Genomic DNA, 54,636 nt, shown 5'->3' on the forward strand with positions numbered 1-54,636 from the left:
CAGAGACAGTTGGTAATAAAAGTTTTTACATTTAAAAGCTGGTATATTCTTCTTTGAGGAATACATGTTTTAGCGGTTTAACCTGTGTTCCCTACTAATGTACTACATTTCATTTTATTAGATTGAAATCATCACAGAGAGTGGGGTCTGCTCTTGGCCCTGTGTAGTCTATGCTCTCAGAGGGTGAGTGCACAGACCCTGGGCCGGAACAGCCTGGGACCAGTCGTCAGTTCTACCTGTTTCCCAAAGCTGGGAGACTTTGGGTTGAGTCTGCACCTCGGTTTCCTCACCCGTAGAATGAGGATAGCCAAAACACCTATGTCTTAGGGTTGTTTAAAGGAGTAAGTGTAGGTAATGACTTTAGAATAGAATCTGGTATGTAGTAAGTATTAGCGATCATTATTGTTCTTTTTTGAATCACGTTTGTACAGGGCCACCCTTGGAATGGGATTTTAAAGTGTAAGAGTCAAGATTATTAGTGAAAAATGTTTTCTGGAGGAAAGGAGAGACATGAATAAAACAATATTTATCAAAACTCTCTTCTGTCTCTGTGAAATGCAATAAGCTGGACCTCCAAAATAGGTCACTGGAATGAGAGAGAACTAGCTGCAGGAGCATAAAATAAAGACTTGGTTGGTTCTGTTGGGGAAAATGACCAAAGGACTTTTCAGCTACAGCTGCAGTTCTGTAGTGACGCTGAGCCACGCACTCCAGGTTAGTCCTGTTTTATAGCTGTTATGCCCCACAGTTCTCAAGGATATCCTCCGATGTTTTAGTTTCCTCCAGGTTTTAACTCCTCTAAAGACCAAGTTTGTCCGTGACCTGGAACCCAGTCATGGTAACTGAACGAGGCGCAGTTTGGCTGGTGATGCTAAAAATTGACTTATTTTAATGGTCTCACCTGAAATGACAACTTTCATTAAAGAATTTAAAACACTAGCAATAATACCTTCATGTCTGGCCTTTATACAAAAATCTTATTATCACAAGACATAGTTTTCCACTCATTTTCAAGGTGATACTACCAAATGTCAGAGAAGGAAAACTCTGACTCCAAAAAACCTCCGCTGCCTTGCGGCATACCTCTTCAGGGGAAAGGCTAAGGGAGTAAACCCCGACAGAAAATCCGGAGCCGGAGTCCCTAAGGCGGTTTGACGTTGTAGTCAACACCGGCAACTCCTGCGGCGCACCTGAAGCCAAGCTGTATTGACTCCGTCTTTCCCTTGGACCCTTCAGCTGCGAAGAGAGGGGGGGGTCTGCTGCATGGGCAACAGCAGACCCTCCATATCACCCTGCCCAGGCTCTGTAGCTTCAGCTTCACTGGAGAGGACACTCCAGCGTCATCGCAAGATGTCGATTCAACACGGGAGGAGACAGATACCGTGTCACTCCCGAGTCGGACTGCACAGCCATTCTCGGCGGTGCAGATAGACTCTTAAGAAGCTACACCATCGTCTCTCGAGACGGACGGCTGCCGACGACGATTGGCAAACCAGTGGCCCTGATGTCCTTGGTGCAAGTGCCAATCACAGCCCTGGAATGAGACTAATACCCCCGCTGCAGGACAGGAAAACTGAACCTGAGGATTCTCTATGAAACTAGGACTCCTGAAGAAGAATTAAAATTGCCTTCAGTTAGCCTGTGGCTCCAAACAGAGGCAAATGCAAATCCTCTGAAGAAAGCAATCCTAACTTACTTAGGTCTTCAGGATTTCTACTTTTTTTAATTTTTAAATTTTTTTATTTTTGGTTTCTCAATTACAGTTGTCCCCTTTTCCCCCAATTTCTCTCCCCCACCCAACCCACCCCCTCTCCCGCAATCATATCCCTCCCCGTTGTCCATGTCCATGAGTCATTTATACGGGTTCTTTGACTAAACCCTTCCCTTACTTATCCCCCTTCTAGGATTTCTACTTTAAAAGATGAGGAACATGATAACATCATGAGTAGGGACAGAAAAAAATAAAAGTTAGATTCCCAAGGTTTTGAGATCATTGAAATGATCAAAAGCAATTTAAAATATATCTCTATGGTGACCTTGACTTCTGGGAAGATGGAGCGGACATATTCTTCCCTATTCCTTTACTTAAGTGCAACTAAAACCCCTGAGCATTCTATAGAAAACAAACAAGACTGAAAGCTGGAGACAAGGCAGACTAGCCAGGGACCTCAGTACCTGAGGCCTGACGTGGTACTGAATTCCCTGGGTTTTCTTTGCTTCACACATGTCACTCCAGCTTGGACCTGAAGAAGCCGGCAATCCAAAAGCACCAATGAGCACGGACCAAAAATAACAACAAAAATAACACCTGCTCTGTCAGAAGGAGTAGGAACAGACAATCTAGCAAAATAAAACTTTTAGAGAATAAATGCTCTACTCCAGCCAAACCACAGAGAAAAACTGTGGAACCCACCCCACCCCCCACCCCCCTGTCCCCACCTCTAGCTAGCAAAGGTCGAGAGGGGATTTAGACTTCTACCCTCACCAGACTGTAACAAGGTAGCCTAACCCAGCCCCCTGCCACCACTACCAGGATAGTGTCAGAAAAAGCAGAGTAGGGAGCGACCAGCACTAACAAGTCTCTCCTCCGTCCTTTCCTCCCCATGACTTCTTGACACAGTGCTAGAAGTTCTAACCAGTGCAATAAGGCAAGAAAAGAAAATGAAAGCCATGCAGATTAGAAAGCAATAAATGAAACTCCCTATTTATAGATAGCATGATTGTCTATGTAGAAAATCTCTAGGAATCTATCAAAAGTGTCCCTTAGAGCCAATAAGTGAATTCAGCAAGATCATAGGATAAAGAGAAACATACAAAAATCAACTGTAGTTCTATACACTAGAACACATAGGCGCTGAAATTAAAAGCATGATAGCATTTACAATTGCCTTTTTGAACTGTTTTATTGAGATGAAATTCATATAACATGAAATCAACCATTTTAAAGTGAACAATTCGGTGGCACTTAATACATTCACAATGCTGTGCACCGGCTCTGTCTACTTCCAAAAACTTCTATTATCCCCAAGAAAAGCCCAGACCTGTTAAGCAGTTACTCCCCCCCGCCCCCAAATCTCTGGCAACAACCAATACACTTTCTGTCTCCTATTCTGGATATTTCATATGAAAGGAATCATACACTATGTGACCTTTGGTGTCTGGCTTCTTTCACTTACCACAATGTCCTGAGGTTCACCAACATTTAGCACACAGCAGCATTTCCTTCTTTTTTATGGCTGTATCGTATTCTATTATATGAGTCTACACAATGTGTTCATCCATCCACCCATTGATCATGCATACATTTGCTGGTGGGAATGTAAAATGGCACAGCTATTCTGGAAAACAGTTGGACAGTTTAAAGAACTACACACGCAAGTACCTTAGTACCCAGCAGTTGCACTCCTGGGCACTTATCCTAGAGAAATGAAAACTTATGTTCACATATAACTCTTTACAGGAATGTCTACAGCATCTTTATTCATAATGGCTAAAAACTGGAAATAACCCAGATGTCCTTCAACTTGGGAGTGGTTCAGCAGTCTGTGTGGTAATACTATAATACACAACTTACTCATCAATAAAAAGGAAAGAACTATTGATACATGGAATGATCTGGATGAATCCCTAGAGAGTTATGCTGAGTGAATAGAAAACAATGCCTAACTGTCACATACTGTATACTTCCATTAACATAACATTCTTGAAATGACAAGTTATAGAAATGGAGAACAGATTAGTGGTTGCTCGTGGTTAAAGAGTGGGTGGTGTGGTATAAAAGGGCAGCATGAGGGATTTTTGTAATGATGGAAATGCTCTGTATCCTGACTGGATCGACACAAACATCCTGGATGTGATACTGCAAGCTGTCGCCACTGGGAAAAATTGGGTTAAGGGTACGGGACTATGTCTGCATTATTTCATAAAGTGGCATGTGAATTTATAATTATCTCAAAAAGTTCAATTAAACAAAAATTAAGTATGCATTTTTTTAAATGATGGAATCAGCAAAGAATAAGAGACTTAACAATGACCAAGGAAACTAGAAATAGAACTAAAAGACTCTTAGAAAGCAAATATATTATTGTTGAAATTAAGAACTTAAATGGATGGTGTATTGGTTTCCTATTGCTGTTGTAGCAAGTTACCACAAATTTAGTGACTTAAGACGAGACAAATTTATTATCTTACAGTTCTGGAGGTCAGAAGTCTGAATGGGTCTCACCGGGGCTAAAATCAAAGTGTCAGCAGGCCAGTACTCCTTCTGGAGGCTCCATGGGAGCATCTGTTTCATCTACTTGCCCAGCTTCTAGAAGCCACATATATTCCTTGGCTCGTAGCCCCACCCTCCAACATCAAAGCCAGCAACATCAGGTCATATCCTTCTCAGGTTGCCCTCTCTGGTTCTTCTGTCTCCCTCTTCCTCTTATAAGGACCCTTGAAATTACATTGGGCCCAAATACAAATAATCCATGATGATCTTCCTATCTCAAAGTCAGCTGATTAGCACCCTTCATCCCATCTGCTGCCTGAATTCTCCTTTGCCATATTCACAGGTTCCAGCTATAGGAGGTGGACCTCATGGAGGAGGGCCTAGCCCAGTAGATTCATATATCTACAGAAGAATTCATGAATGGAAAGAGAAAACTGAAGAAGTTACTCAGAATGCATCCAGACAAGCAGGATATGGAAAAAAAAAAGAAAGAGTTAAGAAGACATGGAAAATAAAATTCAGAATCCTAGAAGTTCATATAAGGGTAAACTTGAGGAAGTAGTACCTTCAGCATCTTCATTTGGGGGCCTAGAAGTTGCCCAACGCTACGTTTGCAAAGTTTCACTTTCGAGTTATGAACATACTTTTCTCAGAAGGCAGCCTTTGATGGAAATTTCACTGTTCATGAGCACATGTGGTCATATGATTGAAGGTATTTTAGTGTGACTAAGGGACAATTTTTTACAGCATCTCTATGCCTTGTGTAGACCTTCCCCTTTTCAAATGTTTAAAACATATTGGGGAAATGTATTAATGTTAAAAATTCCTTTACAAGTCATCACAACATAATGCAGAGAATATAAAATGTACACCGCCAAGAAGAGATTTAAGGCCAGGAAGAAAAACTTAGATTTTAAGAAGTATGACTCGAAGTGTATGCTCTGTTGTAAAGAGTTTGATTACTTTGAGCTAGTATTCATGGGACAGCCGTGTCACATCTGAACCGGAGTTTCACTGCCCGGGGGAGGGGGGAGGAGGGAGGAGGCAGAGGGTAAAGGAATAAATTGTGGCCGAAAGAGACTTGCCTTTGGGTACTGAGCAAACGATGCAGTCAGTAAGCAGATGCTGTGTACACTTGAAACCTGTACGGTTTTATTAACCAACCTCACCCCAATAAATTCAATTAATAATAAAAGTTTCACTGCCATGCCCAGGCGTTGCCTCTGGTTTGAGCTGCTGGGTTGGCACTTTTATGGGGAAGGGCCTGGGCTCGAGGCGGCCGTGGCCCAGCTGGCGCGACGAGTTCCCAAGTGTCACCCCTGGGCGAACTCTCAGGCCTGCCCACTTGCCCCTGCGCGGTGGCTTGGCCGCCAGCGCTCGGCAGGGACCGCCCCAGGCCACCGAGGCCACCTCCTGCGCTCTGCGCGTCCGGCTTTCTCCCGCCCGGCCGCCCCCCGCACCCCCCGCCCCCGCCTCCCCCGCGCAACCAGAGAGAGGGGCGCGGTCGCCACTGCCATCCGGCCACTTCCTTTGCTGGGCAGGCCAGGCGGCGGCTCCCGCCCTGCTCCCCGATCCGCTGTGGGCGCCGCGGACTCGGGACTCGGCCCCGGCGCCCGGTGCCCCCGCTCGCGCGCTCCCCGCTCCGCAAACCTGGCGGCCAAGTAAGTCCCAGCGGCGGGTGTTCGCGCGGGGCAGACGCGTTCCGGGCTCCTGGGCGTGGGGGGGGGGGGGGGGACGGGATCCCGCGGGCGTGCGGGCTGCGCGGAGCGGCTCTGCCAGAGCTCGCGGGGCCAGGGGCCAGAAACCCGGGGCTCTGAGGAATGTGGCCAAAGTTCAGAGGCAGGAACTTCAGCGGGGGTCTGGCCAGCGCTTCTCAATGCTGCCTGCACCTTAAAATCACCTTGGGCGCTTTTAAAATCCAGATCAATACTTCAGAGCCCCTGGGGGTGGGACCCAGCCTGGGTACCGTTGAAACTTACCAGGTGATGCCCGTGTGCAGCCCTGGCAGCAGACTTCGCTCCGGCTTCCTAAACAGAAAAGAAGCCGAGTGGGACTGCCTGGCAGAGTCGCCCGAACGGAGTGTTCGAGCGAACCTCATCTATTCAGTCCCTCGGCGGGCACGTTGTGACAAACAGAGGAATGCCTGTCCTCTTGGCCGGAGTTCTGGGAAATGCCTCCGTTGCTGGCATTTCACGTTAAGCTGGGGGGAAACCGGTGAACACGTGGCCTTGACAACTTCTGGGTTTTCTGCTTTAAGGATGAAACCAGGTGTGCTTGCCACAGGTTTCGTCCAGCTCGTCCCTCCTTCTAAAAGTAAATCCAAGGTTTGCTATGTGCAGAGAACCATAACCTCTACCGTGGATTTTAGGAGGGCACAGGATGGACCTGCCTCCACCTGGGGTAGGTTCTGGGGGCAGATAGCTGTGATCCCACCAGGCAGTGCCTCTGGACAAGAGACAGACTTCTACCGAATATGCAGGGCAGGTAAAAAAGGTGGATTTAAAACAAGCAACATCTGAGAGACAGGACAAACCTGGACTTGCAAAGGGTCTGAGAAGTAGGTTTTATTTGTGTGGAACGGAGAAATAGGTGCAAGCTTCAGAGCTCATCCAACTAGGGCCCAAATTTGGATTCTGTCACGGGTGTGACCATGGGCAAGTTATGTAACCTCTCTGAGCCCCGGTTTTCTTACCTGTGCAATGGGGGTTGAAACTGTAAGCGTCCTGGGGCTTAGAGGGTTGAATGAGACACTGTGTATCAAACGCCTGGTCTGGAGGCACATGGCAGGTGCTGTCACAGAAGCTTATGAGGCACAGTAGTGGTGATTTGTGTTTGGCAATTGTTTATTTAGTGCAGCCACGATGTGGGAAAGTTTTTGTTCAAAAATTGTCCCCCTCAAAACACTCTTCCCCTGCTCTCCTCCTGCCCTGCTGGGGGAGGGCTGTGTGGCTCCAGGCTCTGGGTGCTTTGAGGCCTGGACTCTCAGGCTGCTCCCCACCAAGAGGACTTATTAATGGCTCTGTAGTATACTTTTTCTCCATGTGATAGGAATGCATTTCCTGACGTGCTTCCTTAGAGTCAGCAAGGCGATTTTGTGTCACACTTCATTAAAATCAATAGGGTACCTCTGGTAAAATGACACTTTCGAACTTCTTTTCCTGAATAGTCACGTTCCTGTAAATTATAGAAAACTATAGTTTAAATGGTTATTGGTCGGTCAACGTGAAGGCCCCAGGGAACTGCAAAGTGAGCACCAGATTAGCACCAGGTTTTTAATAAAACATGAAGTCGCCACTGTCATGTCTGTGTTTCAGGATGTTGTTATCCCTTGCCCTTCTGTGTCTGATCACATCTCATAGGACAAGGGCAGAAAAGGTGTGGTGACTGGTAGGTATTTTCAGAGCCACGTGTAACTGGGTAGGACAGGCCCGCATTGCTAAGGAAAATCCTTCCATGGTAGAAGATCTGTGAGCAGATGCTGATTTACCTGAGAGAATATTTGTGTTGTTCTAATTCCCCCAAAAGAAAAGCCTAATGACTTAAGAATTTCCTGTGATTTGTTTTAACCTACTTCCCAACTATTGTCTCTGACCCTCAAACCAAATCTACAAGAAGGAAGTGGATGGAAAACTAGGCTTTTATTGGGGAATTTCCTAACTGCTTACAATTCAGGACAACAGATGGGTCTCTTCATGGAGAGGGCCATTCCCGGACTCCATTCAACAAGGACATTGTTTTACATTTAATATGAATTCATGCACATTGATGATTTCCAGTGGAGATAAAAGATCTATAACAAATACCAGATCGCCAGACCTTTCATGGAAGGAACCATGGGTTTTGGTGTCGGAACTGGGATCCACGTCAGAACTGCTTTATTCCTTAATTTACTGTTTGACCTCTGCCAACATATTTAACCATTCCAACCCTGTGTCCTTTATAAAATAGTTATAATAATTCTTTCCTTAGAGCGGTTTTGAGTATTTGATGAAATAATTGATGTAAAGTTCTTAGCACACCCCCTGACTTTCAGTAAGTGGTAATTATTGAGGTAATAATGGTTATTACCAATTATTATTGCCATCATTATTATCACTGATGACTGGGGTTCAAGTGCTGGTCCTGTCACCTCCTGGTTGTGTGGCTTTGAATAAATGGGGATAATTCCACCTATCGGGAAGGATGGGTATGAGGCTTTCAATGAAAGTAAACGACGAGGCGTCGGAGCCGGGAGACCCTAAATAATACCAGGAAACACTTACATGACTTACTGCATGCAGTGCTGCTCCAAAGGCTCTAAGTGTTGGGCTCTTCTTTCTTTCTTTTGAAAAGTTTTTCAGCTCATTTAATCTTCCCAATCCTGTGCAGTAGTTATTTCCCCCCTTTTATGGATGAGTCAGCTGCGGCTCGGTGAGGTTAACTTCACAGTCAACAGCAGTAGGTGTTGCACCCAGCACTGGATGTAGGGTCCCCGTTGCGATCCACTGAACTCACGCTTAGTGAGCGCCCACCCTCTGCTCACCTCCCTCACCTTATCATGCTTGCTTCCTGTCATTGACAGGCAGATGTGCTTATTTGTGCTCTCTGTAGAGATGTATTTCTGGACCCGGGGCCTCAGCTTCCAAAGCACTTCCTGCTTATGAATCCACCCCAGATTGGCAACTTTATCCTCAACCATTGCTGCCACTGAATAATCTACTATCCACTGGGTGGGGGAACCCTGATACTGGTATTGACTAACATTATTAAAGTGGATTATGGTGTTTATTTTGAGGTAAATGTCATCTGAGTGCACTGAGACTGTTAGCCCGGTGTAATCAAACACACCTTCACCCAGACAGGTGTGTGGGGTATTTGGGAGGACAGAACCCGGGCGTGGCAGTCCCCGGGATGGGGCTCAGGCGGGCATGGCAGTACTTGGGGACATTCCGCCAAATGCGCAGTGGCCAATTCCACATACACTCATTGCCTTGTAAAAAATTCCTTACTCATCACCCCTCTTCATGACACCCCAGTAGCGCTGGCCTCTTGTGGAGCTTTGGCAATTGTCTAAGAGGGCTGAGCCAGTGGGAACTCGGGGCCCAGGAAAGCACACCCTCCAGTGATTGAGTTGTGGGTGCTTTCGCATTTCTGACCATGGCACGTGGCGGTTGCTTTCCAGCTTTCCAGCTTTCCCATGGGTGTGAAGGGCTCTGCTGCACCCCGTCCCCGCCCCAGCCTGGTGTAGAATGAAGGCTGTTAGAAAGTTTTTTGTAGCTCCTGGTTCCTCTTGGCTCACTGGGGCTTCAATTCTTCAACACACGGATTCAACAGATATCATCAGAAGACGGTGCTGGTGCCAGGAGTCTACTAAGTGGTGGGAGAGCGCAAAGAATGAAACAGACCTGGCCCTGGCAAGATGCAGTTTGCAGGCCCTTGGAGGAGGGAGGGGCAGGAAGCACATGAATGAATTGGCTAAGTGGGCAGGTTCCATCAGCAGAAACAATGCCACGGGGGAGACAGGTTAGCAGAGCTATCCTAAGGTCAGGGAAGTCTGGGACAGGGAAGTCTGGGACGTGCCTCTCTGCGAATGAGCCTTTGCAATTAATTCTTGGGGCTGAAGAGGAGTGAGAACATGCCAGGCCCTGGGAACAGCCTGTCTGAAGGCTCAGCGGTGGGGCAGGGGTGGGTGCGCCGAGTAGGATGCGGAGACAGCTGGAGAATGAACCCAGCGTTGGCCGTGCAGAGCCTCCTGGGCTGGGGAGGACTTGGAATTTTACTGTAAGGGGAGTGGGAGGTCTTGAGAAGCACCCCCCCCCCAAGTGTTCTCTGTGTCAGCAACCTACAAGAAAAAGATAACGACCCTTATCCTTAATGTGTAAAACAATCCTAGAGACAGAAATTATGGTTTTCAGTTTTCACACGAAGGAGCTGAAGCACAGAACAGAGCACAAGGGGACAGCGGGACCAGCGTGGGGAGGCGGTCTCCCTGGGCAAGGACCCGCCGTGTGGTTTTCTGGGGCACGCATGTGTCACTGAGTGCCGGTCTCCTGGGTGCCAGCGTCCTTCAACAGGGGCCTGGATGGATGGGTGGGTGCGGGTGGATCCCTGTCCTCCTGGCTCCTTGGAAACAGGAAGAAAAGGCCCCACAGAGCGTAGACTGTCAGCATCTGCAGGTACGAAAGGCTGCGGACCCCCCTGGCCAAGGGAAGGGACATCAGGTAGTTTTTCAGGTTCATCTGTTCCCCTCTGGCTTTATCTCAAGAGCCATGAGAGAGCTGATTTCCTGTTCATTTCCTGGGGAGTTTGAATACTGTTAAAAGGCACAGTTAGAAAAAAATTCTCATTTGCAGCTTTCAGGTCACAGGAAAAGCCTCCAAGCAGCCCGGGGGCTGAGAATGCACCTGAGAATGCACCGTGCATACTTGCTGGCCTTGGGGTGCATCTTGGTTCGCTGAGCGGGCCTGCTCCTAAGACAGCACCCCACAGGTGGTGTAGGCCCAGGGTTTGCTACCTCAGGAGAACTTGCATCTTCTTAATCTCTCAGTTCCCCCTTGGAGTCACCTCGACACATCCCAGGTATCCTCCGGCCAAGCTCAAGGGGTGATCTGCATCCCAGACAGTTCCCGACTGTGGCTACGCCTTCTGTGGGGTGAATAAAAGTCTCAGGCTAAGTGTTCTGGCCATCAATCAGCGAGTGTTTCTTTACTCCAGGCCAAGTTCAACGCGAGCCTCCAAGGCAACTAACGTATTTTGTTCTTGTGGAGTGCCTTTCATTTGAGAAACCCCAGACACTTTCTGTGTCGGCCCTGAATGCCACTTCCAGATGCCCCTGACTTCCGGACCTGTCGCCATGAAGCACTTGCTTCCGCACGAGCACTTAAACCCGCTTCCAGACTTCCAGACCTGGGTTTCTGATTCAAGGCTCTGTTGTCTTCCTTTACGAAGAAATTCGTATTCACTGGCCCCTCAGAGAAGAATGCTAAGCACGGTGTTTTCGGAACTTGGATTTGCAAAGCCTGGATCACACCAGGAAAATGACTGTCAACAAGTGTATTTCAGCCCCTGTGCCGGGACACGATCACAAAGCAGTAAGTGATTCTGTACCAAGAAAATGCTCTCGAAATTGAGAGCTGGGTTCTGGTAAACTCGTTAAGGCAGGAGCTGATATAATAAATGCCTCAGAGCAGTAACAAATACTGGGGCCTGCAGAGCGGGATTTATCCACTCGTAAACTCAGCAAGTGACATTCCCTCGGTGAGCCTGTGAACTCTGGAAATCCACCTATTCGTCCAAGGAGCACTGGTGAGGCACCTGCTATGAGCTGTGCCCTGTGCCAGACTCACTCAGTTGATTGTTTTTTTATTTAGCATCCTCTTCTGTGAAAGAGAGACAGTGACTAACCAGATGGACACCATCCCTCATGGTCAAATGCTGGGCCTCAAAGGTGAGCCAGACAGATGTCCTGGTCTAGACCACCTTCTTGATCATGATAAACACTTACAGTGTGACCCATGCTGTTCTAAGTGCCACGTGTGTCCTAACTCATGAATCCTCACAGTGATTCCATGAGGTGGGTGCTATTATTATCTGCCATTTACAGGTAAAAACACTGAAGCACAGAGAGGGGGCGTTACTTGTCCAAATCACACAGCAAGTGATTGGAACCAGGTCACCTGGTTCTAGAGCAGCGGTTCTCAACCTGTGGGTCACGACCCCTTTGGGGGTCAAATGACCCTTTCACAGGGGTCGCCTAAGACCATCGGAAAACTTATATATAATTACCTATTGTTTTTGTGATTAATCACTATGCTTTAATTATGTTCAGTTTGTAACAATGAAAATACATCCTGCATATCAGATATTTATATTACGATTCATAACAGTAGCAAAATTACAGTTATGAAGTAGCAATGAAAATAATTTTACAGTTGGGGGTCACCACAACATGCAGAACCGTATGAAAGGGTCGCGGCATTAGGAAGGCTGAGAACCACTGCTCTAGAGTCTTTGTCCTTCACTGCCACCACCCACCCACGTGAAAGGAGAATTTAGGGAAGAAAGTACCACATCCTCTGAGAAGGGTGGGGATAAAGCAAGCACCGTGGGAGTGTTAAGTGGGAGAGAGAGAGGCTGCGGGGAGGAACGGGGTGAGGGGGAGTCCCTGCCCTTTCCCCATGCTGACAGGTGACAGCCCCTGCTGGTGGCGGGGGGGGGGGGGCAGTGACATTCTTGGCTGCGTGAGGGAGCTGCTCTAACCAGAAGTAAGCAGAAGAAGCACTTGCCTCAGTGCCACCCGACCCAGGCTTTAGTTCTAGTCGATCCCGACTAGTCTCTGCCCTTCCCAGGGCCTCAGTTTCACTGTTTCTGCAACGCCGGTGTTGGACAACCTTCTGTCCTATTCCAGAAGTCCGGATGAGGGAGGGCCGGCTCTGCATGCACTCCACAGGGTTTCTGGGCCAGGAGGAAGAGGTGCTTGGCTCTGTGAGAGGAGGAGGCAGACCCGTGACTTCCCAGAAGGCGCAGGCCGCTGCCAAAGGCTGTCTGCACTCCATCACCGGCCTTCCCCAGTGCTCCCATCGCCCCTCTCTGCGTTGCTTTCTCTGCGGTCAGGGTGGCCCTGCCTGCATGTGGAATTCGGACTATATGCTACTTTCACCAGAGAGAAAAAGAGAAAAGGAGATAGAGAGATGGAGGGAGAGAGCAAAAAAGGGGGGCGATATTGAGAGAGACTGCCTGGTTTTTGTATCTGTTTTGTAATTCTGAGGAATTAAGTGCTGTCAGACACTTAAACTAAATGAGTGTTAATGGAGCTTGAAACCTTCAAATAATAATTGTAGCCTCATCCATCTGCTAAATTTTCTCCAGAGGAGGCAATTAGTTTTCTGGTGTGGCAAAGGCAGCCAGGATGGGACTTGTTTTCCAGGAAAACAAAACAAGAAAAATGAATAGACAAAAACAAAAACAAAACCCACAAAAGACCAAAGCAACCATAAGAGAGAGAAAGGGTTCTAAGCAGACCCGAGGAAGAACGCAGAGGCCCAAGTTCAGTCAGTCCCTGAAGCCTGGAGGTGTAATTGAGCTAATGTTGTGTTGGATTGTGTGGCCGGGAAGGGAGGACCCCTCTGAGCTGGCCCCCTGTGTGTGTTCTCTGTGCAGCTCCGTCCGTCCTGTGTAAGAATGTGCTTGATGTCAGCTTGCTCATCCATTGTCGTCGGGATGTATCAGTTCACCCACCCTGTTACTGGGCAACTGGAGAGGAGTGAAGGCATGCTGTTCAGATCACTTTGTCCTTGAATTTCCAAGTGGTTCATGTCAACAAACATGGTCTAACTATCTTCTTCGTGGGAAATGGTCTGAGGAGGCTGTGGATCTTATCCACCAAAACCAGTCTTATTCATGACAGAAGTAGTGTCCTGGAGGAGAGTCGGATAAGACCCTTGACATGTGTGGACGTGTGTTCACTGTATGCTGGGCTTTACGATTGGCTCGACAGAGTCTTCTCTGCTTGACCTTTTGCCAGCTGGGTTATAGCATCTGAGACCACAACAAGCACATATGACCACCTCAGTACAAATCAAGAGTGTGTGTGTGTGGCTTAATATTTCAGCCTTTTTAATGTAGATTACTTCTTACATAGATTTTCTTATGTAGATAACTTCTAAGTTTGAGGTAGGCAGGGAATGATGCTGTATGTTAACTTTTAATTCTATAAGTTAAGTCAGTTTTATGGTATCTGAAAAAGAATTGTAGGGGCTTTCTTTACCACGAGTGGTTCTTTAGTGTTGTGGGTTCTGTCCCATAGAAACTGCCTGAGGAGAGGGAAGGGCTGTGGCAAGTACCTTGGGCCATACTCTTAATAGTTATGTCTCCAACCGGCTGTCTGGCCTTTGACCACTCACTGGACACTGGGCCTTTGTTCCCTAATGTGTTCAATGCTCTTGTGCAAAATTATGGGCTAGGTTGGGCTACAGGAGCAGACCATTCCAAAACCTCAGTAGCTCCAAGAGCAAAATATATGTTCCTCGCCCACTCTCTGAGTGTCACGAGTTAGCAGGAGAGTGTCTTCATTGGCATTACTGGTGGGCCCTGGCAGGTGGAGTAGCCACCACCTCGAGCGAGATGCATGCTGGTAAATTCTGCACTGATGCTGAAAGCTTCCTGCCCAGGGTCACTCCTTCCCCTTCTGCTCACATTTCATGAGTCAAAGCAAGTAACTTCAAGGGGGAAGAGAAATGTGATCAAATCTGGTGGGAAAATCCCACCACTGGGATGTTTTTCAAGGAAGGGGTAGGAAAGTCCATGAAAACTGTCCTATGGTCAATGATGTTACATGCCATAGACTCATTCTTTCTGTATGTATGAAATCACTGGCCTTTTCCTGTGGCCTCCGAGGTTCCAGAGAGCAGCAGCATGGAGGGGAAATCATGGTTTGAGAAATGAACAGAACCTGGGGAGGGTGGGGTCAGGGCTTTTAGACCTGGGCCAGATTCCTCAGCACCAGGGTGGGGCTGCAGCAGAGCTGGCCTTGGCTTTGCTTAGGTTTCTGTTTCCACCTGATATGCAGAAAGGGTCAGCAGCAGAAATACTTGTAGAATGGCCAGACTATAGAGAGCCCACAGTTTTAAAAACTTGCCCTGGCTGGTGTGGCTCAGTGGATTGAGCACCAGCCTGTGAACAGAGAGGTTATTGGTTGGATTCCCAGTTGGGGCACATGCCTGGTTTGCAGGCCAGGTCCCCAGTTGGGGGCGTGCGAGAGACAACTGATCAATGTATCTCTCACACATTGCTATTTCTCTCCCTCTTTTCACCCTCCTTCCCCTCTCTCTAAAAGTAAATAAATAAAATCTTTAAAAAAATAAAAAAAATAAAAATAAACTCTGGGTTGTGACTCTAAGACAGCATCTACTGCATTGTTAAAGAATGTTGTAAGGAATAGGACTCATCTGTTAAGAATCTTATCTGTTGGGATTGCAACACGAGCTTGCAGAAAGCTGTGTCGTTTCTTTTGAAACACACACACATATATATATATAATATAGATAATAAAAGAGTGAATGATGATTCCCAACAATTGGGCATTATGGAAAAGAGTGACATCGCGAGGCCAGTATAGATGATGGGAAATGATTTTCTTGAGGTTTCTAGCCCCCTCACCCTGAACAGTTGGGGTGGAGGCCACATTCCACCTGCCCCTCCTGGGAGTAGACAGTCACACTGTTGGCAGGGTGACCTCTGTGTTCGGGCTCCGCTGGACAATTTGGCACAGAATGGAGCTACTGCTGAATGGATGTGTTTGCTAGTGTCCTTCAGGGAACAGGGGCACACTGCAGTGTCTCTGTTCCCAGGGGTTATTTTAAGGACACATAGGATAAGGGTTGGCACGCCTGGGTGACCGTGGAGACTGTGTTCCTCAGCAGTGGGCAGCCTTGACACACCACTCTTGTGTTATGGGTTGTGGGGACTCTGGATGCCTCAAATTCAAAGTCCCTAAGAGACAGGAGCTCTCACCACTTCTCCCTCCCACTACCGTGGGCTCCAGGGGGGCCCAAGGAAGCCTTCAGGAGAGTGTGGACAGCCCCGGCCCTCTCTGTTCATTTCTCTGCCCCGCGCCCACCACACTGTCTGCCCCGCCTGATCATAAACCCTTTGAGGGCAGGGAGAGACTGAATCTCTATGTGCCTCAGTTTCCTGGTTTATAAATTGACAGTACCAGTGACCTCTGCCACCTACCATTCAGTCCTAAGGATTCAATGATTGAGGTTAACTGAGGTGATAATTACCAGCATTTCCTGTGTGCCAGCCCTGGTCTAGGCATTTGGTGAATAGTAACTTGGTCCTTACAGTAGCCCTTGGAGGCAGGGGCTCTCATGTGGAGGAAACTGAGGCACCGAGAATGGATAACTGGCTAATGACCCAGCTGGCCCCAGAGACCACGTCTAACCCTGAGCTATCCGGCCTCTCACAGCGAGGGGACAGCATGCGGCCCAGCTGGGCCCTAAGAAAGTGCTTACTCAGTGTTAGCTCTGATCATTCTGTGCCCTGCTGGGATGCCCAGGGGACACAGGGCTTGATACTGGATCACAGGGCAAGGATGTATGAGGCCGCGGCATCCTGGAGTCTTTCCAGCACCCCAGGCCAGGGCCTGGACAAGGGGGGGCGTGCTACCATTCAGCACCACCTTTGTTCCTCTGTTTGGCACATGGAATTTCTCAGATATGGGGCTTTAACAGAGCGAAGAGTGGTGGGTGGGACTTACTGTTCTTTACAAAATAAAAACCAGGTAAGCAAAGCATCTTTCAGAAACCAACCTCTGCACTGAAAAGAGGGTCTTGGTGGTTACAAAGAAACACAAAATAACGGCAAAGGTACAGAAATTACACGCACCAGTGCCCTTGAACAACATGGGTTTCACTGTGCCAGTCCACTTACATGCAGGTTTTTTTCAGTAACTACTGTAAATGTAGTTCCTCTTCCTTATGATTTTCTTTTTTAAAAGAAGATTTTATTTGTTAATTTTTAGAGATAAGGGAAGGGAGGGAGAAAGAAAAAGGAGAGAAACATCGATGTGCAAGAGAAATGATCGGTTGCCTCTCGCACGCCCCCAACCGGGGACCTGGCCCACAACTCAAGTCATGTGCCCTGACTGGGAATCGAACCAGCGACCTTTCAGTCTATGGACGATGTCCAAGCCACTGCCCTGCCCCACTGAGGGCCTCATGAAACGTCTTAATAATGTTTTCTTTTTTCTAATTTACTTTGTAAGAGTACAGTATGTATATAACATACAAAATATGTGTCCATCAACTATGTAATTGGAAAGGCTTCCATCCAACAGTAGGCTATTAGTAGTTAAATTCCAGGGGAGCCAACAGTTGACTGCATGGGGGGGTTGGTTCCCCTAACTCCTTGAGTTGCTCAAGGGTCAACTGTAGCGTGAAACCGAACATGTGAAAAATCAGCGTAGGCACCACTGCCCATAGAGGAAAGCAGAAAGGGAAAACTCCAAAATGTGAATAGTGGGTGAGAGGTGACTTTTTTTTCTCAAAACTCTTTTTTTTTTTTATCTTCCAAATTTTCCACAGTGAGCAAGTATTGCTTTGACACTTGGGCAGTTCTTAAAGCACAGAAAGGGATGTCTGTGCGGATGAGGAACGTCTTTCTAAATGTTTTATTTATTTTTTTATCTTAGCATCTCAGTTACAAAGAATGCATGTTTCCTCCCGGGGCCTGCTGGGTTAGTGGGAGGGGAAGAAAGAAGCAGACCTGGGGTAAATCCCTCTCTAGACAATGGAGCTGAGTGTGTGCGTGTGTGTGTGCGCGCGTGTGTGTGTTCTCTGTGAGTCCCGGTTGCTCTCCTGAGGTGGGACTCCTTTAGAAGGGAATCCTTTCTCCCAGGTGTCCCAGTGACCTCGCGGCATGCACTATGACAACAGGTCAGCCACCATGCCGCTCTCAGCCCTGGTCCTCGCCTGCCTTTTTCAGGCTTTCGGGGGACCATGGCCTCCCGCCGTTCTGGGGTCCAAGTCCTCCTCATTCAGAAGCCTTTGCTTTCTTTCCTCCATTATCATTGCCTTCTGTCTCTTTGTTTTCTTTGCCTTTGGTGGTCGGGCAGGGTTCTGTCGGTCACACTGTCTGTCTTGTCTGTAAGCCCCCAGAGGGCAGGGGCACGGCTGGCTTTATTCACGGTATGACCTGTAAGGTCCACACGTGGGTGATGAGTGGGAAGGAACCATGGCTGTCAAACGGAAGTCTTCTTCTTTGCTGGAGGCCAATACCGTCACGGTGCTCGCCCTCAGGTGGCTGAGTGGCCTCGCTGACCGGCGGGCACCAGGCTGCCGTGGAGCGGCTCTCTCCGCGCGGGGGCAGCTTTCTGCCCCTCCCGCCCTACCACCCCTCCAGCCTCTCCTGACGCCAGTTTCACGGCCTCGTTCACCATTCCTTACCGTCTTGCCTTTGATTCGGCAGGTGCCAGAAAGACATTGGAAATCGAAGATTGAAGGAGAGGAGGTTGTTTTAAAATATTCCGACTTATTTCAAAGCAGGATGCCAGAAACTGACGCAAGTATTGTTAGCCCCTAATTTAAATTTCACATCCTCAGCTGGTATTCCTGATAGAAACCAGTTTCCTAAAGCTGTGGACCCTAAAGCAGGTCATAACAATAGAAAAGGCTGTTAGTATATAAGAGATAAGCATTGTTCTTAGTGGACTAGTAACTCAGCACCCCGCTCCTCCCTTCGGAATCTTTTTGGTAAGGCTCTCTTGCCCTTCCTTCTGTTGCTCACAATGTCAAACTGTGCTCTCTCTCGCTCAGTCACTTGGGTTTTGAAAGGAAAGTGACCATGTGGGGGTCCCGCTGAGAATCTCTGTCAGGCTTGCAGCGTGTCAAAAGCCAGGACACTCGCGTGTGCCTGGACGGAAACAGATGGAGAACCGCCGGACTTGAATGGGACAGGCGTGGCTTTTGAAACGTAACATTAATGACCCTGACAGTGTTCAGAAATCTTTGAGTTTAGTTTTTGAGCTCAACAACAGAAGAATTAAAAACTCTCTCTCTGGAACGCACGGGTTTTCCTATCGAGATGACGGACTGAGAGGCCAGTTCAAGGCTTTGCTGCTTCCAAGATGATGGTCCATGTTTATATTCGCAGGATGACTGCAGAAGGGGCTGAAGGACCTTACGTTAGGAGAAAGCAATCAGTGCCATTTAGGGGTATCTTAGATGGAGCCCTGTTGTTGTTTCATACCGGAGTAGCTTGGGCCCCTGTTCCTAACCGTACGGGAAGTTCAGCACATGCACGAGGTTTCCCGGGATTCCCGGGGAGACGGTCTCTCTGGTCACCCACCGCTTGGAAGTCTGCGCCACCTCTCCCTCTTGCCCTCCCTCTGCTCCATGTCACTCCACACATGGCAGTGTTCTGCCTTCGTTCTCCAGGGTGCCTGTGTACGGCAGGCTTGGCTGAAAGTGCAGGATAGCTGAGCAGGGGCATGGGGACGGCCGCGCACAGCTCAGCACGGGCAGTGATGACTGAGACACCACTGCTGCTGGGTCTCCGGGCTCTGGCTCCCACAGCAACTTCCTGCCGTCTCTCCCTCCTCAGGCCGTTTGTGTTTAGACCCGCTCTCTCTCCAGCCCCCACGGTCCCTCTGCTCCCAGTTCTGGGCCCTCTCTCCTCTTAGGGTGTGTGTGGAAACCTCTAGTCCCAGTTAACCGTCTTACAGAAAATAATATGCCTTGCCATCTTTGTTCTAGTCTAGGATTGAGGCACACTTTAAAATAATAATTATTATTTTTAAGTAATAATTATTATTTTAAATTTTTGCTGAAAAACAGCCTGGCCAGCGTGGCTTCATTGATTGGAGCATCGTCCCATAAAGCCAAAGGTTGTGGATTTGATTCCTGATCAGGGAACATGCCTGGGTTACAGGTTCAGTCCCCAGTTGGGGTGTGTTCAAGAGGCAGTTGATCGATGTTTCTCTCTCTGTCTCTCTCCCTCCCCCATTTTCTCTCTAAAATCAATAAGCATGCCCTCAGGATTTAAAGAAAGTTTCGCTAAGCAAATAAACAGATAAACAAAAGTTTGTCTACCTCTGGTCACCTACCTTAGCAATGGAACCCATGATCAGGAGCAATTGTATGAAGGCATTTTCTTTAGTACATCTCAGATCAGTGTCTTAAGCATGACTCCTTTCTTATGGCCTTTGCTTTTCTTACAGGGTCCACAGTGAGAGGTGGGGGCCCCGGATCCTGATTATCCTCTGCCAGGAAGACTCATGCAGCCAAAGATGATGTGGGGACCAGTAGCCACTTGCTACTTGAACCATGGAGAAGCAGGGCCATCGTGAGATGGAAGTAATGCCATCGGCGTCTCTCCCCTCCCACGTTAAGTTGTTGAAAATCAACCGTGAGCTTCTGGTCACTCACATCCGCAACACTCGGTGTCTGCTGGACAACTTGCTGAACAATGACTACTTCTCGACCGAAGACGTGGAGATCGTGGGCGCCTGCCCCACACAGCCGGACAAGGTGCGGTGGCGGGGACTGGCCTGGCAGCAGGCAGGGCTTGGCAGCCAGGGGGGCTTCTCCCGGTTGACCCGAGTGGAGAGCTCTGGGAGTTCAGCGCACTGGGCAGAATGTCCCCTTGCGGCCATTGCTAGAACAGAAAGGCTGGAATTATAAGCTTATCACACCCTGACAGGTCATACTTCTGTGTCTACGTCAAGGGCAGACTCGTATCTCTCTCCTGGCTGTGCTCATTGGTTCCCCAATGACCCATTTTTAAAATTCACTTCATTTTTTTATTTTTATGTTTTTTTAAAAATAATTTGTTTATTTGTTTGTTTATTTACTTTTAGAGAGAGGGGAAAGGAGAAAGAGGAAGAGAAACATCACTGTGTGGTTGCCTCTCACTTGCACCCCCAACTGGGGACCTGACGTGCAACCTAGTCATGTGCCCTGACTGGGAATCGAACCGGCGACACTTGGCTCGCAGGCCGACGCTCAATCCACTGAGCCACAGCAGCCAGGGCTTAAAATTCACTTTAAATTAGCAGGAGGGAAAAAGGAAACAAGCATCAAAGGTGAGCAGTGATGTTCACCCGGGGCCTTTAAGGCTAAGGCTGGGCGTGGCCCTCTGGCTCGGGAACCCCCGGAGCCGAGCCCCCCGTAAAGAATTCTCCCTCCTCCATTGTGGGAAGTCTCAGCAGCCCTTGGTTTCCCTCTCACTTTGTGTCATCTTCTGAAAAGTAAACTGGCAAGACTCAACACTCCTTTCTGTTCAGAGGAGTGACAGACTTGCGTGTAATGTGATCCTGCTGGGCTCAGAAGAGACCAGAAGGGTGTCTGGGGAAAATAGGGTAGCTCACTCTGGTCGTTTTCCCCCCTGCATTTTAAATAATACAAAAGCCTTTTTAAAGGTATACTTGGCCCTGGCCGGGTAGCTCAGTTGGTTAGAGCATCATCCCAATATGCCAAGGTGGTGGGTTGGATCCCCAGTCAGGGCACATGCAAGAAGCAACCAATGATGCATCAATAAGTGGAACAACAAATCAATGTTTCTCTCTCCATTCCTCTCTCTAAAATCAATAAATATATATTTTTAAGAAAGGTATAACTCACATGGGGGTTATTCCCTGTCTATGTGGCCCAGTGCTCACCTCATATGCCTAAGGGGTGACTTTCTTCCTTTAGCACTCATTCCTGGAGAGCTATAGTGTTAGTTTCAGAGAGAAAAAGGAGACAGAAAATTCCAGAGGTGGGCATGGCCCTAGTTGTGTGTCTGATCTTACTTGTAGGCTCATGGAAGTCTTCTGGTTTCTTTGAACTGTGTGGTTTTATTTCTAGCTAACGTGGCCCATTCCACAAGTTCTAGGCCCTCGACACATAGCACCTCACTCTGGCTGGGGGGACCATCTAGGCTGTAGTTAGAGCTCGGGGCCCTGCTGTGTCAGCCTTTCCGGCGGGGGGACACCCCATGCGCCAGGCTCATGCCCTCACGCTTCTGCCGCGACCAGGTCCGCAAAATCCTGGACCTGGTGCAGAGCAAGGGCGAGGAGGTGGCCCAGTTCTTCCTCTACGTGCTCCAGCAGCTCACCGACGCTTACGTGGACCTCAGGCCTTGGCTGTCGGAGATCGGCTTCTCCCCTTCCACACTCATTCAGAGCAAAACTATTGTCAACACCGATCCAGGTATGAGGCCACCCCGGGGGAACTGCAGACACCATGCCGACAAGGCCCTGGGCGTGGAAATGCTGTAGCAAGGAGACTCAAGAGCTCATGCAAGCTGGTCCACCACGGGTCTGGGTGCTGGGCTCTTTTTAGAAAGGGAGAGCTGGTTTCTGTTGCCCAAGGGGACTGTCATTGAAGTGACCACATGCGGCTGGTCTGCTTTATGCAGGGGCCCGTGGAAGTGTGGGAATGACCTCTGTTCCGACCTACTTCCTGTTCTCACATATGTAGACATTCTCATGGTTGCGCAAATTCAAGGTTGCAATGTTCTCCCTTTTCAAAATCTTTCCAGATTTGATTCTAGGCAAAGTACTCTTCTGTCAGCCCTGACTGCCAGTCCTTATTTCCAAAGCACCATGGCAGCCCATTAGTTCACTGATGAGTTCAACAGGTATTAATGTGCCAAAGCCTTGTGCTGGATGCCAAGGCTCCAATGGGGAGCAGACCCAGATATGGTTCCTGCCCTCAGAAAGGTGACAGTAAATCACCACACAAATGTGTCACCTGGTCAGGGGCCCGGGGCGGGGGGTCTTCTTCCCATACTTGAGCCCTCTCCACGTTGAGATAGTTTCTGGCAACATCCTACACTTTAAGAGAGTTGCTAGCACCAAAGTCCTATGCTCTGGCTTTGAAAGAGTCCAGTTTGACCTTGAAAACAAAACCAAAGGACAATGGCCCAGAGGGTTTGTGTTTAGGGGAACCCAGGCCAACTGGCGGGTGTTGGGGCGAAGTTACCCACCCACCACTGCTAGCTTCTCACCCTCACTGCTCCTCCTTCCCCCAGGTAAAAAGCAAAATATTCCCATGATGAACAGTTCTTTCTTTCAAAGGTCTCTCCATTGGTTCTGTTAGCCAGCTGCTCTGATAGCTTTTAAAGTATAATTCACTTTGCAAGAAGCCAGATGTGGAAGACTACATATAATATGATTCCATTGGTATGAAATGTCCAGAAGAGGTGAATTGATGGAGGCAGGAAGCAGACAGGCAGGTAGTTGCCTAGGACGGGGGGCAGGGACTGACAGTGGCTGCAAGTGGGATTATGAAGGAGATAGTCTAGAACCGGATTGTAGTGACCTTAGCGTCACTTTGTAAATTGACTAAAAATCAGTGACGAGGACACAATACCTACTGTAAAATGGGTGAATTTTATGGTATGTAAATTATGTCTTAGTAAAAATAGGCAGGGGTATAGATAAACCGGGAAATGTGCAGGTGTGTCTATTGTTTGTTAATTAGAATAGAATTAAAACCCAAAACCATTTTAAAGGAAATTATGAAACACCTTTTTGTCTGGGGAAGGCCCGCCCCATTTCATAGCTCTGGTTTGCCGAGAGTGCACAGTGGGGCCCACAGCGGCACGTCACTGCGTCCACCCCTCTGCGGCAGGCACGGGGCTCACCCTGGGGCACGTGCTAAGCATCAGTGATGCCCGGCCTCAGCTTGGGAACAGGGCTGGGGTGCCCTGTGTAGTCTAAGGAGGCTGGTTTCATCTCTGTTTACTCACTTGTGGTGATTGAGATGAGACCCGGCTCCTTTGTAATCCAGCTTAACATCTGGTGTTGTATTTTATCACCAAAAATGTGGGCATTCAGTTTTATGAGGCTATGAGTTGTGTCCGGAGCAGTGTAATAAGTTATAGAAAGGTCAGGGCGGTTTCAGCCTCAGCAAGTCTCCATGGGGACAGGTTCTAGCCAGGTGAGCAGGGCCCTGGGGAGGGCGTGCGGCCACAGGGCCATCTGGCCTTGCCCTGAGTGTGAGGGAGCTTCAGTTCCCAGCACAGGACACCCTGTGCAGAGGAATGGGGTGCCTGTCTCAGACACTGATCCCAGTTGAAGTCCACCACCCTCTGGCTAAATCTGAGGTCAGGCAGAGGTGTCACGGCCCAAGGACCTGCAGGTACTGCAGCTCTGGCTCTTTGAGAGCCTTCAGGGCCGGCATTTGAGGCGTCCTCACCCTTGGCCTCAGGGTCCAGGCTGTGGGTTTATCTGTGTGCTTGTTTCTCCTCCTGAGACTTCCCTGGTTGGTGCTCTTTGGTCTCTGCTTCTCTCTCTCTCTCTTTCTCTGCCTCCACCTCTCCTGGGGTCCCCCACCTCCCGGGACACCTGTGCCCCACCTGCCCCACTCTCCCTCCAGTGAGCAGGTACACCCAGAAGCTGCGACACCAACTGGGCCGCAACTCCAAGTTCATCCTGTGCTACTCACAGAAGGAGGAGGTGCTGCTGGAGGAGACGTACACAGACACCCTCATGGAGTTCGTCAGCTTCAGCAACGAGAGCCTGGGCAGCCTGGGCAGCCTGGCCTGCCTCCTGGACCACTCCACGGGCATCCTCAACGAGCAGGGCGAGACCATCTTCGTCTTCGGCGATGCCGGCGTGGGCAAGTCCATGCTGCTGCAGCGGCTGCAGAGCCTCTGGGCCGCCAGCCAGCTGGACGCGGGGCTCAAGTTCTTCTTCCACTTCCGCTGCCGCATGTTTAGCTGCTTCAAGGACAGCGACACGCTAAGCCTGCAGGACCTGCTCTTCAAGCATTACTGCTACCCGGAGCAGGACCCCGAGGAGGTGTTCGCCTTCCTGCTGCGCTTCCCCCACACCGCCCTCTTCACCTTCGACGGCCTGGACGAGCTCCACTCGGACTTCGACCTGAGCCGCGTGCCCGACACCTCATCGCCCTGGGAGCCTGCCCACCCCCTGGTCCTGCTGGCCAACCTGCTCAGCGGGGCGCTGCTCAAGGGGGCCGTCAAGCTGCTCACGGCCCGCCCGGGCATCGAGGTCCCCCGGCAGCTCCTGAGGAAGAAGGTGCTCCTGCGGGGCTTCTCCCCCAGCCACCTGCGCACCTACACCAGGAGGATGTTCCCGGACCGGGCCACGCGGGACCGCCTGCTGGGCCAGCTGGAGGCCAACCCCAACCTCTGCAGCCTGTGCGCCGTGCCCCTCTTCTGCTGGATCATCTTCCGCTGCTTCCAGCATTTCCACGGCGCCTTCGACAGCCCCTCGCAGCTGCCCGACTGCGCCGTGACCCTGACCGACGTCTTCCTGCTGGTCACCGAGGTGCACCTGAACAGGACGCAGCCCACCAGCCTGGTGCAGCGGAACACGCGGAGCCAGACGGAGACCTTCCGCGCCGGCCTGGGCGCCCTGCACTCGCTGGGGCAGGTGGCCCGCGGGGGCATGGAGAGGAACCTCTTCGTCTTCAGCCAGGAGGAGGTCCAGGCCTCCGAGGTGCGGGAGGCTGACCTGCAGCTGGGCTTCCTGCGGGCCGTGCCCGAGCAGGGCCTCGGGGAGGCGCAGCAGTCCTATGAGTTTTTCCACGTCACCCTCCAGGCCTTCTTCACCGCCTTCTTCCTCGTGGTGGACAGCAAGGTGGGCACTCAGGAGCTGCTCAGTTTCTTCCAGGAGTGGGCGCCCCCCGGGGAGGCGGCCACGGTGTCCTGTTCTCCGCGCTTCTTCCCTCTCCGGTGCCTGCGGGACGGCGGCCTGGCGGCGGAGGACCCGTTCGGGAACAGGGACCACTTCCAGTTCACCAACCTCTTCCTGTGCGGCCTGCTGTCCAAGGGCAGGCAGAAGCTGCTGCAGCGCCTGGTGCCGCCCGCCGCCCTGCGGAGGAAGCGCCGCGCGCTCTGGGCGCACCTGTTCGCCAGCCTGCGCTCCTACCTGCGGGGCCTGCCGCGCGTGCAGGCGGGGGGCTTCAGCCAGGTGCAGGCCATGCCCACCTTCATCTGGATGCTGCGCTGCATCTACGAGACGCAGAGCGAGAAGGTGGGGCGGCGGGCGGCCGCGGGCATCTGCGCCAACTACCTCAAGCTGACCTACTGCAACGCCTGCTCGGCCGACTGCAGCGCCCTGGCCTTCGTGCTGCACCACCTCCGCAGGCGGCTCGCCCTGGACCTGGATAACAACAACCTCAACGACTACGGCGTGCGGGAGCTGCGGCCCTGCTTCAGCTGCCTCACGGTCATCCGGTGAGGCCGCCGGGCACGGGGAGCGCTGGCGGGCCCGGGGGGGCCCCGGGGCAAGCATCGTGCGGCGGGGGGCGGCCCGGGTCACACCTGGGAGTCGCACGCGCGCTGCCTCTGTCTCGGGGTGGCAGGGCGCAAGGAGCCGGGCTTCCCGGTCGGGCGGCCCTGCCTCCGCCCCAGCTGGGCGCCCTTGAACAAGCTGTTGACCCTCTCTGAGCCTCAGGGGCCTCACCGGGATAGAAGGATGTGCTTATATCCTTGCAGTGACGGGACAGCTGACCCTTGAACAATGTAGGGGTTGATGGTCAGAAATCCACATATAACCTGACTTTCCAAACACGTAACTGCGAATAGCGCCCGGTTGCCTGGTAGCCTTACTGAGCACATGAACAGCTGATCGATAATACAGGGTGGGGCAGAAGTAGGTTTACAGTTGTGAGTATGCAAAACCCAGAATATATTATCGTATTATCATTTATTAACTATTGTATCGTTTCCCATAGGAACCACTGTAAACCTACGTTTGCCCACCCCTGTACATATTTTATGTTACATGTATCATATACTGTATTCTTACAATAAAATAAGCTAGAGAAAAGAAAATGTTACTAAGACAATCATAAGGAGGAGGAAAATACATGTATTTTATGCATTCATGACATACCTTTCTCTTAGTTTTTTCAGTCTTTCTAGGCTATATGGTTTGTCTTTTTTTTCAAATTTTTGCACATCTCCAAAAATGTTTTCAATATGTTTATTGGAAACAATCCACATATGAGTGGACCCACACAGCTCAAACCCATGTTGTTCAAAGGTCACCTGTAGTAACAATCAGCGTTTATTGAGAATAGGTGAAGTCATTACAAATATTACCTGATTCAGTCCTCTTAACACATCCCAATAAATTCAATAAAAGTTAAAAAATAAATAAAATAACTACAATTTAATTTAAAAAATAATCCTGCAAGGTAGATACTGTTATTGTCTTATTTTGGCAAATGAGGAAATGGAGGCACAGAGAAGTTAATAAGTTGCTCAAGGTCACACAGCTGGGCTGTGGTGGAGCCCGAATCATAAAAGAACCTACCTTTTAGGATTTCTGTGAGGCTCCAAGGTAGCCCATAATTGCAACAAAAGCAGACTCTGTGCAGGTTGGCCTTTGTCGCTTCCTGTGTTGAAAGTCAGCAGCTCTGAGCTGCCAGAAATCTCAGTAAAAAACGCTGACTCTTGATTAGTTTCCTGTTTGATGCCTTAGAGAAAAGAGAAGCCAATCTGTTTTCTTCCATTAGCATCGCCTGTATACACCTGGACATCTCTCCATGGGGTTTAGTTCTCCATTACTTGGCTCATGCATTTCTAGAGAGCAGAGGGGATTTGGAATCGATTTTGGGTACCTATTACATCAATGCCAGAGTATAAATTGTGTGGGGACAGTGGGATATAGGGAGCCCAGGGCTGCCCAGGCCTGGGAATTGAGAGGCCCGGAGTCTTGTCTCTGTGCTTAGCCAGCATCTCCCCGTTTGCAGCCTCAGGCAGCCTCACACCCAGCGCCTCCCCTCGCTCATCTCATTAGATGGGAACACCTCACTAGTGTGGTGGTCCTGCCTCAGGCAACTGTCCCCAAGTTCTTCTCCACACCAGTAGGGGAGAAAGCAGGAGAGAATGGACCACCCCAGGGAAACAGTCTGAGCTCTGTGAGGGCATCAGTTAGGATTAATTTCAGCTGAGAGAGAAAACTCAAAACGCTGGTGATTTAGATAACTTACAAGCTTATTGTGTTGCATGCAAAAGTCTAGAGGAGGGCAGTTCTCGGCCCCATGACCCTCAGGAGCCCAGGCTCTCTTCTGCCTTGCTATCCTGCTGCCCTCACTACCTGACCTTCACCTCTCAGCCCAAGATGGCTGCGCAAGCTCCAGCCATTCAATCAACATTCTAGTCCCTTGGAAGAAGGAACGGCAAAGAAGGACATACCCCATTGTTTTAAGAAGACTTCTCAGTTATTGCTAATGGTTCTTCTGCTTAAATTTCATTGAGCAGAACTTGGTCACACGTGCCTAGATAAAACCCGGGGATTCTGTTTTTAAGAAAGCATAGATATTGGGAGTGACTAGCAGCTTCTGCCACCTGGGGATAGCAATGTATTGTGTGACACACTGTGCCCCAGCACCAGGGTGGGTGCCATTGGGGTAGGGGCCCAGAGCGTCCGACGCGATCATTTGGATGAGGCCTGAAACACAAGCTTTTACTGGTTCAGCCTTTTACTTCGTAAAAACATCAACCTGTGCGTGCAATTTGGCCCACAGCTTGTGCTTGTGGATGAAGTTTTATTGGAACACAGCCACACACTTGTGTTTACAGACTGGCTTCTTCACACTAGGGGGTTGAGTGGCACGGAGGGGCTATCCTCATGGGTCCTTCCGGTGCCCCATAGTCCTTGCGAGGAATCAGGGCTCTGCTGCAGCCTTGCTGCCAGGCTGGTTCCAGGCATGTGTGTTGGCCCCACGGTGACCAGGCTCCGAATTTAGGGGCCATCTGTCTGGCTGCTATGGCCCTTCTCTCAGGGGGCACTTAGAGCTGGAAAAGCCCGGGACCTACACAGGCTTCCGGACCCTTGTGGAATGAATGCTCCCTCTTAGTGAGCAGCTGCTCTTGTGTGGAACTTTCTCTGCTGTTCTGTTTCAGACTCAGCGTAAACCAGATCACGGACTGTGGGGTCAAGGTGCTGTACGAAGAGCTGACCAAGTACAACATTCTGACATATTTAGGGTACGTACTTCTCAAGAACACTGGGCCAGCTGCATAGTAAGGACAGAGCAGCAGGACATTGCCATTCACGGGAGCGATGAGATGGGTGGGACTGAGGGACAAGGACGCCAGGAAGCACACGGGCTGGGAGCCAGGAGTCCTCGGCTCTGCTTCTGGTTCAGCCGGCAACCCACTGTGTGAGCAAGTCAGGAAATTGCTCTGGGCCTCAGCCTCCTCACTGGTATAATTGGATCCTAATAATACAGACAAGTGGCTTTCTGAGGGGTGGCCGGGGAACACAACGAGAGGCTATCCTGGGCTATGTGTTATAAGCATTAGAATACTGTTTGTGTATTAGACCTCACTGCTGTGGGTCCACGATTCCTCCTCAGAACCCTTGGGGCATGTCCAGTGGGGCCTGGGGCAATACCCCATTTGAAATACTTTAATATTTCTGCAGCCAAATGTATGAATGTTCAGGCCGGTTTGAATGAAGACCATGAACAGCTCCATATCAGTTGCCAAAGTAGTTATGAACAACTTTGGGTCTCCAGAGCCCGGGGTTTTGGAGTTTGGGACAGGTGGCCCCACGCCACTGTTGAGTCTGTAAGTGGGAGCCTGTCAGTCAGCGTCTCTGGGCCTCAGCTCCCTATGCTGAGCCATGAGGACCGGGTGCCAGGCTGCCTTACAGCTCCGGGGCTCTGTGTGAGCATGGAACCCTTGAATCCTGCCTAGTCCCACCTTCACCTTCTTTGTGTGTGTTGTTGAACTGGTATCAGGTGGTAAAATGACTACAAGGTAGACCCCGAGGAGGTCCCAATACTCAGGAGCTTGCCCCCGCCAAGATGCTGGTTGGTATCTTAACCTAAAAATGCCCATTGCCTGCCATTCGTTGGGCACTTATATGTGGGGGCTTGGCATGATGTCACATGATCCTCATGACAGCCCTATCGGGGAGCTGTCATTCCTACCCTAGGGCTACAGGTGCAGAAACTGAGGCACAGAGACGTTCAGTAACCTGCCCCAGGTCACAGAGCTGGAAGGTGGCTCAGCAGCTTTGAACCCAACCTGTGAGACCCCAGACCCCAAAGTCTGGTCTCTGTGTGTCCGCTCCTTCTTTTTTCAACTCAGACTTTGGAAAGCAGACACACGTGCTCAGTTTTCTTTTCTTTTCTTTTTTTTTTTTAAATGGGGTCATTAAGATGACATCTGGAGTCATCAGGTGTTATGACTGTGCTTTCTCTCGAAGCTTATACAACAACCAGATCACGGACGTCGGGGCCAGGTACATCGCCGGGATCCTGGATAAATGCAAAGGCCTCACACACCTGAAGTAAGTGGGGTGGGCGTGGCGGGCCCTTCAGTAGCATGTCCTGGTCACCCTTCATTATTCAAACAAATAATACATGTCACCATAAAGAGCTCTCACCTAAAGCCTTCTTCTGCGTGCCAGGAGCCTTATTGGTGAAACTAGGAGACCTGTGTGTGAGGGAGAGCTGGCCACAGGCAGGATTTATGGCCTGTGGGTGAGGCTCGATTTTGGAGGGACCGCCTACCATGGGTGGGGGGAAAGGCCACAGTTGTCATCCTTTTTGGAGGTCTCTTTTTTTCCCCCACAGGGAAGTTGCCCCTTGTCTCAGTCCCTTCAGGCTTCTATAACGAAATGCCATTAAGCTAGGTGGCTTATAAACACTGGAAATTCATCTCTTACAGTTCTGAGGGCTGGGGAGTCTAAGATCAAAGTGTTGGCACATGACATGCCTGGCGAGGCCTGATTCCTGGTTTATAGATGGGGTCTCGCTGTGTCCTCACCTGGTAGAAAAGCGGGTGGGGAGCTCTCTGGGGCCCTCTTTATAAGCTGCTAACCCCATTCCTGAGGGCTCTTCCCTCATGACCCGCAAAGGCCCCTCCTCCAAATACCATCCTCCTGGGGGTTAGGGTTTGGACGTTGGGGAGGATACAAACATTCAGACCACAGCACCCGTCTAGTTGCAAGGAAGAGCTTACCTTCCCAAGGGCCACAGAGCGCCAGGCTTGCAGGAGCCCCCGGCGGTGGGAACACACCTTGGCTGTTTGGTCTGCTGATGGAACTGAGTGACGCTCCAGAGGTCATTTAAAGGACCCCGGGGAAGCTGGGGTTGCTGAGTTTCTGCACATCTTCTGCAGAGGAGTCCTGAGGCTCTCCTCCAGGCCTCGGGGCCTTCCCCGAGCGGGTGCGCAGGGCCCAGCTGCTGGGGCTCCCAGGAGGAAGGCCACACCTCCCGAGAGGAACCAGAGGGGCTCTGTGCTGGGGACCAGGGCGGCTGAGTCCCCCCCACAGCGGGAGGCTGACGCGCGCACGACTCTCTGCAGGCTGGGAAAAAACAGCATAACGAGCGAGGGAGGAAAGTGTCTGGCCCTGGCTGTGAAGAACAGCAAGTCAATCTTTGAAGTTGGGTGAGTAGAGACAGATGCACATGCGTGTGTGTAACATGACCCGTTCTGTGTCTGTGAGCACCTGCTGGGCTTCTGTACATAAACATGCCAATAGGACCTCTGGGCAGGCTGTGGCGGGGAGGCAGAGCTGTCTTCATGGAGGCCCCAGGGGCCCCACTGGCTTCTGCACGGGAAATGCTGTGAGAAGTCCCCAGCTTGACGCCAACGTTCACTGCATGCACTGTGACTTAACTCATGCAAAAATCGGTATTATCACCTCCAGCAAATGGAGGGAGCTGCTCTAGTCCTGTGTGGTACGTTCCCACAGACAGATGTTCTTCGTTTGAAGAATATTGTCTATTCTCTGGAGTTGTTTTTTTTTAGTTTAATTTTTTTGTTGTGGTGTAATACACATAACCTTAAAAGTTACCATCTTAATCATTTTTAAGTATACACTTCAGTGACATTAAGTATATTCATATGGTTATACAACCATCACAGCGATCCACCTCCAGAACTCTTTTTCAATCTTGCAACAAAAGAAACCCTACACCCATTAAATAATAACTTTCCATCCCCGCCCCCAACCTGGTCCCTAGCAATCACCGTTCTACCTTCTGTCTGGTTTATTGGACTCCTGCAGGCCCCTCATGTAAGTGGAGTCATAGAGGCTTGGTCTTTTTGAGACTGGCTTATTTCTCTTAGCATGATGTCCTCAAGACCCATCCATGTTGTAGCATGTATGAAAATTTCCTTTTCAGGGCTGAGCAGTAGTCCGTTGTACGGCGAGGCCACGTTTTGTCCTATCTGTTCAGCTGGTGACAGACACGTGGGCTGCTTCTGCCTTTTTGCTGTTGTGAGTCCTGCTGCCATGAACACGGGATACAAGTATCTCTTCGAGACTCTGCTTTCAATTCTTTTTTTGTTTTGTTTTGTTTTTAATTCTTTTGGCTCTGTACCCAGGAGTGGAACTGCTGGATCAGATGGTAATTCTATTTTTAATTTTTTTTTTTGAGAAAACACTGTATTGTTTTCCGCAGTGGCTGCATCATCTGACATTCCCACCAGCAGTGCACAAGGGCTCCAGTTTCTCCACATCCTGGCAACACTTGTATTTTCTGTTTTTTTGTTTTGTTTTTTTCAATAGTAATCATCCAAATGAGTGTCAGGTGTTATCTCATTGTGGTGTTGATTTGGAGGCTTTTAAAAGCTTTTTCTTTTGTCATAATGTTTTATCTGATTATAAAATAAATGCAGATAATTTACTTGTTAACAATGGAAAATAGGAAAAGTATAATAAAAATCAGTTTTTCCGAAATAATTATTGCCAACATTTGAGGTCAGTTAACCCTTCTTCTCGCTCTCACACATGTGTGCTCTCTATACTATTTTTTAAAAGACTTTATTTTTAGAGAGGAAGGGAGGCAGGCAGTGAGGGAGGGAAACATCGGTGTGAGAAACACCAATTGGTTGCCTCTCCCACGCTCCCAACAGGGGTCCTAGCCCCCAACCCAGGCATGTGCCCTGACTGAGAATTGAACTGGTGACCTTACGCTTTGTTGCTTTGCAGGAGGAATGCCCAAACCAGCGAGCCACACCAGTCAGGGCTCTCTATACTATTTTTGAAAATACAGGTCAACTTATATTTATACAATCTGATTCTGCCTTCTTCACTTGATAAAAATGTGATACCATTCCATTGGATGGTGCACACTTCTTAAGGGGAACACCGGAAACTCTCAGCCTGGGGTTTCAGCCAGCCGTCCTGGCAGGGAGGGAGGGAGGCAGGTGCTTGCTGTGGGAGAGCGTCTGATGGCAGCAGCCGTGGATCTGCTGCGGGTGGGCCAGCCAGACAGACTTGCTTTGCTTTACGCAGACAGTGCCCCTTGGCCTGCTGGGAATAGCTGACCCTTATCGCAGGCCAGGCAGTATTCTGAGTGCCTTGCGCATATCAACTCAACCTCACAACAACTCTGCGAGGAAATGCTCTTATTATCCCCCTTTTATAGACTAGGGGACCTGGACCTAAGAAATGACATACTTCCCCCAAGCGTGGGCACGTGGAGGTCAGAGCCGGGATGTGAGGTCCTGCCCCGGAGCCCAGCCTCTGACCACGCAGACCCTGTTCGGGCAGACCCTTGTTTTAGCCAAGTTCTCTCAGGTCACCCGCTCTGGGGAAGAGCGCACAGTTCTGTCACTGCAGCTCCCCATCAAATCTGCCACCACCCACATGGCACGGTGTGGTAATGTCCTCTTTACATTATGGGGTCATTGCTGTTAAGGCTTCTGAATGTGCGTCCTGGTCTTAGCTTCAGGGAAGACTGACTGCCTTCAAGACCGTCGCAAACCCCCGCCCAGAGTCGGATGGGTGCTGGGAGGCCAACACCTGCACAGGCCTGTCTTCCAGGCTGTGTACTCTGCGGGTGACATTTCTGGGATGGCCACGGGCTTAGGCTCTCTGACTGACAGCTCTCAGGAAGCTCAGGGGTGAGACCTGGTCTCTGGCTGTGCAGCTTGAGATCTGGAGCAGCTCACGAAGGGGCTGGCGTAGGAATCTGCCCTCAGGCCACAGCTCCCGGGACACATAGAAGCACATGCCTGCTGGGTGTACAGCCCAGCCCGTGGGCGCCAGCAGGAAATCCGGGGCAGCGGACGCTCCCCTTCACTGTCTTGCCTCCGCCCGCAGGATGTGGGGCAATCAAATCGGCGATGAAGGAGCGAAGGCCTTCGCAGAGGCTCTGAGCAACCACCCCAGCTTGACCAACCTGAGGTACCTGCTGCCTTCTGACACCCGCCGTCTCCAGGGCCGACCTGGTCACTCCGTGTGCCTCTCGGCTTGCCGGGGAGGAGCTGGGGGGAAGCGGGGGCTTGGCTTTCCTAGGGAGAGAGGTGTTTGTGAGCGCGTGTGATTTTTTTCTTTCTTGGCGGTTTTTGTTGACATAGAGGAGACATACAGTCAGGTCCATTCTTAAGTGTTCATCTTGGTGATCTGACACAGGCCCGCCCAATATAACCACCGCCCGAGGGAAGGCATGGGGCCTCGCCAGCCCCTCAGCCGTCTCCCTGTGCCCTTTGGGGGTGAGCAGGTGTTGTTAAGTCCGCATGAAACTGCAAGGGACACTGGGCAGCAGTTCCTGCCCCTTCCTCATTCTCAGGATGGTGCTGGGACAGAGGGGACCCTTTGTCTCTGTGCACAGACGCCCTCCTCCTGGCCTTCCTTTAGGCCTCTGGCCAAACCTCAGAGCCTCGCTGTCCCCTGTTGCTCGTATTCCTCCTGCCACTGAACCTGAGATGGTGGGGCAGTGGCAGAGCTCAGGGGGAACTTGTCCAGCTCTCACGGATGGGCACCTCAAGAATGTTAACCCCCTGAGGCAGAGCTGGCCAGGCCTCATCAGCCCCCAGTCTGCTCGGTGACCAGGTCTCAGCCATGTCCACCGTTTGCCACCTGACCTCATGCTCTGAGCATGTGCTCCGGAGCAGCAAAGCCTGGGTGGCTGTGGGTGAGGCTGCGACCTCCTGCTTCCTGCCTCAGGTCGGCCCTGGCAGGGCACCTCCAGCCAGAGGGCCTCCTGGCTGTTTTGGTTGCTGAAGGCAAAGCCTGATCTAATAACCCACCCACGCGTTTTCCTTCCTAGCCTGGCGTTCAACGGCATTTCTACCGAAGGAGGAAAGAGCCTCGCGCAAGCCCTGCATCAGAACACATCTCTGAGAATATTCTGGTAATTACCAGAGTCATTTTGAAAGGTTGGGTCGCGGGGTTTATTCCAAAGACTGCGCACAGCCAGGAATCTTAACGGAAAAGCTGCCACTCCATTGAAAAGGCTCTAGGCCTTTCCCAAAGCTCAGGCAATAATTTCCTGCTCGAGAAGGACACAGCCATTCTCAGAAGCACAGCCCGGCGCAGGAGGGGCAAGTGGGCTCAGGAGTGTGAGTTCAAGGCCTCAGCCTTCTGGGCCAAGCTGGGCCTCCGGAAAGCGACCAGGTTGGCCATGGGGCCTGTCGGGCGGAGCCGCAGAACCCGCTCAGATGTGCTTTGCGGAGTCCAGCGGTCATGCACTTGGCTCAGGATCTTCTCCCGTCTTCCTCTTAAGTTGTCTCCCTCCGCACGCAGCTGACCCCTTCCCCAGGCAGCCATGCTGGGATGTGGCTGTGGTGCTCCGGCTCCCATCACCTGTCACAGGACACCCACAGTCCTCACGCTCTCTCTGCACTCAGGGCTTCTGGCAGTGCTCTTTTTTTTTTGTTCCTTTTTCTTTTGGTCATTTTTATTTAATTTTATTCATTCGTATTTTATTTACTTGCCTGTGTAATGTATTGTTTACGGGTGAGGAAATTGTGCCACATGTCTCTGTGTCTGCCTCTTGGAGTTCAGTGCTCATGAGATATTGGCCAAGTTGATTCATGAAAATGGCATCATCAGGCAGCTTCCAACATTAGACCTGCTGGCCAGTGAGTGCATTTTTCATTCTTTTCCTCTCAAAAAATACTGTAAAAATCTTGGAAAGTAACATGCTTTTTTTAAAAAAAATTAAAAAGTAAGACACCGAAGTCTGAAAAGCGGGAAATGAAAGTACCTCCTCCCTGTGTTTTCCAAATATAACTTTTTTTTTCTAGTCTTTGAGTATATATTCTAGCCTTTCTAGCATTTGCATTCATGTTTATGCAAATACACATATTTGAATAGGATAGCATTCTTCTTACTTGCATCCTGCAAGTGGTTTTAAAAAATCTTAACCATATACCACCTATATTTTATATCTCCGTCTATGCCAGGGTTCCTCAATTTCAGCACTGTTGACATTTTGGTCAGTTGACATTTTTCATTGTGAGGGACTTGTCCTGTAGGCTAAGGGGCGCTTAGCATAATCCCTGGCCTCTACCCATCACAGACCAGTAGTCTCCCCAACTGTGACACATCAGAAAAGTCTCCAGAAATCAGTCACCACGGATCATCCGTGGGGCTGGGCTTGGAGTCTGGCTGTTTGCTGGGTTCTCAGCAACTGTCAGCTGCCTAAGCTGGAGACACCTGGGCTGGGATCCCACTTCTGTGAACTCATTTAAAACACGTGCCGGGTGGGGCTGTCCGAGTCAGTGCTTCCTCTCCTTTCTAGGCTCACCAAAAATGAACTCGATGACGAAGTGGCAGAGAGCCTGGCAGAGATGTTGAAAGTCAACCAGACGTTGAAACATTTATGGTAAGTCAGAGGCCCTTAGAATCTCAGCCTGTGCTATTTTTTAAAAATATTGATTTAAAACGCACCTGCCATACAATTCACCGCTTTAACGCGTGCAGCTCACTAGTTTTTAGTATATTCACAAGGTTGTGCAAACCATCACTACTATCTGATTTTAGAACAGTTTTATCTACCCACCTCTCTGACCCCCAAACCTGTATGCATTAACAGTCACCCCCTGTCCTTTCCCTCCCCCAGTCCCAGACAAACCACTAATCTACCTTTAGTGTCTATGTATTTGCCTGTTCTGGGCATTTCACAGACATGGAATCAAACCATATGTGACTTTTTGTCTCTGCTCTTTCACTAGTATAAGTTTGGAAGGCTCATCTCTATTCTAGCATGTATCAAGGATACTTCACTGCTTTTTATGGGTGAATGATATTCCACTGTGTGGGTATTCCACGTTTTATATGTCCGTTCATATGTGGTGGACATTGGGTTGTTTCTACTTTTGACTATTATGGATTCTGCTGCTGTGAACATTCGTGTACGTGGTTGTGTGTGAACATATGTTTTCATTTCCCTTGGGGGTATATGCATACGTAGGAACAGAATTGCTGGGTCATGTGGTTCCTCACTGTTCACATTTGAGGGATTGTCAGACTGTGTTTCAAAGCATTGCTCTACCTGACATTCCCACCAGTAAAGTATGAGGGTTCCCATTTCTCCAAATTCTCTCCAACGCGTGTTACTGTCCAGCTGTTTGAATCATGCCACCCCAGTGGGAGTGAAGTGCCACCTCACTGTGCTTTTGATCCACAATTCCCTGATAACTAACAATGTTGGGCATCTTTCCATGTTGCTGTTTGGCCGTTTGTGTATCTTCTTTGGAGAAATGTCTCCACATCCTTTGCCCACTTTTAAATTGGGTTACTTGCCTTTTTATTGCTGAGTTGTTAGAGTTCTTTATATATTCTGGGTACCAGACATTTATTCGATATATGATTTGCAAATATATTCTCTCTGTGGGGTTTTTCACTTTTTTTAAATTTTTTTCATTTTAAGTTTTTAATAGAAGATGACTTTATTCCTGTATCTTCTCATGTGTTTCTTCCTTGTGTGGCCCTTTTTCTTGCCTCCTTGGCAAGATCTGGCTTCACGTTCAAGGATCTGTCTGCAGTCATTGCCCAGCTTTTGTCTAGTGGCAGGCACCGTGCTGGGGTGAATGCCCACAGGAGCAGGTGAAGCGCCGTTAGCGTTCTCCCACTGCTCCCAGTCGGTGTAGACAACACAGTTCTTCTTATAAACCTGGGCTGCATTGCCTGAACTCCCTCACCCTTTCGGACGGGCATCAGCCGAACATCACACTCTGTCTCAGCTCTCCGGAAAGAAGAGAGGACACGATCTTCCTGCGGGTGCGGGAAGGGGCACTGACGCACCTTTTACCGCTCGTGCTGCGGTCGGACGTCACAAAGGGAGTGAACTTCATTTTGACCGCTGGCTCTTCCGCGATGGCCACCAAAGGGAAGAGACCCACATGCTGCTTCTGGTTTTTCACTTTCCTGAGAGTGACCTTTGAAACACAGAAGTAATATGATGAAGTCCGATTTATCTATTTTTTCTTTGGCAGCTGTGCTATAGGTATCTTACTGAGAAATCATTTCTCTGTCCGAGGTTACAAAGACTTACACTGAAGTCTTCCTTGAAGTGTCACATTTTGCTCTTTGATCCATTTGGAGTTCATTGTTGTGCACGGTAGGAGGTCTAAGGGTGCAGCTTAGATCCAGCTGTCTCGACACCACTTGTTAAAAAGACTACCCTCCCCTTTTGAATGGCCCTGGCACTTTTGTCAAAAAATCAATTGATCATAAACGTATGGGTTTTTTGGTTTATAGCAGTCCCTCGCTATATTGCGGTTCACTTATCGCGGCCTCACTGTATTGTGAGATTGTAAAAAATATTGTATTTAATTATTTATCGTGGATTTTTCGCTGTATCGTAGGATTTTGCGGTACTGTAGACGTATGTTGTTAAAGTGACGTAGGTTTAAGAATGTGGAATAAATGTAAGGTTCCTACTTCGCGGGGGGCGGGTGTCTAGAATGTAATACCCGCGATAAGTGAGTGAATACTGTATTTCTGGACGTTCTATTCTAGTCTGTTGGTCAGTATGTTTATGCTGAGCCAGAAACACACTGTCCTGATTACTGTAACTTTGCAGTAAGTTTTGAAATCAAGAAGTGTAAGTCTTCCAACTTTGTTCTTCATTCTCAAGATTGTTGTGGCTATTCTGGGTCCCTTGCATTTCCGTGTGAATTTTACATCACCGTATCAATTTCTGTAAAAGGAAAAAAAAGAAAGAAAAAAAAAAAGGCGGACTGTGCTACTTCTACCTCTTTTTGTTTCGTTGTTTTCTGGCCTGTAGATTTTCCTTAATGCCCTTTCCTGGGGGCCAGGCCCGCTCCTCCAGGAAGCACAGAGCTAGAACGGGACTAGAGAGCGAGTCTCGGCTGCTCTGTGCACACACAGCGGGCCTGGGCCTCTGAGCCCTGCTGGGCTTTTCAGTGCTCCTCCTCCCTGGCCTCTTGCCAGGTCTTGGCTGCAGGCACCTCAGCCTGGCCCCCTGGAAGGCCAGGGGTAGCGGCCACAAAGGAAGTGACTAGAAAACAGAACTCTGTGCCCACTTCCAGATTTCTATTTTTGTGCCTTTTGCAAAAATGTCGTTTCTTCCCAGAAGAAGGTCATTGCCTCTGCCCCTGAGCCCAGGGGTCCCAGCCTTTGGGAGGTGTGGCTGGGAACACAGCCACCATAGCCCTGTGTGTGTGCACGCAGTAATGGTGACGAGGTCCCTTCTCCTGGGCACCACGGCGCAGATTGTGACATCTGCTCCGTGCACATCATCCTGCTGAAACTGCACACACCCGGGGTAGGGAGGTTCTCTCAAGAGTTATTCCTGTTTAACAGATTAGGCAACTGGGGCACGGAGAGCTGTAGTTTATTTCTCCAAGGATCTGTAGCTGAAAAGTGGGGAGTGTGTATATGTATAAGAAAGGCTTTTAACCACTGTGCTCTACTGCTTCGCCCTTAATTTCTATAATCTCACTGATCACAACAGCACAGGCCCTTATCTTCCTGGTAGGGCTGCTTTCTGGGTCCTTCAGGGACCAGGACTTGGAAGGGTCAAGTTCAGTGGTAGCCAGCAGTGAGGAGTGAGCCTGCGATGAAGGGCAGACACATCACTGCCTTGCGCTGCATTGATCTCGGGCTGGGGCTGTCAGCAGAGCTGCTGGGGGTGGGGGTGGGGGCAGGGAGGGGGTCACCGCAGGGATTGCCGGGGCTTCCAGCTTGGATCGCTGCTACCCAGCATAATGGGGCTACTCTCAGCGGCCCCATGGTTGCTGCTTTTCCACGGGGCCCGTGACTGGCATCAGGAGAACGGCTGCTCCGTTTTCCCTGCTCAGATGTTGGGGAGGACATGGTCCCTTCTTAGAAACCTTTGTTTCCCCCAAAGGAGAGAATGGCCGCTGGTAGCTCCTTCACTAACTGCCCGGAGGGAGACCTGGCAGCCTCTCCCCTGATGCATTTCTTAGAATTTGCTGTGGTCCCCAAACATTTCCAAGTGGGCTCCTCCACACTGAAAAATGTCAGGCACACACACATATGCATGTTCATGTACTAAACTCTCTGTGAACACACAGATATATTATGCTCACTATAAAGAGTGCAGAAAAATTAAACATTTTAAAGGCTGCCCTTCTCTCTGGTGGATTGGCTCTAGACAACCTTAGCCGGAGTAGAAGTCCCGCGGACTCAGTCCTCGCCCCCCTTCCTGCCCCCACCCCCGTCTGTCTCTTATCCCACCATCCTATCACACCGGCCCCTACTGAAGGGGGTGGATTTCATTCAGTACTGTGTCTTTGATCCAAAGCATATGTTTGCCTTACAGGCTAATCCAGAACCAGATCACAGGCAAGGGCCTCGCCCAGCTAGCAGACGCGTTACAGAAGAACACTGGCATCATGGAAATTTGGTAAGACACACTCACTGCTAACGATGACAGTGACTGTAGTCAGCACAGGGATGGGGCTGGGGGGCAGTTCCCATTCATTCCCAGCCGCCCTCACCCCTGCGATCCCTTCCCTAGAACGAATGCATTTCCTGCTGATTCTGTTGGTATTTATCACACTCCATCACAACAGCTCTCTGTGAGGCTGTCTCCTCCAGACTGTGAGCTCCTGGAGGGTAGGGCCTGCGTCCTGGTCACTGCTGTGTCTTCGTTCATTTGTCGATAACCCAGCGCTTGAGTGCCAGGCACTTTGTTGGCCCTGAAAATCCAGCGGTGAACAAAATGGACCTGCCCTTGTGGCTTTACCATGAAGTGAGGGTGACGCGGAGGAGAAACATCATTCAGTAGTTATTTGATGACAGTCCTGATGCGTGCTATCAAGGGAAAAGCTGAGAAGGGATCCTGTATAGGTGAGAGTTCAGGGAAGTTCTCCTTAAGGAAGTGGCATTTAAACTAAGCCACAAAAGATGACTAGGACTTAGTCAGCTGAGGCAGGAGGGAGAGTGTTCCGCCTAGTGGGGGAGCAGCATATGCAAAAGCCCTGAGGCAGGGAGGAGCAGATGTCGGGAAGCTGATGCACCCTGGGGCTCAGACAATGTGGGAGAGGCGTCAACAGGAGGCGCAGGATATCCAGCGTCACTGACGGGTCTGAAGCACAGAAAGATGTGATGGGATTTGCGTTGTAGAAAGAGCACTCTGGTTCCTCTAGGAAAGTGGCTTTGAGGACGCCAGAGGACACGGAAAGGGACAGTGAGGAGGACTCTGCAGCGAGCCAGAGAAGGCACAGTGGGTGCTCAGACCAGGATCGAGGTGATGAAGATATGGAGAGTTTCCAGGGAGCCCTCTAGGGATGTTCAGGGAATAAAACAGAACTGGGTGATGCACAGAACATGAAGATGAGGAGGAAGGTGGCCGAGGCACACCTGGATGAAGAGTGGTACAAGTCACCGAGCTGGGGAGCCCTGGTGCGGGGCGGCCACCCTGAGGTGTCTGGGGGACATCCAGTGAAGATGTCAAGGAGGGAAGTGGCCCCACAGGGCCGAGGCCTGGGCTGCAGGTCACTGACATACGGGTGAGGCCACGGCGTGGATGGGGCCGGGGAAAGGACCTGTCCCCAAGCTTGGAGATAATCCATTATCTAGAAATCACATGGAAAACATGAGGTGGAGACGCCAGATACATGAGAGGGCCTAATATCAAGCCAAAGGGAGCCGGTGTTTCCAGAAGGAGAAAGAGGACAGGACACCCAAACACCTGTGAAGGTCCAGAAGGACAAGCTGTGAAAAATGTCATTAAATTCAAGTTCAGGGAAGCTATCAGGGACCTTAGTGAGACCTAGCTCACAGAGCGATGGTAGCTGAAAAGGATTCACGTTAGCATCAAACATGTGGCTGGAGCGGGTTCCTTCATCCCCGCGTGGCGTGAAGCACAGGGTCGTTAGGAACACCGAGCGTACAGCAGTCCCTGACATTTTACTTGTTTTTCTTGTTTTTTCTTTCCAACAGCCTGAATGGAAACTTGATAGAGCCTGAGGAGGCCAAAGGCTTTGAGGATGAAAAGCGGCTCGTCTGTTTCTGAGAGGATGCTCTCCTGCCCCAGCGGCTTGGCCCGGGAGGCGCTCTAGCGGCAGCCGCCACGCTGTGCGGTCACCTGGTCTTAGGCTCTGCTGCGATGGGGCCGCGGGAGCCCGCTGCTGCCTTCGTGAAGCCAGCCACCCTCCCTGCAGACGCGCTGGGGCGCAAACTCCTGGCATTGCTGTTGCCCGTTTACGGGGAAGGGTGGGCTTGGGGAGACATTTTAGTTGCTGCAAACATGCAGAGCTGTGACCGCATATTCACAATCACTTTAATCTGAAACTAGAGGAATAAGACTGCGCTCATACAAACACTGCCCCGAGGACCAGCAGGAGTGAGCCGGCCACTGCTGTCGGCCTCAAACAGTCAAGCATGTGGTGCAAAAGTTGGCGCCGAGTTTCTTGGAGGAAAGATGCTCAGCAAACAAGAAGTGTTTTTTGCCGGGTACAGTCTTCTTGCTCAGTACCGCCCCCCTCCGCCCACCGTGTTGCTGTTATTCCCACTTCACAGCTGTAGATTCTGAGCTGCGCACAGGATGGGGAGGTAGCTGGTGTCAAGGAACGGACTTGTCACAGGCTTCTGTTTTAGTCCTGGGGTCTCACTGCCAACGAAGACCCCTGGCTGCCCCCTTAGCAGGTCTAAGGGAAAGTACGGTGCCTTCATGAGGCCAAGTTGCCACTTGGGGCTTGTGCACGGCCGCCCTCCGAGAGCAGTGAGGTGTGGCTCGCTTACCTCTGTGGTCCTGGCCTCTACACAGAGGCTTCTCTCTCTCTCTCCCCATCCTGAGCAAGGCTCCTCCTGACCCCGTGAAGTTGTGAGGGTGACCCAGTGGGAGCCAAGGCTTGGGGAGCTGCGGAGAACCCGGCTAGCAGCATGACAGAACGACCGCCATGGCGGGCACATGGTGGATGCTGCTTGGGGGCTGGGGTGGGGACAGGACCGGGTAACGCGTTCTTTTACCAGTTCATTTGCTAATAAAATACTGAGCACACTCACTGTTGGTAACGGCCTAAACCTGGTAAGCACGCTGTTTCCCAAGCTGAGCCCCACGCTGCCTCCCTTCAGAGCGCACCGGGCGGGGCCTGGGGTGGCGGGCCGTCGTGGGAGAGTCTGTGAAGGAGGGTCAGAGGCCTCATCATTTCAGTCCTTCATCGGCCTCTCCACCTTCCAAGGGACAAAAAACAGCCGAGGAAGCCACGGAGGACTCTTCATCTGACCTCTGAATCCAAACAGGTTGCTTCGCAGAGGAGATGAGCAGAGGCAGGGGTGACTGGGGCTATGCTAGCATGGGCCGAATGTCACCCCACCCCCACCCCACTGTGCCGTGGCAGGTCCGGCAGGCCCGGCTCGGTGTCTGCTACCTTCCTCGGCTGTCCTGCTGAGCGGAGGACCCAGGCGGGCCGGTCACTCACTGTGGCAGGAGGTGCCAAGCTGCTCGTGGTGGAAAGTGAGAGGGGAAGAGGCCAGGGTGCCTCCGGTGGCACCTTTGAGCTCTCAGGGGTGCAGCCTGCGTGGTACAGCAGCCCCGATAGGGCGGGTGCAGATCAAGAAGTTACCCTGAAAGTCACAGGGAAAGTCCTGTGCGGTCACTCAGCACATGGTGGCCACCCCTGTAAGGCGCTGCTTAGGTGGGTCCACCCACCCCTTCCTTCTCCCCAGATCTGTGTGGTCTCCTGACAGTCAGCCCTGGAAGCAGTAACTCTCCCCACCAGAGACGGGGCAGCAAGGACACCCAGAAAGCACCAGGGAAGGTCGGGGCGCCGGGGGCAAACTTCACACGTACAGTGAGAGAACCATATTTCTCAGTCGGCAACTTCTTATGTGATGAAACCGCTCACTCTTAACTGTTGAGAGTTGACAATTTACCCAGAAACTACCAAAGATGACTGCTTTTAGGGACTGTCAATATGTGCGCGGTGTTGCCTTCAATTCTGTTGGGAAATACTTTAGTCTTCTAGATGGTGAATGATAGATTTTTCTACTTCTCTTATAAAAGTGAACTCGGGGCCCCTAATTTGCAGGAAAGCTCCATTCCTCACAGGTGAGCTTCTGGGCAGAGATGTTGGGACTTTTCTTAGACAAGGAAAAGATGATTGGCCTGGCCGGATCGCTCAGGCAGCTGCAGTGCGGTCCCGATACCCCGAGGCTTTGGGTTTGATTCCCGGTGAGAGCACTTACAGCCGTCCAACACTGAATGCATCCATAAGTGGAACAACAAATCAAAGCCTCTCAAATCAATAAATTAAAAAGACAATTGAAAATTGAAAAAAAAACAAAAAATGCACAAACTTGGGATGTAACTATTTCTTTTCACAGGATGTCTGGGTTGATTTTGGGAAAGAAATCACAGCTCCCACATTTCAGGCCTGCATTTTTGGCTGACTTTGAACTTATTTAAAAAGCCACGTCAAGTCGCTGTGTGGCTGTGGGCCAGGTTCCAAGTCTGCTGGAATCTCAGTTTCTTCCTTGGGAAATGGGAATCCGAGGGTGCTGACTCAGAGGTGGGTGCGAAGAGGAAACGGGCGGACGGGGGCAGTCAGCACAGTGCCCGGCACCGGGTTGCTCCTCAACTGGCCTGGTCATTGTGTAACCAGGGCCCCTCCTTCCTGCTCCCAGTGCAGCCCCCAGGCCGTTCTCATCTCCCTCTTAGGCTTAGGGAACTTCCTGGCAAGGGCAAATATGGGACTGGAAGTTCTCAAAGTCAAGTCCAAAGTGATTCAACATCAAACTTCCTGCAGTTGCCTAGCTTGGTCTGTGAAAAGCACAGGTGTTCATGTCCATCATTAGTTTCCATCATTATTATCAAGGAGCCCCACCAGGGAAATGTCACTCACTGACCCAGGGAGGCACATCCATGGCTCTGTGGCAAGGCAGGGAGCCGGCCCTGCCACGCAAAGCCGGGCCCACGGGCCTCTGCCAGGTGCCGCTGCACCTCCTGAACTGGGAAGGAGCACTTGGCTCATTCATATTTTGGTCCACTTCCAGGCACACATCTGTTTCCAATAACTAATTACTCACTTAAAAAAACAAAACAAAAAAAAACACCCAACAACAACAAAACAAATGAACCTTGTGCTGGAGCTCCAAGGCAGAACCATGACCGTTATCCCAGGTGCACAGGGAGGAATTTAAACCAAAGTGACTGAGATCTGCGTCACCACACAGATGGGCTTGTGCAGAGCCGTGGGCCCAGGGGCCACCCCAGAACGACTCTGTGGGCCGTAGAACGCAATGAGCTGCACCCAAGTCCAGCTTTAACCTTTTAGAGGCACTCAGCACTGAAAAGGTTGTGGGCCCCCAGTGATCCATAATAAAAATATTTTTAAAAGATTAAACAATAGTAAATTATAAAATAACACAAGTGCCATGATGTTAAACAGATTTCTGGTTTTTCCCATGACAACCTGGGTGCTTTTCTGGGCAAATATGACACTATCTCAAAAATTTTTTCTGGATTTTTTTCTCTCTCAGTGCTTTGTTAAAAAAGCAATATCACAATATGGAAATTTAAAAATAATGTTTATAACAACACACATTCCTAACACAGCTACTTTAATTTTTGCACGTCATCTTCTCATGTTTTGCCTCCTTTTACGACTTTTCCCCCCAATTTTAAAAATTGCGGTCAAATACACAGAACGTAGAACTTAACATCGTAACCACTGTTAAGTGGATGGTCCAATGGTATTCATACGCGCACGTTGTGGTGCGGCCATCACCACCGCCTGCCTCCAGAGCTCCCTTCTGTAAAAGCGAAACTCTGTCCCCATTGGGTAACTACGCGTTCCCACCCCCTGCCCCCCAGCCCCTGGCAACAGCTCTTCTACTATCTTCCTGTGATTTTGACTACTTCGAGGCCTTCATGTATGTGGAATCATGGAGTATTTCTCTTTTGCGTCTGGCTTACTTCTTTTCCAACCTACGGTAGCCCATAGGGTTTAGGGGCGTCGTAAGGGGTTGGGAAGCAGGTGGAGCGAGAGGACAGTGTAACATGAAGCCAGCAGCATCTCCTTGGAAGGGGAATAATGTCCCCACACAGGTTAGAGCTGAGACTGGTGGTGGCAGTTACCACAGCCCAGCTGCAGGGAAGAATGAATGACCCGGGAGTGCGCATCTCTCTAAAGAGATCCTGTGCTGGGAAACCTCTGAGTGGCATGAATGTCAGTATCTTCAAAACCAGTTTTCCTTGGTTTAAAAGTGTACACAACTGTGTGTGGGCCCTTGCTTTGCCTAAACAAACTCAGCCTGACTGAACGCATTCACACTGGGTCCGATGGAAACTTCTTCTTCAGCAAGTTGGAATGACCTCATGAATAAGGAAGCTGAGACCCAGTGAGTACAGATATGTACTCTGTCATACGTAAGTAATCAGGATGGATATAAACATGGAACAAAACAAAGGGCAAACCCTTCAGGAAAAGGAGTTGGCACATGTAGAAAGTTGACAATATCTAAGATTTTTGAGCTCTTGGTTCAATTTCCCGACTCTGCCAGTGAGGAAACTGGTGTTGCGGAGCAAAAGCATGCCCAAGTCCACGCACCCTATTCCCGGTGCAACAAGAACTAGAACACGGGCCTTCCGGCTGGTTTTATCTCCCCTGTCCTGATTGAGTTTGTGACCTTCTGTCCATTCTGCAACTGACCTTTCTGCTACGTCTGTTAAACCCGGTCCTAACCCACTAGGGCAGGTTATACAAAATGACACCTCTCCCTAAGGACACACACGGGGTCTCTTTAGTGTCCCTGGGATTCTTTGGGAAGCCTGATCTTTAAGCCTAGGCCCGTGGTGCCAGAAGTTAGAGGGCTCTGGAGTCACGTTTACAAGCCTCACTGACTGAGTCCCAAGGACAGGAACACCTGTAGAACCCAGTGCTCTGACCACAGAGCCTGCAGCTTCATCTCTGGCCACACCGCCTTCGCCCCCGACCACAGGACTGACCAAAGGAGGTAGGAGCATTCCGGAAAGCTGGAGGTCCTACTTGGATGGTTTTCATCACAAGAGGGCAGCACTTGCCCACCAATGATCCCTGTGTAAGGGGCCCGAAGGAGTCAGGGGCCCTGGTCAGGAAAGGACAGTGTTTCATTTAAATAAGAGTACAAGGGGTTAAAAGCAATTTCATCTTAAGCACACTCATCCCTGAGTTCAGACACATTGGTAAGTAGGGAGAGTTGGCCCCAAGGCACCATGAACAGCATGATTACCGAAGGTTCTCTGGGTGCTGAGGATGTGGGTTCAAATCTCAGTGCTACCAGTACCTGGGCAAGTGACTTAAGAGTTTTCTGTGAGCAAGTTTCCCGCCCATCATGATAGAGCTCCCCTTGCGGGGTTGTTTGATTATGAGGAGGAGTAAATAAATACAGATGAAGCACTTAAAACGTGACCAGTTTTGGTCTGTGTGCGGGAACTCTGCTAACGTTATAAAAAATGTTTGTGAAAGGGGAAGTCTGTCCCAACACGAACGCTGCTGCCTCAAGTGTTCTGGGGCCAGAGCCTTCAGAGAGGAATTTCCATGACCAGTCCCCGGCCACTGCCACCAGGGTTACGGGCAGGACTTGGGGGGCGACCGAGTTTGCCTTTGCTCCTGTCCCACTTCCCTTTCTCACTTCCTGCTTACTGTACCCTCACATCCCCTCCGAGAGCCCCAGGCACGTCCCGAATCCCCCTTCTGGGACAGAACCCGGCTTCTGGCTCCACCCCTGCCTGGGCGCCCATTTCACCACAAACCGCTACCAAGCTCAGTGAGATATTAGGGCAGTGATGGCAGTGATTCAGAATAAATGCAACTGTCTGAGAGGCTGGCCCCTGACAGATGGCGTACGTGTCAGAACAGGAGCCAGCTGGTCAGACACATGAACCCAGAGAAACTTCGTGTCTCCTCAGCCATCTCCCTCCCAGTCCCAGAATAATTCCAGAACATGGTTGGCTCCTCTGACAGGGTTTGTTCCTTGCAATGCCCTAAGCAGCCTACGGAGTGGGAGAAGATGTTTGCAAATGATATATCCAATAAAGGTTTAACATCCAAAGTTTATGAAGAACTCATACAACTCAACATCAAAAAACCAAATGATCTGATTTAAAAATGGGCAAAGGACCCTAAGGGACACTTCTCCAAAGAGATGGCCCACAGGCACATGAAAAGGTGCTCCACGTCACTAATCATCAGAGAAATGCAAATTAAAACCACAATGTGATATCACCTCATCCCTGTCAGAGTGGCCGTCATCAATAAATCAGCAAACACCAAGTGCTGGCGAGGATGTGGAGAAAGGGAAGCCCTCGGACATTGTTGGTGGGAATGCAGACTAGGGCAGCCACTGTTGAAAGCAATATAGAGATGCCTTAAAAAATTAAAAATAGAACTGCCCTATGACCCAGCAATCCCACTCTGGGAATTATCTGAAGAATATAAAACCCCTAACTCGAAAAGACACATGCTCCCCGCGGTCACTGAAGCATTACTTACAGTAGTGAAGGTAGGGAAGCAGGCGAGCTGCCCACTCATAGGTGGAGGAATAAGGAAGATGGGATTATGTATGTACACATGCACACAATGAAATACATTTTTTCTAAATGTAGAAACATTTGTCAGGATTGTGACTTACTTTCAATTCCTTTCATGTTCAAAAAGAAAAAGTATTGAGCAAGAAGCATCTGCCACTTCCCCAACTCCCTCTCCTCGGGAGGGAGGCTCCAAGGGCCCATCCTCACTGAAGGGAAGGGAAGGCGTCAGGGACGCCAAGAGATTATTCAATTTGATCACGAGACAATCCTGGGAGGGCTCGCAACATTCCACACCCTCTTTTAATCACTTCTGTGTTACATAGTCATTGTTTTTTCACTCCTCACCTAACCCTGTCGGGGGAGGAAAGTGCACTACAGGTTCAAGGTGATGGGCCTGCCGCCAGGCAACAAGGGGACAGCAGATATTCCCAGGGGCGGTCTGGCTCCAGAGCGTGCGTAACCGCGCCCCTATAAGACATAGAGGGATAACCCACAGATGGGGAGAGACAAGGGGCCCTGCATGGGACGGATTTGGGAGAGAGGCTGGGGGAAAAGAAACTGAGAGAAATGAGGAAGAGGTTTTCATCTTCCCTGAAATTTTTACTATGAAAAATTTAAATGCACACAGAACTGGAAACACAATGAACATTCATACCCTACATCTGTTAACGAGTATCACCATTTTACCATACTCGTTTTATCTTTCTCACTAGATATTTTCAATGTTTTTTTTTATTGTTGTTGTTGTGGCATTTAAAAGCAAGTTATATACATCCTGAAACTTTATCTCAGTATTTCGGCATGCACCTGCTAAGAAAATAGGTAATTGCCTACAAAACCTAGTTTAGGATGCATTGATAAATATTTCATTCTCATACATATACACAGGTACGAAGAGTAATTAACAAATAACATTGTCAACTGTAGCTCAATAAAGCTGACATTTGCACAGAGAAGGAAAACCAGTATGCCTTTCCTTATGAGCTGGGCGAGCCTCTGCACTAAGGGCTGTAGACATTTTCTCTCATTTAATCCTCACAACAACCCTGTGAAGGAGTCTGTGGCAAGTCTCTCCATTTTCTACATGAAGAAACTGAAGTGCCCAGGATCACACAACGAATGAGCAGAAGTGACAGTATTCGAACCCGGGCACTCGGGCTCTCGGCCACCACAGCAGTCCTCAGGCCACTGTCGTCACTCGGCCGAGCAATGGGAGACGGCCTTCTGCTCCTAAGGGCGATTCAGCGTGACCCGATAAAGCAGAGGTTCAAGGAAAGGCAGGCAGAGCTGGACTTGTAACTTAATCCTTTACTTGTGTTATTTGACATAAGGGTGAATCTGAGTTTAGCCTTTTAAAGACTGCTTTCATTGTAGTACAGATTTGGTTATAAATCTGCAGGACTTTGAGGAATCGGATCCATTAAACCCCAGGTAAAGAGGACATCTTACTTTGGGCCATAAGCTAAAACATCATGGCTACAGTGGTTTGCAGAAATGAAGGAGTCCCTTCTTTAAATGCCAATCCTACTATGCTAAATTGATGATGTATTGGTAAATATTTCACTGTTATATATAGACCCAAAATAGAATTTTAAAACAAAATCACGATTTTCATTATACTCAGCACTGATAATATAACTTAATTGAGGGGTTAGAAAAACCACCTCCTAGCTGGACTCTTTTATCAAACGTGTGACTAAGAGGCTGTCTGTGAATGACTTGCCTACACTGTGCGTGAGTACCGTGACAGGTGCAGTGGATCACTGCAGCAAGTGCTCCCCAAGAAATGACATTGCCCTCTGCCCGTGTGACCTGCACTGGATAATGGTACATGAGCACAGCAGGAGCCTTTGCAATACGAGAGGGCTTACCTTTCCTAGTTGCTGAGAACCCTGGGCTACCAAGTGACTAATCCCAGGCAGATCTGTTAGACACACGCAACCCAGCTGGCCACCAGCACTGACCTCCAGCCCAGTGAGGCGACGCCAGGCCCGTTGGCCCCCAGCAGGCCCACCTGACGCTTGCAGCCGTGTGGACAAGCACAGGCAACGGCCTGCGTTTCTGACTCACAGAACTGTGAGTTAATACTGTGGGTTTAAGCCAGTACATTCTGAGGTGGTTACCCAGCAAAGGATAATTGAAATGGTACCTCAAAATGAAGGAAGGCTAATCGCTGTAATAAATGGACTCCTAAATACACAATGGCTTAAATACAATAGAAGTTTATCTACTGCTCATATAATCAGTTCAAGGTTTCAGGTTGGTGGCAGGTGACTCTGTTGCATGCAGTCACTCAGGGACCCAGGCTGTTTTTGCCACCGTTAATGTTTAGTTTCCAAGCTCACCGTAGGCCACATAAAGCAGATGGTGGAGGCAGAGGGAGCACAGAGAATAGCAAATGGGAAGTTCTACTGGGCCCGGTCAAAAAATAGGACATACGCCTTCCATTCACATTTCATGGGTAAAATCCAGTCACATGACCAGGCTGAACGACAGTGAAGAAGTCTAGTTTTGGGCCTAGGAAGAGGAGTAAAAAGTCTGGTAAACAGTTCGAGGCTATAGAATTGGACTGACTTGTTAGGAAATAAAAACCATGTCTGTGACATTCAGCCTGGCACAGTGGGGACACAGGCTGGGGGTTAGAAAGATCTGGGTAGGATTTTGGTTCCACACTTATTAACTACAAACCAAGCAAATGACCTACTCTGTGTGTATCTTCACTCCTTCATCTACAAAACGGGAATGACTGTCTTGAGTGGTTATGGAGAGGATTAAATGCCAAGAGTGTGGCACGTGATAGCGCCATCTGACAAATGGTAGCGAACAGCATTATGACTGTAACTAAACTGAATGGGGTGAGGAATCAGAGTATGAGAGGAGATGAGGAACACTAAGCCATCCAGGTGGTGGTCTAACTCATGGCACATCCAACTGAAAATCCGAAACATCCAACTCAAACCCGCATTGTCACAAAGGGAGGGGACTTATTAGCAGAGACAGAGAGGATAGCCGTCAGCATGAAAGGAAGACCTCCTGAACTGGAACCTCTGCCAGGACTTCAGTGATTCAAATGCTTTTCTTCATATTACATGCTGTTTTTGCACCTTTGCTTCATGTTCTCCAATACAGACACAACTCTGCATGTTTCAACAGCCTCCAGAATTACTAATTTTTAAATGTGTGATGTTATTGTGGTGTGGACAGAAAAGGGGTTCTATGGTGATCTGACCATCACTTCCTAACTGGGCAGGTCTTGGTGGGCCGCCATACCCCAGGCATGTAACTTGTTTAGTAAAAGGTTTATCTTTGCCTTTAGCAAGCCCTGCCCGTTGCTCCTGTGTATCTAGATTAACATACCTTTGCAATAAGCATAACCATCCTCAAGAAAGCATATAATTTTGTTAGTTATCCAAATCCCCACCTTGCTTCCTCCCAACCTCGTGTAACCTTTCTTACTCTTATAAAAATTATCTACAGGTTTGGACATCGTTATATTTTGTAAAAGTCTCTATTTTTTACATACAGATACTGAAGCACTTATGGATGAAATTCTATCACGGTTTTGCTTTAAAATAGTGCCTTTTAAAGATACTTGGGGAAGGGATGTGGAGAACACAGATGGCATGCATTGGTCATGAGCTGACAACTGCTGACGTTAGTGGGTCATATGTGGGAGTCCACTATAGTGTTCTGTTTTTATATACATTGGAGAATTTCCACTAAACACACACACAAAAGTCCAAGACTGATCTCCTTTTGGCTTACAAGTTCAAGACAGATGAACCTGACTGGCCCATCTTATATACAGTGGTCCCTCTCTATATCATGGTTCACTTACCGCGGCCTCACTGTACTGCGGGATTTTTAAAAATACTATATTTAATTATTTATCATGAATTTTTCACTATATTGCTGGATTTTGCAGTACTGTACAGTAAATACTAAAATGTAAGGTTCCTACTTCACAGATTTTCACTTATCACGGGGGGGTGGGTGGGGTGTCTAGAACATAATACCCACGGTAAGTGAGGGATCACTGTAGTCCAGACTGTAAAACTCCCCTAGAAGACTACCCAGAGCAGTAACATGTGAAAAAATGGTTACATCTGCCTCACTTGTGGATTCGCCTAAGTCCTGCACTGAACTTTCCTGTTTATTCTCTTTCCTTTCCCTCCTGGCTCTTCCATCTTCTAACATGTTTTCTAACACGTCAACTTCTAATCCTGGTTACATTTAAGATCTTTGTCTCATTGTTCAGGACGTCTCAAATCCTGTCCTGGACCATATCATCTTGACCTCTCTCGAACAGTTGTTCTTTGATGGGTCTAGAGATGCAAACACTTGGTATTATAACCCAAAAGGTCACTGGGAAATTATCTCATTTGAGTCCCAGAGACTAAGAACTAGAAGCCTCTAAGTAGTTATAAAGGAGATCCAAGGGGAAACTGTAGTATCCAAATTCCAGTGATGCCCTCAGCCCAATAAGGTGAATGCTCTCTAGTGCAAAGACAGGAACAAACCTTGCAAAGGGACAGAGGTTGTGCTAGAAATCCAGTCACTGTTTCTGCAATTATAAAATATTACTCAGAATAACAAAATTACCAGGTGGTACTTAAAACTTCTCCCGTCTGATCTGCCTATACCTGGCTCCCTCTCGCTTGATCCCACTGAACCCCCTTTTCATTTTCTCTTTGAAAAAACGTAAGGAATTGATTGAAAAGTATTCTGTTGTTATTCACATACTCATTCAGTCCACATAAAATTCAAGTCATTTAAAAAAAAAAAAACCTTTTCTTGCTAAAATCAATCCAGGAGAAAAAGTAAACTGTTAGTGTGACTAATGCCTTTGTTATTAGGTTAAAAACCTTATGGTATGATATAAATTTTAGGTTTATAAATACAGAGGTTCATGGCATATCAAAATTAGTTATACTAGAAAACAGTTCGTGTAATATTCCTGATCATATCCCTTTGGAAAACTGGAATAACTTTAGTTAAAAACAGCTCTAGGTTTTCTCACTGATTTACCATCATGTAAAAATGTTAGTGCCAAGTGCTAGTTTGTACAAGACTTAAATTTTATGTTTTTATCATTTAAACTCCCTAAATCTCTCTCATTGGTTTCATGGGTCAGGTTGATTTAATCATGCATAATTCTTATCATGCTATAAACCATAAAGACTTAATATGTAACTTAAATTGTAGTTTCCAGATCCACAGTTAAGAACTGGGTTAATATTAAGAACTTAGGTTAATACAAAATTTAGTTAAATTAATAAATAATCTTCAGATGTCTTGACAATTTATAAGGAAAAAAAATAACAAAACCCTGGTCACCTAACATGGTTTTAATTCATCCTTGCCTCTTATTTTTATATATTATAGAATGACAAAAAAAAAAATAATTGCAAATGACTTTGGACATTTATTTATTTTTGCCACCTTAAATCTATAAAAGATACAAAATGTGTAGCCACGAAGAAAAACATTTAAACAGGTTTTGGTTTTATATATTCTAGTTCTGTGTTTGGATGAAATAAAATGGGTCATTTTGGCTAAGGTAATTACTACTAAAATGGCTGAGACCACTTAGCATAGTTACAAAATAATACATGGACATGATTTATCAGTTAGGGGAATTGTTAATTTTATTAATATAGCAAAGTCAATGTAATATTTATGTTGGTTTACTTAATATGCTTCATAAAGTTAATTATATCTTAAAGCTGAATTAAAACTTTAAATTACATGTTTACATATTTACATATCTAAACAAATATTTCAGAAGCCTTTAGAAATGTGGATTAGTAGTTTCTTTTTAAAAATAAAGTATTGTGAAATCTTTAGACTTTCGGCATACTCTTGAATTATTTTAACACAAAATTCCTCGTTTTAGAAAAATTATATTTCTTTTAATCATTACCTATTGTTTTTACATTATCAACTTCTAAAAATTTCTTGCATGTAGATTCTTCTTATGTTTTCGTTTCACCTCAACTCTATTTTGCTTTCCCAAATTGAGAATAAAACTTTCAGTATGTCTTTTATACCTAAATGTCCTTTGGGCTTCCTGGAATGTTACAAGGTATCCTGTGATTTGCTTTTTCCGCCCATGAAAGGACAAATAATAGAAATAACTAAATTTGTTTGGCACTTCAAATTTTAACTAACTTAAAACTATTAGGAGGCATCTTTAGTTTCCCCCACATAGACTAGAACAACAAAAACTGACAGATCATCATAGAAAAGTTAGAAAGTGATTGAAACTCGGAGAAAAACGAC

General features: G+C 48.9%; 2 protein-coding genes across 4 annotated transcripts in view; both read left to right on the forward strand.

Moving 5' to 3' along the window:
• GGCT (gamma-glutamylcyclotransferase) overlaps positions 1–37 on the forward strand; it is a 7,212-nt gene extending 7,175 nt beyond the window's left edge. Inside the window, exon 4 of the mRNA XM_090287053.1 lies at positions 1–37. This exon is cut by the window's left edge and continues 518 nt beyond it. The gene's annotated coding sequence lies outside the window, so the exon portion shown is untranslated.
• Positions 38–5,727: 5,690 nt separating this feature from the next.
• NOD1 (nucleotide binding oligomerization domain containing 1) lies at positions 5,728–42,847 on the forward strand. Of its 3 annotated transcripts, XM_090287055.1 has the most exons (12): positions 5,728–5,874; positions 19,911–20,220; positions 21,708–21,882; positions 24,055–25,879; positions 28,559–28,642; positions 29,871–29,954; positions 30,974–31,057; positions 33,723–33,806; positions 34,672–34,755; positions 36,148–36,231; positions 40,159–40,242; positions 41,784–42,847. In XM_090287055.1, exons 2-12 carry the CDS (start codon positions 20,017–20,019, stop codon positions 41,854–41,856), a joined length of 2,865 nt encoding a protein of 954 aa, XP_090143181.1. In that variant the 5' UTR covers positions 5,728–5,874; positions 19,911–20,016; the 3' UTR covers positions 41,857–42,847. The 3 variants fall into 3 exon arrangements, with proteins under 3 accessions (XP_090143181.1, XP_090143182.1, XP_090143183.1); XM_090287056.1 differs by lacking the exons at positions 33,723–33,806; positions 34,672–34,755; positions 36,148–36,231; positions 40,159–40,242; positions 41,784–42,847 and adding an exon at positions 33,346–33,716; XM_090287057.1 differs by lacking the exons at positions 33,723–33,806; positions 34,672–34,755; positions 36,148–36,231; positions 40,159–40,242; positions 41,784–42,847 and adding an exon at positions 31,798–32,229.
• Positions 42,848–54,636: the final 11,789 nt, after the last annotated feature.

Source organism: Furipterus horrens, unplaced genomic scaffold, assembly GCF_987537825.1.
Source record: "Furipterus horrens unplaced genomic scaffold, mFurHor1.1.pri manual_scaffold_9, whole genome shotgun sequence".
In the NCBI taxonomy this organism is placed as follows: domain Eukaryota; kingdom Metazoa; phylum Chordata; class Mammalia; order Chiroptera; family Furipteridae; genus Furipterus; species Furipterus horrens.

Bases quoted from the DNA above. Each gene is read 5' to 3' on its own strand.
- NOD1 (XM_090287055.1), top strand. From the start codon at position 20,017: ATGGAGAAGCAGGGCCATCGTGAGATGGAAGTAATGCCATCGGCGTCT. The intron at 25,880-28,558 runs GTGAGGCCGCCG...GTTCTGTTTCAG, and splicing joins AGCTGCCTCACGGTCATCCG to ACTCAGCGTAAACCAGATCA. The intron at 31,058-33,722 runs GTGAGTAGAGAC...CTCCGCCCGCAG, and splicing joins AAGTCAATCTTTGAAGTTGG to GATGTGGGGCAATCAAATCG.